We start from the raw sequence: 72,089 nt of genomic DNA on the forward strand, positions 1-72,089 counted from the left end.
AAACAGAAGGAGGTAGAGAGGAGGCGCATCAGCAGGGCCAACGCGGGAGGCCGGCTCACCAGGCATCAGACACCTCCAGGTCCAATGGACCCTATAAGATGTGAAGTCACAACGACTCCGGGGAGGAAGCAGAGTTAATAAGGTGCAATGGAGAGATGTATATTCATCCATAAGGAGAGAGAGAGAAGATGAGATAGGTGCTCAGTGTATCCTAAAACATCCCCCAGCAGCCTATAAGCCTATAGCAGCATATCAAGGGGCTCGACCAGGGCAAACCTGATTCAGCCCTAACTATAAGCACTATCAAACAGGAAAGTCTTAAGTCTATTCTTGAATGAGGTGGCTGTGTCTGCCTCCCGGACTGAAAGTGGAAGCTGGTTCCATAAAAGAGGAGCTTGATAACTGAAGGCTCTTGCTCCCATCCTACTTTTTAGGACTCTAGGAACCACAAGTAGCCCCGCATTTAGTGAGCGCAGCTCTCTAGTGGGGCAATATGGTACTACAAGCTCCTTAACATATGATGGTGCATCACCAATCAAGGCTTTGTAGGTGAGGAGAAGAATTTTAAATGTGATTCTTGATTTTACAGGGAGCCAGTGCAGAGCAGCTAATACAGGAGTAATGTGATGTCTTTTCTTAGTTTTTGTGAGTACACAAGCTGCAGCATTCTGGATCAACTGGAGGGATTTAAGAGACTTATTAGAGCAGCCTGATAATAAGGAGTTGCAGTTTTATCTAGTCTGGAAGTAACAAACGCGTGAACCAGCTTTTCTGCATCTTTTTGAGACAAGATGTGCCTGATTTTTTAAATGTTACGTAGATGAAAAAATGCAATCCTTGAGATTTGCTTAACGTGGGAGTTAAAGGACAAGTCTCGGTCAAAGATAACGCCTAGATTCTTTACAGTGGTGTTGGATGCCAGGGAAATGCCATCTACAGAAACCACATCACCAGATAATTGATCTCTGAGGTGTTCAGGGCCCACTAAAATAACTTCAGTTTTGTCTGAGTTTAACATCAGGAAGTTGCAGGTCATCCATGTTTTTATGTCTTTAAGACATTCTTGAATTTTAGCGAGCTGGTTGGTCTCCTCTGGTTTGATCGATAGATATAATTGAGTATCGTCTGCATAGCAATGAAAGTTTATGCAGTGTTTCCTGATAATATTGCCCAAAGGAAGCATATATAAGGTAAATAAAATTGGTCCAAGCACAGAACCTTGTGGAACTCCGTGATTAACGTTGATGGTCATTGAGGCTTCATCGTTTACAAATACAAATTGAGATCGATCTGATAAATAGGATTTTAACCAACTTAGTGCCGTACCTGAAATGCCAATTGACTGATCCAGTCTCTGTAATAGGATGTCATGATCAATGGTGTCGAACGCAGCACTAAGGTCTAATAATACCAGTACGGAGATGAGTCCTTTATCTGATGCAATTAGGAGGTAATTTGTCATTTCCACCAGTGCTGTCTCTGTGCTGTGGTGTTTTCTAAATCCTGACTGAAACTCCTCAAATAAACTATTCTGATGTAGGAAGTCGCACAACTGATTTGCGACTACTTTCTCAAGGATCTTAGAGAGGAAGGGAAGGTTAGAGATTGGTCTGTAGTTAGCCAACACCTCTGGATTAAGAGTGGGCTTTTTCAGGAGAGGTTTAATTACAGCTACTTTGAAGGAATGTGGTACATGCCCTGTTAGCAAAGACACATTAACAATATCCAGCAGAGAGGTGCCAATTAAAGGCAACACGTCTTTAAGCAGCCTCGTTGGGATGGGGTCTAAGAGACAGGTAGACGGTTTAGAAGTAGAAACCGTTGAAGACAATTGGTCTAGGTTAATGGGAGAAAAGCTATCCAAATATACACCAGGGCATACAGCCGTTTCCAAGGCCACTCCTCTTGATGACAGATCGGCAGTAGTTAAGGGCAAGAGATCATCAATCTTGCCTCTAATAGTTAAAATCTTTTCATTGAAGAAGTTCATGAAGTCATTACTACTGAGGTCTATAGGAATACACGTCTCCACAGAGCTGTGACTCTCTGTCAGCCTGGCTACAGTGCTAAAGAGAACCCTGGGGTTGTTCTTATTTTTCTCTATTACTGATGAGTAATAGGCTGCTCTGACATTACGGAGAGCCTTTTTATATGTTTTAAGACTATCTCGCCAAACTAAGCGTGATTCTTCCAGATTGGTGGAACGCCATATACTTTCGAGCTTTCGTGAAGTTTGCTTTAGGTCGCGGGTCTGAGGGTTATACCAGGGAGCAAACCTCCTTTGCCTCACTGTCTTTTTCTTCAGTGGGGCTATCGAGTCTAGTGTCATTCTCAGTGAGCCTGTAGCACTATCGACAATATGTTTAATCTTGGACGGACTAAAGTTAGCACAGGAGTCCTCCGTCACATTGAGACGTGGTATTGAATCAAATGCAGAAGGAATCGCTTCTTTAAATTTAGCTACAGCACTGTCAGTTAGACATCTGGTGTAGAAACTTTTGACTAACGGTGTATACTCCGGGAGTATAAACTCAAACGTTATGAGGTAATGATCTGACAGAAGAGGGTTCTGTGGGAAGACCTCCAAATGCTCAATGTCAATGCCATATGTAAGCACAAGGTCGAGGGTGTGGCCAAAGCAGTGAGTGGGTTTCTGTACTCTCTGACAGAAGCCAATCGAGTCCAACAATGAGATAAATGCAGTACTAAGGCAATCATTGTCAATATCCACATGAATATTAAAATCTCCTACAATAATAACCTTATCAGTTTTAAGGACTAAACTTGATAAACACTCTGAAAATTCAGATATAAATTCAGAATATGGACCTGGTGGCCGGTACAGTATAACAAATAGGATTGGCTGTAATGTTTTACAGGTTGGATGTGAAAGACTAAGAACAAGGCTTTCAAATGAGTTGTAGTTTAGTTTAGGTTTAGGATTCATTAATAGGCTTGAGTCAAAGATGGCTGCTACTCCACCTCCTCGGCCGGTGCCTCGAGGAATGTGAGTATTAATATGACTTGGAGGAGTTGATTTATTTAGGCTGACATATTCTTCATGGCTTAGCCAGGTTTCAGTAAGACACAATAAATCAATGTGATTGTCTGATATTAAATCATTTACTAATACAGCTTTAGATGACAGAGATCTAATATTTAGGAGTCCACATTTAATTCTCTTGTTTTGTTGCACTTTTGAAATAGTGATGTTAACCTGTATGAGGTTATTTTGCATGACTCCTCTTCTGGTTACTTTTGATTTAATTAATTTAAGTGGCCGTGGGACAGACACAGTCTCTATAGAGTTAAGGTTAAGGGTGGGTAACTGCTCGAATGGAAGTGCAGAGAAGGGTGGAAGACTACAACTCTGCTTCTGCTTCCTGATCTGAACTCTGGGTCATGGATTAAGTCCGCTAATCAACTTTGCCATGTTTGCAGAAATGAGACGCGCTCCATCCCAAGTGGGATGAATGCCGTCTCGACTCATCAGATCAGGCTTTCCCCAGAAAGTCTGCCAGTTATCTATGTAGCCCACATTGTTTGCTGGGCACCACCTGGACAACCAGTGGTTGAATGACGACATGCGGCTATACATGTCATCATTGATCAGATTGGGGAGAGGGGCAGAGAAAACTACGGTGTCCGACATTGTCTTGGCATAAGTACACACCGATTCCACATTAATTTTAGTGACCTCCGACCGCCGCAGTCGGGAGTCATTACCACCGGCGTGTATTATAATCTTACGGTAACCACGCTCATCTTTAGCCAGCAGTTTTAAACAAGATTCAATGTCGCCCGCTCTGGCCCCCGGGATGCATATGACTTTGGTCCCTGGCTTCCCTATCTTCACGTTTCTGACTATGGAGCTACCTATAACCAGAGTGGTTATAGGTAACTCAGCGGGTGCGTCGCTGAGTGGGGAAAACTGGTTCGAAACGTGAAGAGGTTGGCAGTGCTCAGTGGGCTTCTGTTTAGACTTAAAACCCCTTTGAACAGTCACCCAGCCATCCGGCTGCTCGGGGGCTGCCGGGGGACAACTAACAGAGGCTAATGCTAAAGGCTCCGCACCGGCTATGGGGGGTGGCGAGCTAACTAGCGTAACTGTCTGAGCTTCGATGATGCGGAGCCGTGCATCTAACCCACTTAGAACTGCCTCCAACCTAGCAAATGAACTACACTTGTTGCATGTACCGTTATCATTAAGGGAGGCAGAGGAATAGCTATACATGAGACACTCTGAGCAAGAGGGAGCGGGAGGGGGAGAAGAAAACATCGCAAGCTGCTAAGCTGGCAACCGGAAGTGATGCAATACGCTTACCGGAAGAGAGAGAGCGATGCGTGAGTGAGAGTGTGTGTGAGAGTGAGTGAGAGTGAGAGAGAGTGAGTGAGAGAGAGATTGTGAGAGTGAGAGATTTGATTTTTACAAAACCTTTATTTTACATAAAAACAATACGAACAAACACAAACAGACACATTGTAATCACATTAACTAACTAGAACAACAAATACATCTTCAACACCATCTGTGTCCCTGAGAGGTGGTCCTGAGACCCCATTCAGTTTAAGCCTCCATGGAGTCGGGAGCTTCCTCCTCTTCCACCCTCCTGCAGCATTTCCGTCTCGTCCTTCTCCTCCTTCAGCATCTCCGTCTCGTCCTCCGAGCAGGGAAGCCACCGCCGACACGCCTCCTAGTCCAGGACCGGCCACCTTCGTCAGTCTCCGCAGGGTCGCTCCTCTGGACCTCGGTCATCTGGAACTCGGTCCTTGCGTGTCAAAAACGCCTCATACACCTCTAGCACTTTACTAACAGCATGAGCTATCTTCCTCAACCTATAGCCCTCCCGATCAGTAAAACTTTTCACGGCCTTATTGGCCATGTGGAGCCAAATGGACCTAACAAGCCTCAGCAAGTCAGAGAAGTGATCCTCTATCAAGATCCTCTGGTTCTTAGTCCTACCTAGAAACCCCTTTATTCTGTCCACACTGTACAACCCTGGGCGCTCCTCACCGTCATCAGAGGAATCACCTTCATCATCAGAAAAGGAGTCCTCCTCCATACTGGACTCAGACTCCCCGTCCCCTTTGCCCGAAACTCCCTTCTTGGCCCGTGAGCTTTCCCCTTCCTTCCTGCTCTTCCTCTTCAGACGGTGAGCCTGACTCTTCTCCTCATCCTCCTCCATGTCAACCTCACCATCCGTCCACTCGACATCCGCCTCCTGCCCACATCTTTCCTTCCCTGCCCCCTCATCTTCCACCTGCTGAGACACTCCAGCCCTCTCCTCCTCCACTTAGGGGACCACCTCTGTCCCCCTAACCCCCACCTGCTGGACCACCTCTGCCCTCTCTTCCTCCACTTCCTGGGCCACCTCTGCCCCTTCTCCTTCACCCTGCTGAGCCCCAACCAGCCCCTCCTGAACCCCCTCTTCACCCTGCTGGGCCCCGCCCTGCCCCTCCCGAGCTCCCTCTTCACCCTGCTGGGCCCCACCCTGTCCATCCTGAACCCCTGCTTCACCCTGCTGGGTCCCACCCTGCCCCTCCTGAACCCCTGCTTCACCCTGCTGGGCCCAACCCTGCCCCTTCTGAGCCCCCTCTTCGCCCTGTTGGGCACCACCCATCTCCCCCTGTCCTCCTTGCGCCTCCTGCGGGTCCCCTCCGACCCCCTCAGGACACTTCTGGTTCTGTCCCTCGGCAGCCGCTTCACTAGAAGCGTCCCGCTCAGCTGACCTCTTGCTTGGGCAGTCCCTGGCCTGATGCCCCTCTCATCCACACCTGAAACACTTCCCGTTTCCAGAGGTCACATACAACACGTAATCAATGTCCTCGATTCTGGTCCTGATGACGAGGTTGAGCTCCTCACTCCTCACTCCTGTTATTCAGGACCATGAGGAGCTGCCTCCTGTGAGACACGACGTGCCTCTGCAGGGGAGACCTGCACCCCGAGGAGACCTTCCTCACCTGCGAAACCAACCTCCCGTATCTCGCCAGCTCTCCGAGCAAAACCTCGTCCCTGATAAAAGGAGGCACGTTGTCCACCGTGACTCTGACCGCCGGTGTTACCAGCCTTTAGCCGCCACTGTGCTCACCTTCTCCACGCTGTCGAGAAAAATCACGACCGCGCTGTTCATGCGGGCTGCGGACTTCACATTGCCGTGTCCCGCCACCCGCCCCACCGCCAAACTGCAGTCCTCCACCCAGCACGCGAAGATCGGCGCGACTCTCAAGCCGTGTCTCCGTGTTAACCAGCTGAGGTCCATGACGCCGTTAGCACGATGCTAACACGCGCTGGCAGGCACACAGAACGCACTAAACCCCCTTGTGCACACAGTAACACCACACAACACTACCACATACACTACAACATACACTACAACATACACTGCTCTCACCATATACGCACAAAACACCGCTCTCAGCTCACAAACTCCGTGCTCACGCTCAGAGAGAGAGAGTGAGAGTGTGAGAGAGAGTGTGTGAGTGAGAGTGAGAGAGTGTGAGTGAGTGAGAGAGAGAGTGAGTGTGTGTGTGAGAGTGAGAGAGTGTGAGAGAGAGTGAGAGTGTGAGAGAGAGAGAGTGTGAGAGAGAGTGAGAGTGTGTGAGAGAGAGTGGGTGAGAGAGAGTGAGTGAGAGTGAGTCAGTGAGTGAGAGAGAGTGAGAGAGAGAGAGAGTGAGAGAGGAGCCTCGGGGCAGTGGAGCTGCCAGGCTGAAATAAGGCTCTTTACTATGAGGGACAGTTATTTTTGAGACCATTTTTTTTTAGCCTTGGGCAAGAGGACCCTTTGGAGTTTGCAAAAGATTATTTGGGTTTATTCAAATACAGTACGAATCGAAAGTAATCTAATTGACCCATTATCAGCTCACTGATGAGGTCTGACATCATACAGTCATTAGCTGTACTGTCTCAGCCCCACATGTGTGGAATGAGAATGTTGGGAGAAAACCTGTTTCCCCCTTGCTCCCAGTCTTTATGCTGTGTATGGCAAACTGGTTGCTGGTGGTAGCTTCATACACACAGTTATGAGAGCCGTTTCAATCTTCTCAGTCTACCCTCCGCAAAGAAATATTTAGTAATTCCACGTCTGTTAAATTATTCTTTTAAGATGTAGCAGACACCAAAGTGCAATAGAGTAAATTGTGTAAACCAACAGTGAGGCAACAGCTAGGTCGAGGAAGTCAAAATCACGATGTTCATCCAGTCGAATGACATTCAACAAACAGCTTGAGTGTATATCTGCCAATACCTATAATTAAAATACATGACTAGTATTTTTTAGGTAAACTTTCAGGGTAAATCCACAGTATTTTATCCAGCAACAGGCAGGAGAAGGTCACAGCCAGCAGCGTAACATAATTGTGATTGTCCCCTGTAAAAATGATGTTCTTGCCGCATACACACATGCAGGCAAACACAACCACTCCAGGCAATTGCAAAGCAGACAATTACTGCGCCGCCATGGCGAGCGAGGTTCACCATACAACCCCCATCCTGCAAACTGGCCTTTGGTCAGCACTGCAGACAGGAGCCGAAATGACACATTTATCAACACTAATTTACAGACTGTAAAAGATTACAGGTGGTTATTTTCCAACATTTGAGAAGCAACAATTACATTTCTACAGATTTAGATCCCTGACCAGACTCCATAATAACAAACAGACATGCCTGCTCACCCATTAGAAATTCACCCTACAGGCCCACGATTATAAACAACATTGCTCAAGCTGCTTGGAGGGAAATCGCCAGGGAGCTAAAAGTTTACGAATAGCTGTTGTACCTCATACCAAGTGAATATCACAAAATAAAATGGTTTTTTTCTGTTACAAACGTAGGAAGAATAGTGGTTCCATCATTCTAATCTGGAGCCCATAGCATGTAGGTCGCCCATGTGGTTAGTTTACAGTACATGACATAACAGTTTCAGTGCGGACAGAGAGGGTCCGATGTTAAAAGGACGCTCACTTGGAACGGGGTGATCTTCAGGCCCCGGCAGCTGGATTCTCTAAATGTTCTGAGATCATTCGAGAATCCCTGGATCACACATCGCAGGAAAATCCATTTTGCCAGGCTTCAAAGTAATGGGTTTGTGTTCGGTAAGCCAGAGCACGGACCTATCAGGGCCCTGTGAGGAGCTCTACTGGCAGCTACTGGCATGGTTGAGGTGTACGAGACAACACAGAGAGGCGGTTGTTCGTCCAGAACAACAATGCCGATACCGAAGAGGTTTACGTAGCTGAAATAGCATCAGTTGTATCAGAACTGGAGAGTATTTCCTTCACTGAAAGAAAAGAGCAAAGAACGGCACCACAGGTCAATGTTTAACATGTTTTCTCTCTTCCTCAACAAGCATCTGTAAGGATTTGATTGACAGATGCTTCATCCAATCACCTGCTTAAGTGGCTTCTTTTTTCTCTCAAACAGACGGTTTCCTGACCCGCCAGATGGTCTGTTACATAGAACCATCTGGCGGATCAGGTTAGCTTCTGGGCCCCCTGTGCACCGTGACCAGTTGCACCGTCAATATTTACTCCGTTGACACAAGCTGTGATCAGGGTTATGATAGCAGACACATATCTGTAATTTTACTCTCCACTGTGATTTTCGCAGTGTAATAAATTAAAAGGTGAATTTGAGATGTTACATGAATATATAAGCTGATGTGTGACAGTAGCTAACAATGTGCCACGTTGTGGGTTATCTTCCCTCATCTTTATAGGGCCGGTATGAGCGGGTAGAACATTTACAGCAACCAATAACTCTCTCTGGGAACGTGAGCATATTCTTTTTTTTTCAAATGTGAACTTAACCTTTTATATCAACTCAAATAAGCACAGAAGTCCTACAACATCAAGTTGTAGCACATAGGAAAATCCAATTTTTTTATTATTAACTGATATTGGAAAAGTATAATTTATGTTCCAATTTCCCCATAGTGCATGCCGCAAATATGAATGACTGCAGATGTTGTCTGAGCTGGTGTGCTAAAAAGATAAATCTGACATCTTGTGCTTCAATGGGGATTTCACATATAATATCTCTAACAATAACTGTAGATGTTTGCGATTCGATTGCCTGCATGGGTCTGTATGGACTCCTGGATTCCACTCCAGCATTAGCAGTCGTGTTTACCAGCCTGCTTCATGTTGGTCCATAACATTTGGAGATCAAAGACATATTTATCTATTCCACTCTTGAGATTTCTTCTGCACACTTCAGCTCTTTTTACTCTCCTACACACACAGTAGTACAAACACGGGTATTCTGTTGGAGCACGCTGGATATTTCAAAAGACAACTTCATTGTAAAAACCTATATCTAGCGTTTCATATTTCCATGAAAGCATGCAGGAGGCATCATTCATGGTGCTTAGATAGAGAGGTTGTTGAAGCTGAGATAAACCTGTCATCCTCTCCGGGGCACCCTTCATCCCACAGGTCTGCAGATGGGAGATAAGTCCATATTTCATGTGTGTTCTCGGAGAGATCATGGCCATAACAAAAATGACTCATTTGACTAAATTATCCATTCTGAAAATAAATGACCTGATGCCCATCACTATGCCCATAAAGGTGCCAACCATGTGGCTACTGTAGATATAAATTACCTGCTGTCATTTTCTCCCCCTAGAGTCATAGTTTACGATATTGTGCCGTCAGCTGGGTTGGTATCACATGTCGTTTTGAAATGCAGCTCCTGAGATAAATCATCAATGTTGCCAAAGTTATGAAACATGTGAATAGTTTTCTCATCAAAATGTTGTTGAGGAGCAGAGAAAGAGGGAAAATGTGGGCCTGCAGCTCAAAACATGTTGTTTGGGGTTTCAGGATCTCCGGGTCATGACTCAAAATAGAAATGTTGATCTTTCAGGACTTTTCCTTTGAAAAAATTCACAAAATCTCTAAAAAAGTACAAAATGTTTTTCGCAGTTGCAGTAATAGAGTACTGCAACTGAGAAAAATATAATGTCTTTATGTCAATATGACCTGAATATGAAGTTTGAGTTTAAGTTCTCGGATCAATACTCATACATCATTAACAAACACAAACAATTGCTAAAGAGCCTCATATTCACATGTATGGCTTATATGTACCTGATCAATATGGTGGCATGTAGGTAGAATGATCGGTTTAAAATGACCATGGTTATGTTCAACATGACAATAAGTTTTCTAACTTTAGAGTTGCTATTTGTGTGATTGGGAGCATTTATATACTCAGTATTTCTAGATCCAATTTTCATCGCACACTGTTTCTCAGTTTAACCGGCTTTTCAGTGATATTAGGAGGTTATTTCCAGTTGCTTTATATACAGTGTGACAGGCAATTAAACATGATAAGAACAACATTACGATTACCGTTTCAAAAAACAGAATATGATACCCCTAATTGACTAAATAGAGAAGGAAAGGGAAATGTATTTGCTATAAATAATACAGGTATTATAAACAACTATTCATTTATTTAGATGTTTAGATATGTTAACAAATCAACCGGTGAACAGGTTGAAGTCCCGTTTGTCAACACAAAGTAGCAATTTCTGTACTTCAAAACACAGTATAGAAATTCCACAGTACTTCAAATCTAGTTTTTTGTATTTAATTTAAACCCAAGAGGATTACATGCCGGGGAAAGCCAAAATCTCTCATGTTTTCTTTTGCCCCTTTATAGGTGCAACTACTCGACATCTCCCTCTCTGTTTAATAAAGCTATATTTGCAAGTTTTATATTTTTTTTTAAAAAGAAACACTCATTGTCTTTTAGTTCTATAGTATAGTATTTCTTCTATGTGTTCCAGTGTGTTTACACGTGGCCATAGGCAAACATGCTCGGGGAATAGCGCGTGGTATATTGAAGATGAGTTGTGCTATATGTGTTGTCTACAAAACAAAGTCAATACCAGTTTCCAGCTTTCTTCCCGAAGCTCTCATCCCTTTGTTGTATACTTGTGATATACATACATATGAAGCAGCGACAGCTATGCTTTCTCCTCAGCATGCTGAATCACTCTCTTGGTCCTCCACTTCTGAAAAGTTCTCACAACTAGGTCAGAAGCTGTGAGCATAATGCAATTCACCTGTGGCTGCTGCACCTGGAGCAGAGCAGATTGTTTTCATAATCCTTTCGCTCTCCTCCAGGAATGCTCCCAGTCACTTCAGCTGTGTCTGTGGTGTTGACAGCATTGGCTCACTGCAGTAGTGCATCACAGTGTTACCACAGAGATTATGCATATTGATTTACACTATTTCTAATGGCTGACTGCACACTGACATCTTTGTAGAGGGAGCTTGATGTCTATTGTTTGGTTGGTCATGTGGCCTTTCCATGGGTGAAGAAAAACAATTTAACACAGCTTACTGTGTGGAGAAGATTTTTCCATTACGTTGAGATGAGTTATCTTTATTATATCAGTGGTTACCAACCATCCATCCATCCATCCATTTTCAATACCGCTTGTTACCAACCATATTGCATCATTTAAATGACACCACTTTGTGAGCCCTTACCTTAGTGTTGTGCATTTTGCACAAAGCTTTGTGAAAGGTTAGAAGTAAAGACTGGGGTTGTTATCTCGGTGTGTCACGTCGCTGTGATCACACCTCAGCCATCCATAACGGCCCTGAAAGAGCCAGAGCTGAAGAAGAGGCTATACCAGTGTCCTCCATTTGTCATTGTATAACAGGGAGGCACAACAAAATGCAGTTTGCAGTCCCATATTGCTACACAACTAAACTAAAACTAAAACTTCTGAACTCTAGCAGCTCTGCTTTCACACACGATACGTCTTGTAATACGGTGGAATCGGAATGTAACTCGGAGTAGTTATTAATTTTACATGAAAAGTTAATTCAACATTCATTGTTTACGCATTAACACAGAGGTCTGTATTCCTTCTGAAGGAAACGTGTGGGAGTAAAGTCAACAACAGAATGCAGTGTGAGTTCAGCAGACAGAGAGGAGGCAATGTGAAAGAAATAGAATCATAGAATTACAGAATAAAAGTGTGTTTCTTCTGATAATAGTTCAAACTGATTAGGCAACGAATAGCAATGTCAAAGGGGAAAGCAGTGAGGCAAGGATTGCAATTTTATATACAAGCTTAATGCAAGCTTTTATTCAGATCTTACCTTGGCTTTTTGTTGCTTAACATATAAAGAATGTGCATGGGCATAGAACATAATGAATAGAGAATGAGACCCTGTGTCTCAATGAGATTGCCTCAAAATAAAGGTTTAAAAGAAAGAATTACTGTATATAGAATAAACACTAACCAGAATGGTAAAAAGTCCAGACCTTTCGTATTGATAACGGATGCAACAAAACAACATTTTTAATGTTTTGGTTCCCTTTCTTTCAGTCATTTAATTTTAATTTTATACAAGTTACACATTACCTCAAACTAGACAACGTGTTTTAGGTCACACTAGTCTTGAATAACACCATGTCGCCTCAGAGAAAAACAACAATCTGCATTTTATTGTACGCGTGAAATGACCACAGAAAACCGATGTCAGGTCATCTCCTTTTCTATTTCTATGTTGGTCATCTCATTGACCAGCCTTCAATGAGAAGCAAAAGTACAGGAACTTGACCTTCACACCATATAAATGGATTTTGACTGACATTTACCAGATACTTCTCAGATGACATGTCTACCAATCAAACAAAGAAGAGCATGAGGAAGTTCATTTTCAGTGTTGCTCAAAGTGAGGGTAAAGTTGACCAAAAACAGAATAGTTCATACAATTTCTGAAACCCATTCTCATAATTAATTGACACGATTCACTTTTGGGGGGAAAAAAAGCCCCTTTTCTTCCATTCAAGTATGTTTTGTGGTTCGCTAACTTTTATGCCACGTTGCTGAATAATATAATTACAGCTAGATGCTCTGAGTGTGAGCCAAAACCAGACTTAGCATTAACGAGAGCAAGCCTGCCACTCACTTTCCCCACAACCTTCCTTGAGGGTTTTTACTGAATGGTTCACTCTGACAGAACTGTGGTTTGTGTATTAATGAGGCAGACATGACAGAAATCACTGAGTTACGCGATATAGCACAGTACACACAGGAATTTACAGGAGCATGAAAGGTACAACTACAGCTGTCTGTTCCTTGCTATTGATCTATTATGAATGTCAGCTTCTACTTCCGCTGCGATTCATGGTGAGTCTATTGTGCATGCTACCGTACATAAATACAGTTGTTAGAATAATATTAAATAGTAACCAGGAGGAAGAGCTTTGTCAACCCAGATGATATTGAATACAATACATGGTGGTTTCTTAATGATATATTTAATTCTGATAATACTTATCAAAACATAAACCTGTGGACCTGTGCGGGACCCCCTAATATAAATCTCATCTCATCTCATTAATGTGCCTTTTTATAGTTTTTTTATTATAACTTTTGACTTCTGGGGAGCATCAGCAACACAGGACATTTTTTTTCCAATATAATTTATGACTCCACAAAAGAGACTTTGAACATATGAGTCTCACACTCTTCGGCTGCTCCATTAATTATGAGCCAATCGGATGACTCCTTTATTTGGCACATTCTTCCAAATCCAGGACCATTCATTATTCAGACATGTAGCATTTCGTCAAAAAAGTAACACCAAATTATAGAGGAGGAGGGGAGAAGAAAAATATGAATTATTTAAAACTCAAGTTGTAATGAAACACTTCCTTACAATGGCCATCACTTACAAAAGAAAATAAATCTAACTCCAATTGAGTTCGAGGTTGTTTGTGAAAAACTTGATTGATTCCAAAACATTAAATGAGTTCAAATGTATCTTTGTTGCACAAAAACACGTAGCAGAACAACCTCAAGGTGCTTGATTGTGAAGTGCAATGCTAAGGTACACCAAGACCTTCATCAGAAAAACATTTGTAAGCACAGATTAAACATTGCAACAAAGCAGCAGTTCTTAAAAAATGTACAATATTTAATTACCATGTTACCGATCCCTGTTTATAAATGGTGTCAACTATAGGTTCACGAAATCTCTTTGTAAATACCCTTTTGAGTTTGATGGAATACATGCAGCGTGTTGAAGGATACCGCAATGTTAAGTGGTGTTAGACGCCAACTGACTGTTAATGCATTAGATCCACGTTGATTTGACGACCACAGTGGCACTGCTCATCCAGAGGCGGGGAGCTGTCCTTGACAGGAAAACAATATAGATGTTTTGAGGGATGACACACTTGCCTTTTATTGAGCACTCTAATCATTCTCATAACCCCCCCCCCCCCATAGCATTTGTATCAAATGTTAGTCTTCTGCAATGCTGAATGTTAAGAAATAATGAGTTTCTCCAAGTGAGTTTGCCCGTCTGAGAGCTCTGTCGAACAAAAATAAGCCGAATTGATGGTTCCAGTTACGATAAAAATGATTTATATAAAAAGTACAGCAAACACAATTACAAATTGAATCACCCTAATATTTACACAAAATATATCCCATGGAACAGAGATCCAGTACCCGCCCCCGGGCAGACCGGCGTAGATCGGCTACCTGCCCGGCAGTCGGCACAAAGAGATCTCCTGATCTTTCGCCTTTTCCAGCCTTGTAAGCTTAAAGTCAAACACCCCTTCGTCCTCTGCTAGTCCATTGATTGGACCAGACCTCGTTCTGTTGATCCTTATCAATTTCTCCATGTTAGGTGTTGGTCAATCCCCCCGTCCACATTCCTGAGCAGTTCTCAGGCCTTAGTGCTTCCACTCATCTGCTCCATTGCTTACATTAACTTATTCAGTGGGGGCTTGATGTTTTCTGGATTCCTTCCACTATCACTTAATAGATCCCATAATTCTAATTGATACATTTGATTATTACATACAGTGTCATTCATTTGATATCACATAATCCATACAGAGTTATTTATTTGTCTTGACCCTCCAACTTGTAAACTCATCATAATACATAACCTCAATCGCTAGGAGTGCCATTAAACCTAGTTTTCTCACATGAACAAGAGTTGTATTTTGTGCATTATATACCCCAATAGAGCGCATAGTCTCTCAACACGTGGGTTCTCATGAAGTTTCAATGTGAGGTTTGTCTGTGTGATTGCGGCTACGTGGGTGTTTTACTGCTCAATGCCTTGAAGCTATAATACCAAGCATGGAACCCAGACTCTCAGAATATATTGTGTCACTTCAATGTCAACTCCTAATAAAGTAAGTGGTATTTGCCAGATGCAGAAAGACTTTGGGGCAATTATTTGGAAACACAGTGCAAATTGCCATTTAGTTTCAAGCAGGGGCGTTTGTAGGATTTAAAGAAAGGTGGGGGGAGTGGCAGTCTTGGGATGTTTGCGCGCGTAGCAAATTTTATTTGAGGCCCCTGATATCCATTGTTTCCAACAGTTCATAGATTGGTTCAATCAGAAATAGTGTGATTTTGCTCTGTAAATTTGCTTGCATTCAGTATATGATTACACAAGAGACAGAATTTCAAGGTCATAGTGATATTTTATGCTCATTTGGGCACTATCACTGAGATATAGATGAACTAGTTCAGTGTCAAATATACCATTCAATGGAAACAAATATTATAATAATGTATATATTAATGCAAAGAATAGAGAGATGTCGATAGTTATTTATTGTATTTCGAATTAGATCGTTCACACTCACGCTTAATGGAGACAGTTTCTAACTTCCCTTTCATTTGCCTCAAGTAAACCTAAATGTAAGCAGGTAACACTCGTTAACAACTACCGACAGCCACACTCTGTAACTACCTGGACTTACAGGTTCACTCTGTGCATCATTTACTTTGAGCTAAACTCCTGGCTGTCAATGAAGAGAGACGTTACTTGGCAGAGTGAGAGAGTCAGCGCAGCAACCTCCCCAAGGTCCTAGTGCCCGGGAATTATATAGTTAATTATGATGATAGGCTATTGGATTGTAATTTGAAGGGGAAGCAAACATACAAACCAGAACACACGCACATATGTAGCATGTTAGAGTTATGAATAACGTGTCCACGTGAGAAACAATAGTTTAATTTAATGGCATCACAAAAAAATAAAATAATAATAATAATCATTTTAAAGCCAATAATGCCCCCTAAAATAGGCCTAACGATGCCCCTGGTTTCGAGTGTGAGGTGAAACCAGGATATTTCCAGGCTCTCCCAGCAGGGCAACCTTCTCCACTTCGGTTGCAGCACTCCTGGGTCTGATTGAATGTGTTGTTACCCAACATCACAGAGTTTTCTATCAGCAGGGGGCAAATGTCTCTGAGTAACAACACCATTGATCTGTGGTGTCTTGCTATTCAGCAGGACTCATTTTGTGACAAGTGACAAGGCCACGGGGGTTAAATTGAGATTCAATTTTCAGCCCTTCAAAATAACTGAATTACTGCTCTGTGACGCTGAACATAGACTCTGCGGTGCCTTAAGCTAAATGCTAATGTCAACATGCCAACATAATGACAATGCCAACACTGATGTTTAGCAGGTGTAATGCAAAGCATCATAGTTATGTTTTAGCATCTCCACAAAATAGTGAAGAGCGACATCCATTGCTGTCCTATGGCAAAACAAGCCTCATTGACAAAGTTGTTGATAGCAGCCTGATTCCACACCGATATAAAAAGGAAAAAAAAACAGTCTTAAGCATACACACATTTATTGGAAACTCTCAAATCAGACTGCAACACAACCTAGTCAATAAAGCACAACACACACTTAGTACAGAGTTACATTCACACACACACCCACACACACACATTCTCAACTGCCTCACTAGCACCTTGTAATCTGTGGCCCCGTTGAAGCAAAAATTCGTTGGACTGAACTTGGGATAAAGCTCATTCAAATATTTGTGGATGCATATAATGTCATATTGTTCATTTGCAAGTGATAATAAAGTAGTAATACCTATGTTTCTGATCACAGGGTAGACATTTTTTACAGAAACATCCTCAAACCTTGATTTGTTGACCATTAGTGCGTTGAATCCAAGTGAAGAGAGGCTCAGTGCTCAGCTAACAAACGTAGGCTCCAACGGTCACGCTTAGACATGGTACATTAGGCTTTTTTGTTTTCTGCATGGACACATTTCACACAGCTGCAGTCCTTTATTGTACATAAAGTATATAAACAGCAAAACACAGCTCAAAGAGTTCTCAAGGCCAAGCATGCTTATTCATAGAAAACACTCTTTCCTCACATATGGAACTGGCATGCCATGAACAAAGATTCTTCAGACATCTATTCATTATAATTCATGATAATTTCATTAAACATTTTTTTGTGTTACTTTTATCCCTCGAGTCCTTGGGAAGGTGAAATTACTGAAAAGAAAAAAGATCCACAGAATAACACACACTGGTTGCCCTTGTGCATCTGATTGGAAAAAATAAATAAATATCAACTGTTTTATTATCTTTTTTCCAGTCTCTGTAGAAAATTACTGAACTTTCATCTCAAAATGACACATTCACCATGTGAAAGAAATCGACACCTTCTGCTACAAAAATATCAATAGCACCAAATTAAAAACAAATTGCGGAATGATGTGTGGGAACTTAAATCCTTTGTTGATAAAGTGAAAATACTTTTACAGACATGACCTCTGAACAACATTGTTTTTTTCCAATAAACACTGCACCATCTAATAGAATAATACGAAAATTACAAATTACAAACATCAGGCTGCCAATTCAGGCGAATGCAGGTGTACGGAACATAAGGAATTTGTGTCACGATAATTTTATCCCCAAATCTGCCTTGAAGATGTCAAACTCTCACAGTCACAGATCTCCAGGGAGCTGAACGACTTGTGGAACCGGCGAGGAGGTTGCAGGCTTCTCTCCAGTCAACTCTCAGAGTCTCGTCAAGTCCCGTCACAGAGTCGGAGTCAAGCTCCTTTTTTCCTCTCCGGTGAAAAGGTTCAGTCAGGGTAAAGTTTTTATTTTGTATTGCATCTGTGCGGAATTGGCCTCGTCATAAAAGATGAGTTTGAAGAAGCTGCCGATGTGTTGCATTAGTGATCGAGGTTTGAGCGCAGGCGATCCAGGTCTATTTAAACAATAAGCGGCTGTTTTAGCTGTTACTTTCTACATAAAAACGATAGTGGACACAAACTTACAAACATTCTGCAAGATAAGACATGCAAGAGAATAAAATTACAAATCAACCTTCAACATTTGGCTAGCTACTCATTTCGTATCAGTCCGTTTCAATGGGCCATCTCCTGATTCTAACACTTCACTTTTCAGTGCAAATATATAATCGTTGCCTTCCAGTGCATGAAGTCTGGTTGGGTTAGAGGTTGAGCTGAGATTGCACCGTCCCATTAATGTCACAGCAATGGGGAAAAGGACATAGTTACCAGGGCAACGAAATGACCAATCCTCCCAAACAAAACTTGTAAGAGGCTACAAATGTGTCATTTCGCATTACAGGGTGCATACAACCCAAGCAGGAAATAAAGACTTTGGTTTTTGTTTAGACGTGCTGTCCTCTATTAAGGCTGGAAATATTAATATGGATGTGGATGAATAAAACATCCCCATCGCTGCCCTGGGTTCAGGCCTGTCGTCTATTGAATGTTAGATTGTCTATTTGCGGGGCTACAGTAGAGCCGAAAGCCATTTGCAATGCTCGTGGGGCACCTTATAGTCCTAATGCGCTCATGAGCAGCAGAGGCGGACCGTCCTTAATGGGGATTAATGCAGAATCAGATAGGAGCTTGTGCCCGTCCAGACACACTTCCACCTGTCTGGTATAGATTTGACTCATTCAGCTACAATTTGAGTTCATGTCCCCGTGCAACCTCTGAGGGATAGTGGAGAATAAAGTTGGATTTTGACAAGGAGGGGAAGAGAATTGAGAAAGTAACGATATGCAGGACTGCATTGGAAAACTATACAAACCCCGAGAGAACGGGAAGAAATAGAATGAATGTAGAAGAGAACGGTTTGGGAACATTGGATTCTATCTTTGACATGGACCAGTGCTTTTCTCCAAGAGATGTTCATTATATATATATATATATTGCAGTGGTACAACCAGAAATAACTGTAAGTAGTGTCGTTGTGTTTTAAATGAAAACGCATCTAAAAGTCTCACTGAAACACAAAGAATGTCATTGGCTTTCTGGTGCTATAGTTACTGACAAATATCCCATAATTTGTTTCTTAGTGTGACATAAAACATACAGTATTCTAATGATTGTACTGGTTTGATTTCATGGTCTGATTGCTGTGACATTTCATCGGACTTGCGGTCCCCGTCCTTTAACAGCCAAACATAGATGAATGTATTCCAGCATGAAACAAACTGACAACATTTCTCATGAAGCAGAAAAAAGAAATCCATCAAAAACTGGCCATATTTTCATCTTCCTTCCCAGCCATTAGTAAGACGTGTTTCCTCAGGTTTTCAACATGTTTTTCGCTCTGCGGTGATGTCCCATATTCGTGGGTTCCTCTGACACATCGCATCTAAATATAGATTTTCAAGGCTGCTGCGCGAGAGCCAGATATTTTAAAAATAAATATAACTAATGTAGGTGTCACCGAGACGGGTTGCAACAGCATGGAAATGGGTGGGACGTATTATTGTCCACTGGAATGTGTACGAGAGCAAGTCGGTCACCGGGCGTGGGGAGGCGGGCTCGGTGGCTTGGTGAGGGTGTTGGGGGGAGTCTCGGTGGCGGCCACTAGTCATACTGGCCCTTCAGTCAAACCCTCCAGGGGAAGGCTGGTGGCATTGTCCGTGGGCTGCAGGTCGTCCTGGGGATGCAAGGGTGTGTGGGCGGTGGCAGCCAGACTGGCGTAAGGCAGATGGCAGTCCATGTGCAGGAAGGGCGGGTAGTGCTGGCGGTAGCAGACGTACGCAAACAGCAACCCGATCACTCCTCCAACAAAGGCGTCTGCAAAGTCACAAAAAACACATGTATTTTAAGATATGCATGCAGAGTTAAATAGAGCCCATGTGGAGGAAGAAAAACAACACCTGCACTTTAATTTTTATTTTTATTTCCTTTATTATTTAAATTCCTAAATGTAATATGCCCTGCTATTTAATTTAATTTAATTGTATATTTGTTTGCTGCTGCTTCAAGAAATTTCCCCCTGGGGATGAATAAAGTAAAATCTAATCTAATCTAATGAATGAGCACAATCGATCCGGCGTTACTGTAGGCTACTGTATGTGTATTCATCATGCCTGACTAGTTTAGAGCGTGATGGACGTAAACTGAAAGGCAGAGCGGTGAATCTGTTCTACCGAGGCTCACCTGCCTCTGGACAGGCTGTCTCTGTCATTTTATCATCTACGCGGAGCACTTGCGTATACTTTAAGCTACAATACATCATATAATATCACACTGCCACGGGGGGAAATGAAGCCTGTATAGCTGGGAATAGATCAAAATGACATAACCACCTATTGGCTGGAACAGCTGAAGTAGAGGATTTCCTAATATCAAAATTACATTTCTCCAGAGGTATCAACATACTCCCTATTATTTTCTCTGACTGTGTGAAACGAAATATAATACAAAATCGATTTCCACCATTCATATACTCTACAATGCATGAGCTTGCTCTGTAAATGTTTCATCGACTCCCGTCGACTGAATTTAATAGACTGTGACTTATATGCATCATACTAGTTTGGTGGCCTCATCAAGACAGCAATTGGAAGCCCCCCCCCCCCCTGCCGACAGTGGGCCCAGGGGCAAAGGGGTGGTGAGGATATTATAATCCAGGGCTCATGGCTCAGCATCCCGGCTAATGAAGGCTCTCAGCTTGTGTTTACAAAGTGCAGATTGCCTGCCCCCCCCCCCCCCCCCCCGCACCATGGCTGCTTATAGTCTGCCGGAGAGAGGGAGGAGAAACGGTTTTCAGGGAATACGAAGAGGACTCAGAGAGCGGTCGGCTTGCTTCCTGTGTGTGTGTTGCATTTTTTATGTAAATAAATCCTGCTTGTTAAAAGAGTTGCTTCTCAGTAGCTGACCCGCTCCCCTGGAACATATGGCTCCCTAAAACTAATTAACACCCCATGACAGAGCTGCCATCATATTACCACATATCCTCTGCCACACCACCACCCCACTTCTTCCAGACCGTATGCAAAACTAAAGTTGGTAATTATAATTTTCTTCCCAGGTTGCTGAATTAAATGCCACCTTGCCACCATTTTTCAGTCATTATGCTACAACAGGCAGAAAACAGCCTCATGCGACAACATGTTTAGTGTGTAAGCAAGCTGCCCAGTCGGATGTGCTGTATAGTCTTGAACCTTTCCTTGATTTGCCAGCCATGATGATTAAGTAAAAAATGTGATTCCAGCAGTACAGGTGTTTGAAATGTGCACCCACGAATTATTATGATTATAAAAGCGGCTGGAACCAGGTGGGATTGAAACCGACTTCTGCACAGCAATCCGTTCTCAGGCTGAAACTAGCAGATTTAACACTATGTGAGTTTTCTAAAAAATAAAAAAATAGTGTTCCTGTGTCTCGTGTCTGAGCTGTGTTGCGGACCTTGCCAGTGGTGTTTGTAGTCGCAAGTCCGGGACAATGCGATCATTATGGCACTGTAGAGAGGCAGCACCATGGCACAGAGACGCCAGCTACGTCCTCGACCTTGATCCGTAAAACACTGCAGCTTCCCCGCCAGGTAGAAGGAGGTGAAGCCAAGGCCGGAGAATGCAACTGTAGCAGGCAGAGAAGTGGGAAGACAAAGAGAAAGAATCGAAGGGGGGAGGGAGTTAAGCATTAAATACAGCATCCACATTATAAACTCTCATCTTGTGTATCAGCAAAGACATGAACCGTGACCATGTCTCAAGGGACTTTTTCTTAAAAGTCGATTACGCTGCATGATGGAAAAGTGTGCAACAGTTACAGTGCGAAATAAAAAGATCTGCAATGAAACGTACAGCTATAGTGTGATGACGAAGCCTTTTAGGCTGAAAAGGTAATGAAGAAGGCAGATGGGAGACTTGCAGTTTGTTTACTGCCCCCCATGAGCAGGTAAGCTCACTGAGGGATGAAATGTAGGTCTGTTAGAAAAATACCTCCACACTAAATCACCGTGTGCGACACAACATCCACATCTACACGTCGACACCACGCACGACCCAAACGCTGATGGAGGCTTTCGTCGTGCATGGAGTTTGTATGTGTCCTAAGTGTGCATCCCTGAGCCAATAAATAGAACACAATGACTTTCATAATGACCCATTTCTATGCAAAAAACTGCCGTACTGAGATAAGACAGTCCCAAACCACATTTCACATCATATTAGTATGGGGCTGATACATTAATACATAGCTGATGCAAAGCGATCATTTCGTCCGTCAACTCCTCTGCACAGTCTGAGGTCACAGTGAAAGCTAAAGCCCTGTGTGGAAAACCAATGTGACTGAGTTGATGGTTGGTTGGTGTAAGAGAAATAGCGAGGCTCTAATGATATGAATTATAAGTTGCGTGGAGCCGTAAAAAGGTGGCACTGAGGCAGGGTCATTACTTTACTGTTGCAGCGGGCCAAACAGCACATTTGTTCCTCAACCCACGGAGTGGCCAACAATACAGGCCGCCATGCAGGACACATCGGTAGCCTGTAGAGAGAGAGCGAGGGTGGGCAGAGAGAGCGGAGGCCGAGGTCCAGACGTCTCAGTGGCTGTCCTGCTGTTAGGGAGTAGGAGTGGCGCCATTAAGAACTCAGCATTTGTCCTTTAGGCAATTTAGCCCGATATGTTGGATGGCTGGGACAGGTTTATAATAGGTTTTGAATAAAGAATGGTTATATAGTCTCACACATCTCGGAAATTATGGCTATAATGTTCTTTGCTTGATTGCATTCTTACTTAAAAATGGACTCTTGTATTGAACACTTAAACAGCAATGAATCTAATGGGGGTGGGATTCCACCAAGCTATGTATGGTGTACTGTATACAAGATAACACTCAAAGTGTAAAGCAAACTAAGCCCTGGATTGGTCACCATTTGGTCTTGTTTGAGACTTCACTCGACAAAACCAAATGGGGGCACTGTGGTTACTGTGGTTCAGTGTGATCTCTACAGTGTGAGCATACAAATGGCGAGGACGAAAATTAAGAAACTAAATGAAATGAAAAATAAAACCTGGAAAACAAACAACGAAAGAACAGTACTACGATCCCACAGCAAACCCAATACCGATCCAATCATAGTGTGACCTAAAAAGTACGGCACCTGTATTTTTAACATCTCCTGGAACAGGCCCAACTGCTGTGAATCAAATAGATCCAGTATTGCTGACTGAGTGGGCCCCTTCGGTGGCCAATACAATCTCACTTATTAGTAGTGGTTTAAGTGGCAAGATTACATTTGGCCAATAGGTTTCTTTTAATGGTTTAAGCTTTATAGTGGACCAGTAGTTATAATAATAATTCACCTGGGGCTAGATTAACCAAGTTAATACATTAATTAAATCAATTTATATGGAAAGCAGCTACATTATGAAAAATATGATGCTTTCTGACTCAGTTCATCAGTCCAGTCCTTCTGTTCGGAGGTCATGAACAAGCCATCTGAGATCTTGAGCATCCCTCAGCGCCCATACGTCTCGAGTCTGAGCAACCTCTCCACATTTCCAATCACACAGCAGCTCACACCATTCATTTTAATAGCTCTCCAACCATAGCTAAGATGATTACATTACTCATTTGGATAGACAAAACACAATTACCCATGAACACGTGACTCACTGTGCTAAACATTTAAACTGTGGGAAACTCAGAGCAGTTATACACGTTTCCACAACATCTGGCTTTCAGTCTTTCAGTTTCCCTCTAGAGCTGATCTACCGATTAACTGCAATGTTATAATGCTGAGATAAAAACATGTTTATCGCAATTGCAATGCATCTGTATTATTTAAACATTAATACTGTGCTTATTGTTGTTTTCTTAATTTGTTTTTTGTTATTCTCAAATGTTGGTTTCACACTCTAAAAAATGAGCTCATGGTCCATTTTTGTAACCAGCAGGGAGCGAAAATGAAGTCTGATTGTATAGAAGTCTATGAGAAAATGTCCCTGCTTCTCACTTGATTTATTACCTCAGTAAACATATTAAACAGGAGTTTATGGTCTCAATCGCTAGTTTCAAGTCTTCTTCAATACATCATGATGTTCATTTAGTAAATTATGGTCCCATTCAGAGTTAAATAGACTATAACGCGCAGTATGCTTGAGGGCAGGCTTACTGTGATTGACAGGTCGCTGCCACTAGCAGAGCCGTATACGGCGTCACTATGTCACTCTTCCACATTCCAAATATGGTAACTTCTGTTCATTGGTTAAGACGACAGTATTCCAAGAAGGCGACGGTAAAGCCGCCGAACTTGAGACTTTGTACCGGCAGTCCACAAGAAGACTACGTCCACGTCTTATATTTGTCTATGATGGTAAGTGGTAGCACCATATTTTGTTGGCTTCTCTAACGGTCTATTGATTAGTCTTAGAAATGTAGCAAGGATATAAAGAGATTTAATTAAACCAAGCAAGATTGCATTTTATTATTAACGGTTTTCACTGTAGCAGTGAATGTGCATGCTTCATTTCCACATTGTATACAAACAATATGTTTGGAAACAGTGAGTCAACATCTTGAGGATTACACTAATAACATTGCTTTGGGGATATGCATAAAACATGAAGGAGGACACTAAGTGCGTGTCCCACACTTGCATCTAAAACACAATTCTATGTGTATTATTAGCATAATTAACATTTGCAGCGACAGCTGATACGATGAATACTAGGTGTGCCCAGTACACTGCTGAAGGATGCTTCCCAGGAGGCAGCAGGAGACGCCCAAAGGACAGAGTGGGGGCCAACAAAGGGGGAAAAACATCTCGGTAATGAATCCGCTCCGTGCGTTTAAAAAGCCTTGACAAAAGTAATTCCCCTGAGACAAAACAAAGATGCCTAATGAGAGTGATGATGAGTGCAATTCCTTTTTTCATCTTCAAACGAGCACAAGATTTGTTCTGAAGATGCAAGTAAAGAAATCTGAATGGGTGATTTTTCTAAACATGGTGGAATTGAGGCTATAGTGTCTATGCGAAGAATATCCAAGAGACTTCATGATTGTTATATTGTGTATATAAAAAACAATATGAAAACGATAACAATCCTCCCTGTGACAGTGGCGGCATGTGTAGCATTGTGTATATATCATACTGAGCATCGTAATAACTAACTTCCGTGGATTCTTTTTTTGAATATTGGGCAAACAATGATTGTTGGGAACATACACAGCTTGCAGAGTATCTATAAAACATCCTGGCATTCCTATTTGGGTGATGCATGTGGCGTCTAACGGTGGTGGTAGAGCAGCATGATGAATTGAAATGGCCATCACTGCACACATACACAGCGACAGTGTTCAATTTGGGTTTTGAGTGAAATATCTCGACAGCTGGTGTTCCACTCAGAATAAATTACAATAGCTTTGGGGATCCTCTGAATATTCCTTCATCTCAATCATCAGGTCAAAACTTGAATTTGTCTAATAGGCTGTTTTTGGTTTTCTTTTTTTTTTGTTGCAACCAGAGGTTAAATTACATATGTTTAGGCAACCAGATGTTCAAATTAACTTTAATGAACTGAAAACACACTGTGAAAGGGTGAAAGTTGTCAGACGAAAACACTGACAACTCCCAGACCAGAACGCCATGGTAACGATCTGTCAATCACAAGGTTACGAGCACTAAAGCCTACCATGCTTTATATTCTATTTTAATCTAAATGAACATCATGCTGTATTGAAGAAGACTTGAAACTAGCAATCAAGACCATAAACTCGTGCTTACAATGTGTATTGTAAGCACAAGTTTGAACAGTGGTTCTCAAATGGGTATGTGTACCCCTGGGGGTACTTGAAGGCATTCCAGGGGGTACGTGAGATAAAAAATGTAAAAAGTATTTACAATGAGCATCCACGCCTCTGCCTCCCGTCACAAGCGATGCATATTAACCAACCACTTGAGCTCTGAATTTGTCGCACCTATTAGCATGTATAAGCCCAACAGGAACTCATTATTAGCGCTGCATAATTGCTGCAGCACTCCGTCACAAGCTGCTCCGCGACCTCTTCGGACACTGAAGGCAGCCTGAAGTTCCTCAGTGACTTACAGTGAATGTGTCTAACTCTCTTTCGTTACTGACCTAATTTGATGGGACATCCCAAGCTGCGGTTCATTTAAGGTAGATCGTTGTGTGCAAGAAGCAATGTGGATTAGGTCCATCTCGCGGGATTCATTAATTTTTAAAAGGGCATATTAATTGATCATATCTAATGGTTTAATATGCACAGGGACAGATGGTAAAATAAATATGATTAAGAAGGAGATAACCTACAGCTAATGCTTTAGGGCCGACTCGATTCACAGCCGTTTATATTGGTGCAGTGGGTTCAGGGGAGTTTGTTTTTCTTAAAATAAATATGATTAAGAAGGAGATAACCTACAGCTAATGCTTTAGGGCCGGCTCGATTCACAGCCGTTTATATTGGTGCAGTGGGTTCAGGGAAGTTTGTTTTTCTCTTTCTGTCTCCTCCAATTTGTGTTACTCTGTTACTTTGTTATGAGGTGTAGAAAAATAAATTAAATCACGGAGAACCTGAGTGGCTTTAAAAACGTTGAAAATGCAATAATAGTTTTTTGTGTTATAGAACATAGATGCCAGACGCTGAAGCCTTGTGCATATTTACATTTCTGTCCTGGCTGATTCTGATGGATAATCCAGCATCGTGTTACAGGAGGTATGCCTCTCTCAATGCAAATGAGTGACTTTTCTTGGACCTATAGACAGTGTCTATGGCTTCGTACCATCTACAAGAGATCTTACTTTCAAGCGTAGTCCTGGTGAAAGTGGACACAGACAGGAAATTGGATTTCTTCTGCTCTCCGGACGTGCTGGCATGCGGGTGCTCCCTGTGTCCCCGTCGCACAATTCTCTCAATCACTTTCTCACTCACATGCAACAACATAAGGCCATTAGGGCTGCTGCGCAGGATGGATGTGATCCACACACAGTGCTGCAGTGACGTACAGAGCAGGGTCCCTCTCTGCTTTTAATGGGACACCGCCAGGACTTCAAAGCTTTTCTCTTTAAAGCAGGTGTCTGAGAATCTTAACATTATGTCGAGGCATCGATTTGCAATCAGACCGGACCATGAAATTACAGCAGCGGTGGGATCTCATCCATCTCCCTGCATCCTTATAAAAACACCGAGACCGATTCCTCCAGCATTTTGATTTTCCAGCCTGCTCCAGAGTAGTTCAAGGCAGTCACACCCACAGCAGGATTTCAATTAAACACCTCCACAAAGCATTTCACAAGTGTGAAACACACACACACACACACACACACACACACACACACACACTTCAAAAGGGTGCTTCTTCTTCCTGAACTCATATGTAACATTTTCAATAAATAAAAAAAGGAAGGATTTTCAATTATTTTTAAATTGTAAATGGTAAGTTGGATTCAACCATTTCTGTGTTTCCACATATTCCTGCAGTACTTGAATTCTGCATAATTACCTTGTGAATGTGCATAGAGTGGAAATGCAAAAAGGGTTTTGAATAAAAGCAAACATAAAGGTGGATATAAAGGGTGCAACAGTCCGGGCATTGCTCACTGGACGATATAAAGATATATTTTTTTATTTTGCACAAGAGATACCAGGAGGTTTAGTGTAATTCCAGTGTAAGCATTTAACTCTTGGTTGACTTTTCTGAGTCCCAGGTACAAGAGAGAAAATCAATTTCACGTGCGTGTTTTTATCAAAGACGTATCTTCTTAAATGCCATCTTTATATGCGCCATACAATGCTGAGCAGCTATGCAACATCTGTGTGGGCACAGCAAGCACTCCATGAACACCACGTACCATTCATCTGCTGGACAACCGAAAAACATGTGAATTATTTATCACGCTGCTGGAGTGAAAACAGCTTGCAATACGGTTGGTAAAGAATATGTCCAGAGTCCCTCATTGGTCTGCACAGCAGTGCACAGCGAGAAGTCTCATGGCATGGAGAACAGCGGGTGTGCGCTCACCTCTCACGACATCACCAAGTCAGTAGGATGGAATGCGCTTGACTCAACCAATCAACCCGTGAGCATCTTGACAAGGTGCCCTGGGATGCGTAAATTGAATGATAACTTGTTGCTACATGTTGTACTTAGTTTTTTTAGAGAGGCGCCAACGAGATCATTGGTTGTGAAACGTGAACTAAGCGCACCACCAGTCAGCCCTCACTAGACATGATCTACGTGGTGGCATGATGCTCGCAGCACTGAGATCAAACTGTGTGAATAGCTACGGTTGGCATGCAGTTTTAATGAGTCAGTGTGTGATTTTGGATATCTTTTGGCACCATGCGCTGCAAGCGCTGTCGGGGATCTGCCTCGACTGAAAGCTGGTACTCACAGGAGGAATGGCTGCTGGGGAAGCTCTTGCGTCCCTCGGAGACCAGGTCCGGCTCCCCGGTGCATAGCATCTTCACATTTACTTGTCCGTCTGGGAAGCAACGCTGGAAGTAGTCGGGCCTGGGTCTGAAAAAATGAAAAAAAGATGGTTTTCCGCGTCGTCGGTACAGAGAATTCCATCCAATTGAAAAACAATGAATTGCCCATCAATCTAGTGAGTTAAAACTGAGAAGAAAAAATGATCTTCAGAGATGCAACATTACTAACAAAAAATGCTTCAGGATGTTAAGCGTACCTGCCAACAATCAACTTGATAGTATTGGTGAAGACTCCATTCAGGGCGAGGGCCAGGGACACAGCTGGAGTAGGAAGATTGACACACACACAGTCACATCAGCATCCTACTGTCGGTAATACAGGTCGACACAGCATTTTCACTCAAAGGGGCACTCATAGAAACAGAGACGCCGCAGTCATACATTGGATTTAACGACCGTGTTCTGGCAGGTTGCCCACTCTTCTGATGTAATGCACAAATTAAGGGGCCACTTAGGTTCATGGGAATTCCTCTTGCCGCTGGACAGATGGTTGTCAGGATTTATGTGTTCAGTCTTTCAGAATTTCTAAGCAGCAACCGTAGCGAGCAGGTTCATAAACACACACAAAACACACACACACACACACACACACACACACACACACACACACACACAGAGAAACAGACAAATACATTTATAAAATATTGGTAGGATTCTTTTATCTACAGCTGAACCACATCTGTTGAGCAGCCAAATGAAATGAAGCCCTATAGGCCACCAGACCCCGTCACATTGGGGCCCAGCGTAACCACTTTAAGCCGCTGTGACAGAGAGACAGATATTTCATTGGGAGAAAAAGTATCCAACTTGGAGCCAATCTAACTGTAAAGCAATTAGTGCTTCCGTTCAACTTTGGCAATGGGAAACAGGAGGACTGCTGTCGGTTGACAGGTAGGCAATCGGCATTGCACTGTAACCGTACATTCATTTAATTAGCTGTGAGGCAAACCACTGGGCAAACCACTGCCATTAGCCGGAGTCGCTGCCCTCTCAGCTTAATCCCAGCAGTCTGCAGGTCAATTGAATGCACCCCGCGTCGCCAGAGCTCAAGCCGTATTATCTTCCCGAGCCGCTGAGACGAGCGCAGTGTCAATGCTATTCAACAGCTCGTTAATTTGGGCAAACTTCTGTGCAGATCAGATGAAAGCCCAAAATGAGACATGTTCCGTCTGACCAGTTGAAAAATGGGACATTCAATTGCAATGTGTTCTCTTCGTCTGATATCTCATGGTATGAGGTCTATTCTGGGGAAGTATGCTGATCGTCATTAAAGTATTCACTCACTTTTTCTGTTCCGCAGACCCAAAGCTAACAGTAGTTCTGACACCGTTTTGGCAGTCTAATTTTTTCTTGTAGTATTGACGTCTATTTGTAAAGCTCCAAGCTAAAGGAGACGTCCTCTGAGCTTGTATCAAGTTGCTGTATACCAATGCGGTATATTATGCCGTATATTCCTGCCTTGTGACTCCATTTCAGCCGCACATCTGTTATTTTTGAAGGTATGAAAGGAACTGATGTGACACTCGCCATAAGTGCACCTGCTGATACTGCACTCCTCCTCAAAATAATGAAGTCCCTCAGCCAAAGTCTTTTGCCAAATTGGTATGTGCAGGACTGTCACTTACCCCAGAGTTTGCTCTGGTGATTGCACTACATCCAGGTAGAGTTTCAGGAAATTAGAGACCTATTCAGTAAAGACTGCGTTCCTGCTATCACTTTACAAAAGTCCCTCGCATTTCACACATTAGACCAAATATATGCAGACAACTCCTGGCATTGATGACACTCTCATTGTCTCACTAACTGGAAGATTAGTCCCTCTACACACATCAAACAATAACGCCTCTGCCTGCTATGAGATCTCACAGTCAGATGATGAACAACATCATTCATGCTTCGCAAATGTGGAAGGAAAATGTATTATATCATATGCTGCCACAACATATAGAGGAAAGTGTGTTATCCCTGAGCATAGTTTTATATTAGGCTTAGAGTACACCTGAGAAGATTACATACAGCGCACACACAACTTGGCCCGGGTTTCAAGAACACCCGACGTAGATAGACAGTGACCTTGTGCTGTTCCAGTATTAACCGGTAGAAAGAGGGCTGTAGACCAAGGGCCGGGAGGCTCAGACAGAACAACGATAAGAGAAGGACCGGGTGGGGGACAACAAGATAAGCCACATTCTTTAAAGTAACCGGCTTGAACTGGTGGACGTACGTAAGAAGAGTGACGAGAAATATGTAATGAGGGAGTCGACGGAGGCTGCTCATGCACTGAGTGTGATGTTATAAATAATATGTCAATTGTTTGTTCGCGGGTTGGGAAAGACAGATGTGCAAGGAGGTTGGATACCGGACCCAACTCGAGTTATTTGTAATATGTTTGTTACAAATAAATCTACGTGAAGTATATTTTCACATACAAGGAATTTGTCATGGTGGGTGGTGCAACAATAGACAATAATATTAACAACAATCAATCAAATATTAAGAATATAAAATATAAAATAAAGTGCACAGAATGGCATGTAGCAGTACTTTAAACAGTGTAAGTAAGTGTAAGTTTAAAGTGACAACTGTATTTAAATTGAAGAGTTAAGTGTATTTAAAGTGAAGAATTAAGTGATGTGCACTGGAGTCACCGGGTAGGAAATTGTCCTGGGGATGACAGAGTCAGTCAGTGTGGGACCCATGCTCTGTTAATGAGGGTCAGTGGGGGGACCCGGGCTTTGTTAATGAGGGTCAGTGGGGGACCCGGGCTTTGTTAATGAGCCTGGCTGCCGACGGGAAGAAGCTGTTTGTTTGGCGTACAGTCTTGGTCATGATGGATGTCAGCCTCCTGCCAGATGGAAGGGACTCAAACAGTTTGTGTCCAGGGTGAGAGCGGTCAGCTACAATCTTGAAGTAAGCAGGTCCTGAAGGGACGGCAGATTGCAGCCAATCACCCTCTCAGCAGAGCGAATGGTGCGCTGCAGCCTGTCATTGTCCTTGCTAGTGGCTGCAGCGCACCAGACGGTGATGGAGGAGCAGAGGATGGACTTGATGATGGAGGTGTAGAAGTGCACCATCATTGTCTTTGGCAGGTTGAATTTCTTCAGCTGCCTCAGGAAGAACATCCTCTGCTGAGCGTTCTTGGTGATGGAGCTGATGTTCTGGGTTATGAAGGAGCCCAGGAAGCGGAACGACTCCACAGCGTCCACAGGGTGATGGGGCGGGTGGGGCTGCATTCTTCCTGAAGTCCACAACCATCTGTCTTCAGAGCGTTGAGCTCTAAGTTGTTCAGACCGCACCAATTGAACTCTGATCCAAACTCTGCGTGTTCTGTGGTCTTTCGATACTGACGTCCCGTGTGTGAGTATCCTGTGGCATCTCACCGAGTAGTCAGATAGGAGATAGATACAAGTTTAAACAGCATCAGGTTAAAAGATTAGTCAGCATCGATCCAGAAGAAAGAAATCAAGCCACAACACAACCAAAATGAGAAATAATCACTGCATAATCATTGCCGTGCCATTCACAGAGTGTAGTCTTTTGGAAAATACTTCCAAAATGGCTGCATTATATCTGTCTAATGGATAATTACACACTTAAGCTGCAGGGGTTTTGGAATGATGAAGGGGTATGAGACAACTCCAACAAAGGGAACATTGTGTTCTGTTTACTCCAAAGGAGCGGATGTGAGCGCGCAATATTAAATGCGCAATATTAAATGTGCAATATTAAATGCACAATATTAGAAAGGACCCATTGGTGGGAATAAAGAGGGCGCTACTTTTCTATGATTTAAAAAAATAATAAGTGGGTCTGTATCGCTACTTCTCGACACAGACCAAAAACTTCTTCTGTGATCTGTCTTCCTCATTAGGTCGAGAGGTAGGTATCCTTGATTCGAAGCCATGTTCCAAACTGTGACGGTGTCAGAAGACCGGGCTCCCTTTTATTCTTTGTTCTTCCGCGGGATGTTGATTTGTACGACTATAAAGCCGGCAGTAATGGGCCTGTAAAACTCTACGGAGCACTTTAATCTCTACTCTGAGGCACCGAGCCACCCCAGATTCATCTCTGTGTGTCTCTATAATTGGATTTGTGCTAAACTTCCTTAATGCTCTCTGATGTCCTCTACCGCCGCCTCGACCCAGGAGGGAAAATGGCAAATGCTGGGAGAAAAAGCGTGACATTTAGAATGTGTTGAAATACTTGTGGCTGAAGTGATTACGATTACCTTGTGTGGTGCCTGTATCAATAGGTCACGGAATTTAAAGATCTGCACCATTAAGCAGTATAAAGTAGTTTGATGGGACCGTTTAGCCCATACTTTCAGGCAGAACAGGGGGAAAGCGTATCATTTGTATTAAAAAAACACCAATAATATGTGCGGCAACTATAAATATACATGCTTTCACTTTCAGACTTCTCTTAAGATTGTGACTGACAACAACACACTTGTGACATCTGAAGTCATTGGCTTTACGTACCTAAACATGCCTCTTTGAGCTCGGTCTTGTCCGTCCGCTGAATTATCTTCACCACAAATATCACCGCCAGTGGGGTAAGGAAGGAAATTGCCTGAGAGGACATAAAGATGAGAAATTTACAGTTATTTTGACATTAGAGATGCTCTGCAGCGTCCCGCAGGATCTGCTTTGCAGATTGAGCGTTAAATTACATTTGCCTCATGGAATGACATGAACCTGTCCAAGTTTATTTTAACAAGGCAAACCGGGAGGGGGGCAAACAAGCTCCTCTGTTGCTCAGTGGGGTCTCTGTTTGTCTTCACAGGAAGAGAATTTGCCCCTCACTTTGATTTGGGCCTCCACGGCACGTCAGTGTTTATTCATGCCTCACAAAGGATTCATTAAGTTTGGGCAAATTTCCATATATTTTCTTTGCCTTAAGCAACAGAGGTATTAAACACCGAGGCAGAGCTCCAGTTACATTATCATAACACACATTTCCATCGAGTGCTCGAGTTCATCAGTTCAGAGGAGTTTACATCAGTGGAACTTTGCCTATATTAAACTTATTTAGTACCTCACTTTCCTTTTTGGAGGAGCTGGATTCATATATGTTATCACACTTGGAATAAAGTGCATCAACAGAAATGAAAGCAGCCACAATGTATGTCCATGAATAAAACATTACTTATTTGTTTTCCACACCCCCTAAATAGAAAGTAACATGCATTTGAAAAAAGGACCTTCGACAACCGAAAAGCACGAAAGACCAATGGAAAAGTCCTCTCAGCCAGCTGACTGTAACAAATCAAGCTTTTGTGGCCGGAGATTCCAAACTTTTATACAGCAGGGAGTAGGTAGAGTTAAAATATAAATGTCCTCATATTGCATTGAAACAACAAAATGCTCTAAGCTGGGCCTCAGTCAGTACCAACTGGCCATGGAAGCCATACTGTGTCATGGACAATATCACATTATATATGGTGTGACTCAGTGGGGTCGCACCTGCATGGACTATTTTTAAAGACCTTACACATTAAACAGTGCCTTGCTCCAATGAGGCATTCGCTGCACACCACACAGTGAACAGAATGAGTAGCTATTTTAGGTCACGGTGGTCAGACAGTGTGACAAGACACAGATTCAAATACCGTATAGTTGTTACCTAGCAAAACTGGATCAAAGCAACAACGCTGTGGCAACTCAGCAGCTAGTATCCATCATATTTGCCAACATAAATGCAGTGTGAGTGCTCTTTCAGTCACAGCAGCTCCCATCACTTTATCACTGTGAGGGAATCCAGGGAATCGCATACATGCAGGCTGGCTCAGCTATTTTAGGACAGTATTTTAGTCCTGCCAGTATTTTACTTTTAAGATGGTCTTCATAACCTACAATTATACATTGGCACTCCTGGGAGTGTATAACAGTTAATACAAAATGGGAAGAGTCATATGTAGATGAGGAAAGCAGCACTTATATAGGCTTTGAGTTGCCAAACACATTAAAGCATCCATAAACACTATGTGGAAATGTAAAGATACTTATACATATGCATTCAAGTCTTTTCCATAACAAAGAGATGCATTTTGGCACGTTGTCTTAATTAAATGTTCATTATCTTTTTCACATTTCTCGATGCTCTTAAAGGGGATAAGTCATCAAAAGTACATTTAGGTATCTGGAGTGCTTGTACCAGCCCACATACAGATAGTATGAGAAAAAGATTATATATATATATTTACTTTTTTACATTCAAGCTTGTAAACATGTTCTAGTAGAAACCTGAAATACAAGTATGAACATTAAAATGAACAGGATATGTCCGCTTCAACACTCCTTTGGCTAAATGTGAATCTGGTTAACCGTGAAATCCTGGTTCAAAATGATGTAAGTGTAACTGGAAACATTTGTTTTAAAGGTCATTCTTCCCTTGGTCTGTGAATAACTGTAACCTAGTTAACTCTGCCTGAAGGGAGGACTCTCATACAACATGCTGCTCTCAGGGAGAGTCCCACTGTCAATAATGTTAAGTTAAGTATCAAATAATTCTTGTTTTAATATTCTGAACATCTTTTCTATAAATGCACATTATTATTATGTTCACCTTATGCAGGCTTTGGCTGCACTGATCAGAGGATATGGACTATAAGATCACTGTGTTTAACAAATAATTTGAAGTGGAGGGGCTTTCTCTCCCAATTATTATTTAGGGGACTGCCACCAGCAAAGATGTATTGACACTGAAGCGAATATAAACTGTCAACATCTATGAAAAACCATGTTGAAAAAGGACACAATAGAGTTTAGATGAGCAGGAGATAAGTTGATGGTTTATCCGTAGCTGGACGCTCCGCACCACAGACGAATGGCGTTTTTGTGTCTTCTGCTTGATTAGTGGAGGATTTCTATAATGAATGCACTTCAGAGTTTGTCATAACAAATGATTTGTTGATGAGAACATTTCAAGCTCAGTGTTTAATATATAAGCAAATCCATATCTTGATGTTTAAACGCAAGTCTTCACCTGTTAAGTTGATTTCCTATTTTGATCAAACAGTGAGTGCCGACCACGAGGTCTTTGACAAGTTAGCGTGCAGAAATAGGCGTCCGGCTGGACAGAATGGGCCTGTCAGAGAAGTGATGTAACTGAAACTGACTATTCAGCTAAAAGTGACAACCCCATTTAAACGGGGCTGCGGCCTTGAGATGCATGGGAAAGAAGGCGTGATCACTGTCAATGAAATCAGAGAACAGGGTACATTAATGCAGTCATCACATCAGGACGGAGCATCAATATGGAAAACACATTCAGAAGGTATTCATCAGAGCAGCTTTAAAAAAAGCACTTCTGGTTCATACGAGGCACATTCTGCAAGAGCGCCATGCCACAGGTGTTCTTGCTTAGATGGTCATTCTTCGCGTCTGCATTTCTTCAGAATCTTTGCAACTCTTCTTTATACATTTTTGTTTCGACTTCCTGGAGTATGTTCTGGTTGTGTGTCAATCTCAAGGTGACAACAAGACAGCAGAAAGTCACAGCTGAATAAATGCCGAAAATGTTTGAATATTTTGCATCAAAACTATTCATACCAGGAGCGATGCTAATTTGGGACCATTGCAACCATTGTTTAGTGTAAATTGCATAGCCTGTGACTGGACAAATTTCTTTATTGAGTTTCCTTTTAGCGAAATGCTTTTGGAGTTCCATTTGGTAAACTGTTACGCAGTGTAGCGAGACATTTACACGGTGTATATGTCTCGGGGCTTTTATTGTGAAAGGTTAGGAGCAGAACGAGTGGATCTGGTCTGTGCTGCCTGTCTTTGTTCGGACCACAGAGTGGTGTTGTACAATACAAGCACATTTCCTCAATTGTTGATTTCTTTTCCTTTTGTACTCTGATTTTATTAAGATTGCCTCCCAAACATTTCATGTCATTAGATGGGTCTATGTTGGAGATGGAAATAAAGCAGCATTCTCTGGTCTAACAACACCTTGTTTCTTTTGGCATAGTGGGTTTTGTCATATTTCACCATAATCACACTTTGAAAATAGGACCATCTAGCGTTCGCCATCTGAGACTGAAAACAATGTATGACTGTAATGCCCAGTATGCTGTATTCCAAGTGTCTCGAAGCCAAAATGTGTTTTTCATGAGATTCTTTAGGTTATTATGCTCTGTATTTACAGCATTAGCCAGAGTAAAAAGAGCATTAATCACTGTGGTTCGTAGAGCCTTTCTTGTACCTATCAACACGATTCAGGCCTCGACTCGAGAGAAGAGGCTTCGCAGTATTGATTGATGGATCTAGATAAATTAAAGATTTCTGAGGTTACGATTACTAAGAATTAAGCAGAGGGTGCACTTCGGGTGGATCCCAATAATGAGCATCTATAGTGGCAATCAAATGTGTAAGAAGAGGGATGCATGAATAGAAAGCAGGTACTTACGAACATGACCCTCTTGGGAATGTGGTCTGACTCAACCAGAGGATTCTTGTAGAGCCAAAGCTCCTCTGGTTGAATCACTCTCTCAAAGGGCTCCAGAAACTCTGTAAATCTGCAGCAAGGAACAAATGAACACGGATCAGTCACTCATTTCTTTAAGTGTTAAGTGGATGCTTTGACACAGAGCAGTGTGCATTCAAGATGCACTTTCTGATTCGACTTAAACGTCTGCGTTTGCAGGGGACAAGAGACGAGGAGGCTGGTTTCGTTCACATATCTGAGGCCACGTAGGTTGGGCGACTTCCAAGATCACCTACACTCTGCTGTTTCTGAGCGGGAACACATTAGCATGCGCCTGCTTCCTCCGGCCCTCGCTGGCCTCCCCGTGATCTGTCGGACGCAACCTTGTTGTCCGCCGTCTCAACAAAGTCTTCCTGTCACTGCTTTCTAAAACAATTCAATGGGCCGCTCTGTTGCACATTTGGGTTGTGAGATATTTTACTATACACACAAGGGCCATAGAATATTCAAAGCACCAAACAAACAGCAGCAAATATATTTATATTTAATATAACAAGAAAACGATACTGTCTTTGGGAACATTTTGAATTAAAATAGGGTAACGATGAAGGCATTGGTAGTGATAAAGAAGAATTGAAGAACAGGTCTGTGTAAGTTTGAAAATAAATCACAAGTAGACCTGAAGTTTTTCTTTCATCTTGGGTCCAACAGTTTGTTCCCCAGATGAGCTGCTTCACTCTAGGTGATAATAGAGATCTAGTGATTCTCTCCCAAACAACTACATGCCCTTAAGCAAGGTATTCATCACGCGTCCACTCCAGCAGAGCTGAAAAGGGAGGATAACCTGGATCCTGTGCGACTCCTCTGGGGCAGCGCACGGCAGGCCATTATGGCCAAGGCTTATTATGTATCTTCGGCAAACCTCTCCTGGATTAAAATGGATTCATGTGGAAACAAAGTGTCTTATTGCCCCTCTCTCTTCAAGGGCCAGGAAAACCAATTATCAGTTTTTTAATCCCCCTGAAAGACATGTGCCGTATTACACACTGTGGAAAGTATTTGTTGGTCCGCTGATAACCGTGTCATGATGTTTTTGTAAGAGAGCATGCCTAGTCAGTGTACTTGCTCATTTTACACCTTGCTGAGTCCAAGTGCAAAATTCACTTCAGCCACATTACATTAACGGTATGCATCGCACAGAAAATGCCCGTGCTAATGGCACACAATATGCTTCATGAACTACCAGCTGTCTCCTCTCCTCAGTTCTCTTGCCCAGACACCAGTGACAGGGAATGTTAATGCAGTCCGAGGGGATAGAAAAGCAGAGAGACAGACACACACCTCCTCACCTTTATGAGCACACACACACACACACACACTCAGGTCATTAAATACAGCAGTGGTCTATCTGTCGTTGCAAGGCTTATCGAGCCCCTGACGTCTTAATGAGTTTCAGGCACAGGCTCGCCCAAGGTAACCACACAGATAAAATTCATCTTCGCAATATTTGCTTTCACATTGGCATGCACATAGCATGCACTAAACCTGCTGCAGAAGGAAAGGAAACGTTATTATTCAAAAGCCACTTGATACTTTTTACAGGCTGTTTTTTTCCCTTCAGCAATAGCCATTCCGTGTATATGTGCACGGTGTAATCTCCTCTCTATAGTAGTTGTAATTGCTGGATTCAGATCGTGCATGAGAGATGAATAATGTTAAATGTTCAACATCCACTAGGATACAGGGAAGGATTTGTGACTACTCATCATGGTAAAATTGTATTTTAAAAACCACAGTGTCTGCACAAATACGGCTCAGTATCAGGGTATAAAATTAATGAAAACAAATCAGAGGCGATGATGGTATCCGGAATCTGGCCCACACAGCTGAATGAGGATGTTTCCTTTCACTGGTCTAAACAAGGATTTCGATATTTGGGAATTAATATTACACCTAGCTCCACACAACTGTTTGATGCCAATTACAATAAGTTAATCAAACAAATGACATGACACATTGGCAAATCCTTCCTCTCTCATTATTTGGTAGAGTGGAGACGGTGAAAATGAATGTGTTACCCAGACTCCTCTTTTTGTTTCAGTCCCTACCTGTGGCAGTACCAGTTTCTACCTTCAACATGTTAAACAAACTACTCTTAAAATAATTCATCTGGGAGAATAAGAGACCCAGGATAAGACTCAAAACACTTGGCCTACCAAGCTTTAAACTATATTATTGGGCAGCACAACTAACAGCTATAGTGGCGTGGATTGGAAACGACCAGGAGACAGGATGGACCCAGATAGAACAAAGCACTGCTAAGGGGATATCTATATCAACATTGCCCTTTATCGATATAAAATCCTTTAATAAAATCAAAATTGAAAACGAATGGATAAAACACACACTGAAGATTTGGACAATAATAAAAAAAACACTTGTAGGACCAAGCTCACTCTCAAGGGCTATGCCACTTGTAGGCAACATAGAATTCCCTCCCTCTATATGGGATAGTGGATTTAGACGGTGGGCTGATAAAGATCTTAAAACCATCAATCAATTATTTGACAGAACAGAACTCAAATCCTTTTCTCAGTGATCCTTTTCTGGGATACTTCCATCAAATGATTTGTATAGGTACCTTCAAATGAGACACTATATTACAAACCATAAAGACAGACAGTTAGTCAAAAATATGTTATCAGTATAGCAGAAAATTGCTTTCCAACTAAAAACCACATCTCCCACATATATAGAAGGCTTACAGCTGACAAAACGCAAAATACATTGAACATCAAGGAAAAGTGGGAACAGGAATTAAATGTTATAATTGAAGATAAAACATGGGAAGATCAGTGCAACACATGTCATAAAGGAATCAATAGCCAATTGTGGAAAGAATTTGATTGGAAATTAAAAATCAGATATCTCATCAGAAATCTCATCATATGTGAAGGATCCTTTGGCTTCATTATGTTGGAGAAAATGTGGGAAAATAGGAGATCACACGCATATATTTTGGGACTGTCCAGTAGTCCAAGGGTTTGGAAAAATATAAAAAAAGAAATCGTTAAAATCATCGAAGTGGAGGTACCCTCAGATCCATTAATATTTCTGCTGGGATCTATACCAAAAGATTTAGGGGACACCGATCAGAGGTATATTTTGCATATACTTTTAATGACTGCCAGGAAAATGATAACTCTGAACTGGAAGGATGCAAAACCACCAAACATAACTCAGTGGAGACAGAGATTAAATCAGGTTCATACAATGGAAAAAATGACTGCAAAATTACAAATGACAATAGATATCCTCATAAGAAGATGGACCTGTGTTACATTATACCTAGTGTCGACATTAAACCTAGATACTACAACTGAGAGGGGTTGAGGTAACAAGACCGAGCAGTAACACTAGAATACCACTGCTAAGCAAATGTGTAAATCTGGGTCTGATATGAATGTCAGTTTGTTTTACTTTTTATTTCTTTTATTTCTTTCTCTTTTATTTAATTCCTTTTTTAAATTTTTTATTGTGTGCGTGCGTATATATGTATGTATGAGTATATGTGTGTATATATGTATGTGTATGTATATATGTATGTATATATGTATGTGTGTATATAAGGATATAGGACATCCTTCTCTCTTCGTTATGTATGTATATATATATATTAGTTTTTTGTTTGTGTTTAATGTCTTTTATTTTACTTTAGTTATTTACTTAGTTTCATTTTATATTTATTGCATATATAATTTAAATCATACTCAATTTAACTATACAGTCCTTCCCTCCCTCCTCATTGAACCGTGGAGTATATATGCAAAAGTATATACGTGTATGTGAGGGTAGGTGGATATGGATGGTCGTGTATGGGTGTGGGCATTTGTGGATGTCGATGTTCAAGTAGGTGGAGATTGGCATTTGTACTTGCTGTGGGATGGACTATGGATACTGATACTACTGCTTTGAGCGTACGCTGTTTTTTTTGTTGTGTTTATGTATTTAAATGTCAAGGATTGCTCTGTTTTGTTGAAAATGCAAAATAAAAAGTAAAAAAAAACAAAAAAAAACACATGGGACAACATTTTGGACTCAGGTGAGATATTTGATAAGACGATGCAGTTACAGATGGCAATGAACTCCTGAAATTTAACTATTTTCAGATTTTTTCACCACGTCCGTGTTTGCCGGGGATGATCGCTTTCATAAGGTAAAAATTTAAATGCCTGACGCGCGTAATAATATTCCTCCTACTTTTGGAGAATTTGTATCCAATCTCCTGCAACAAATCAATTCCGCCCTCAAAGGATTTGCCTTGGCTCGAGTTTCTTTTTGCCTCATCTCCTCTTTTCCAGCCGTGGACTTTATTAAAAAAAAGACTCCAACGTGGTTTCCGGTGCACTTTGAGGGCTCCAGGCTCCGAACGTAGTCAGAATTAATCAAGTCTTTCATCCTCGATTCTGTGGATAGAAGGACCTGGCCTTTGTGGAAACAAATTGTACTTCCATTGTAATTTACAGGCCGAGATAAAAGCGGTGGGGAGTGCAGCATTTACAGGCTGGTGACTGAAGCATTTGTGAGTGGGGAAGGAAGGACAATGCGAATTACAGTCGCATTAGCCCAGCTAATGTCAGTGCTTGGAGAGGTAATGGCATACGCAGCGTGTAACCCCAATTTATCGGCCTGGGATGTAACTGTAATCACATTGATTCAAAAGAGAGAGACGGAGGGGGTGGAAGGTGATGGTGGGCTGCATTTCAGCAGAAGTAAACTAACAACCGGCACATTAAGATGTTAAAAATTACTGCAAAACAGCTGAGTGATATTTGTTTTTTTTGCGTGGCTTTTGTTCATGGCTTCTTTGCACCTATTTCCTTCTGCTTATTTCCACGCTTCAAAACCTTTCAACACCTTCCGCTGATGACCATGAGAGCTACATAGAAGAGACAGAGACAAGGAAAGAAAGAGTTCGGCACCCACCATCGTTTCTCCAAAGCGCAGAACAAGAAGTGTATGAAAAGAGGCAAACTCTAATCAGTACTCTGTGTGAGACCCAAGGCCCCCTCACACGAACTCTGGCCAGAATAGATGAGCCCTTTAAGTGCTCGTAAAAACGAAGGCGCACAAAAAGCTCTGAACTCAGCAGCACCTGCTGGCTGCCTGGGGAGCACCTCATTCTGTTTTATCTGCTTCTGTTTGCTCTGTGTAGAGCCATTATTGAGCGAAGGCATAAGAATGGCTTCTTTAGGGGCAAAAACATTCTGGATTAACCAACATCCTCGCGGCTCCGTAGGCGAGTATGTGAAGATATTAGGATAACCCCTGATGGCCGACAATACATCAACAGTCTCGGCTTTAAAGATTTACATCTAACCCTTTTTCTAATTCGGGAACGTTTGAGCTTTTTGCCTCTTCCCTGTTCCTCTTCATCAAAGCTCCGCCATTGGGCCAATTTGTCATCACCAATTCCAATCCATCTCAGCTCAAGATGCATGTTCTAAATCTGTTGAGCGCAGCAGCCCCAGCCAAGGAAATTAAACTGAATCGCTGAAACACAACAAGGTTCAGCGCACACAACAGCGTCGAGACCAGTGCGAGCGGGTGGTTCGAGAGCTCTTGATTTGCAATGCACTGTGGGCAGAATCTGTGGCGATGGCCTTAGGAATACTTTACCTCTGCTGTGCCAACGTAACACAAGAAGAAGAAGGAAAAAAAAGGGACACAAAGTCAAGAAATTCCTCCTTAATGAGTTAGATATGCTGTGGAGCAATGATGCATGCAGAAGAGTGGAATAGTTTAAGCTGGATTAACTTCAGGCAAGCTCCCGATTTCACAAATCACAAAGTTTGAGAGAAATCTTGTGGCTCATGGGCTGTGTGTGTGTGTGTGTGTGTGTGTGTGTTGGTTGGTTGGTGTTCAGCCTATTGCAGATATATATCCAAACAGAACATCAATATTGATCGCATTATATCTGCTGGTGGCTGAGCCAAACACACAGAGAGGGGCCCCTTATTAAACTGCAGTCACGCAGCCGCAGGAGTGCAGGAGGGCCACGGAGCAGCTCTAACACCACATAGCAGACAAGACAGCGTGTGACCTTCACCTCTCAAGAGAAATGAGAAATACAAGGGGCGCTTTGCCATGTCCAACGACGGGGAGGTGCAGAGAGCCCAACGCAGAGCGAGAGGTCTGTGTCAAGAGTCGGCTTGGGCGAGTCTTGACCCTCTTAAGTGGTGAGGTGAAGCCGTTTTCCTCGCCCTTTTGCACTTCCCACCGGCGCCGTCCATAGTTACGACTGCCAAAGCGCCTGATGCAACCCAGAGAAACATTCAGAAGGGATGCAGGCCGGACGCATTGTGCAAGCTCACATTTGATTGCATTGGCTCTCTCTCTCGCTCTCTTTCTAGCTCTCTTTCTCACTCTTGTGGTGCACATTTGGCAATCCAGCAGCTCAGGGACTGAGGGGAGAAGAATTGGAGCTGACCATCTGCCAGATTGTGGGGCAGAATTTAAAATTACTTTTTTCCCCTCCCCCTTCAGATCAGAGGTGAGCAGTCATCACTGCCATGTCACTCCCCTACATATTACTCCAGTCATTAAATCATAGAGCAGGGAGCTAGTGAAAAAGTTACTTTACAAACTATTAAGATGAGAGGATGTCTGGAGCCCTGAGGGAAGTTCCCATCCTTCTCTGTTCGGTGCATCTTCTGGTTCATTTACCATTGGTAAATTCCCCTTCCTCCTCTTACACAGCATAAAATGAAGTGATGAAGAGAGAGAATGGTGGAGCAGACTGTTGGCTGGCTGAGTGGCGGGTGGCAGCCCGTCTGTGTGGACAACAACAGCGATGTTTATCGTCAAAGGTGCTATGTTATGAGGGTGATGACATAGCGCATATATATTAATGTTTGCATGGAGAACCAGAAGCAGAAAAGCCTGAGAAGTAGTAACATGAGTGGACATTATTTTCATGTTACAAGTGGAACAGCATTCTCATGGAATTTGAAGAAAAGGTACAAATTAAATGGAGCCATTTTGGGAAATGAGCGTGTTCTCTTTCTAGAGGAAAGCTCACCAGTGATCCATTAGCTTAGCATCAAGATTGAAAACTCTGTCCAAAAGTAACACAATCTGCACCAGCACCTTTAAAAACACCTTATATCTAGTGGAGAGCGGTATTGATCTTCTCAATGACAAGAAAGCAAATAAGCAGATTCCCCGAGTCCACGTTCTGGAATCCACCACTCTGTGTCGTACTAACCTGGTAAAGTGAATCCATTAGGCATATATAAATGGCTACATTTTCACAGAGCACATCAGCTCACGTCAGCTTTTACGCAATTCTGCGCCTGAGAAATGTGCTGTCACAATGTTATTTAAAAAAATTCATAATGATTGGTGGATGGGAGTCACAGCAGGTGAGCCGAGGTTTCTCACAAATCCGCAACTTACACAGTCAACACTGCTGGAAGGAAAAAAGTAGCACAACACAGGTTTTTGCTTAAGTTTCCCTTTCTTAAAAATTCTGTTCCTGCAAAATCTCATTTAACTCCTCTGGCACGGCTGGTTTAAAATACAGACATTACTGAGTATCTGACATAGAATGAAGCGCTGCTGCAGCTCGATCAGAGGTGAGTCACAGTGGAAAAAGAAGGGAGCCGACTGACTGAGGATGTGTTCTTGATTAAATTAGGTGGCTTTATTTCATTCATATTGGACCCGCAGACCAGAGGACAGCGATGCAGCCTTGACAACTAATACGTGATGTTGATTGTCGGGGGACTGGAGATAACTGCGATATTTAGGCGCAGAGGTTTCAATCAGGCTACAATCTACCTGGAGGATTCTAATTGGATTACAGAGACCGAAAATGATCTTTTCAGAAAAAAAAAAACCTTTTTCTGATGGAATTGGAGTACCCTGCAGGGGAATTTGTGGAAACAGAAGTTATCAAGCTTGGAGGTCCAGTTGAGTGACTGGTTATGGCGATGGGTTTCAAATTTTAAGTTGGGAGACGGCACTGAGACCAGAGGACTGAGGTCTGTAGGCTGAGGCAGCGCTGTGCCTCTGAGCAGTTAGAAAAAAAGAAAAGGAAAACAGATGAGTAAATTAAATATTCAATAAACAAAAATCACACACCTTTATGTTTAATATCCTCATCTGAATTCCCCATACAACAAGCTGCATATCTAATGTAATCATATTCGATCGACATAATTACCGGGGAGTTGTTCACAAAGACGTTATGTATCTTTTCCTCGAGGCGTCTCAGACTGTACTCTGCTCTGCAAGTCAGAATTGCGTGAGTGCAATAAATGTCACGTCGGCCTTCTCTCTGTCTCGGTTTGTGTTGGTGGGTTACAGTCACGGCCTCGGCCGAACGTGTGAGGAATGCACAGCACCGGTCCTGTCATAGGCGGCAGGGGCGGGAAAGATTCTGAGTGACACTCAGCTAGCGCCGGCCTCCCTGGAGAGATATCCCTTCTACATTTGGCAAAAGGGGAGGGAGAAAGAGAGAGAAAAGGAAACGACATCGCTTATCACGCGACACTCAGATGGAAAACTGCGGTGTCATTTAAATTTTAATCACCCATTCACACTGGACGATTGAGAAATGTTTGCTAAAGAAGCCCGTTTCTATGTGAATGCAACGAGGGGCCAGCTTGGTCAGCCTGCAGGTGTCTGTCTGCGATAAAGGTCCCAGAGACACGTTGAGAAAGGTCAGAGGCACACATTTGAGACAGGCATTGGGGAACGCAGTGGTCTGAAGCTGGCAGGACATGGCCGAAGGGACAGAGGGATTGGGGGAAGCATGTTGGTAATGGTGGTCTGTGTGTGTGTGTGTGTGTGTGTGTGTGTTTGTATGTGTGTGGAGGGAGGGGGGGGGGGTCGTGGCGAGATAAGTTTCCAGCCCACAGCAGGAGGGAATCGAGGCTGATGGCCTCTCCAAATGCTTCGCAGGTCCAGGGCTCATATTCATTGAGCTTTGGCTTTTTACCGGCCCATTGGAGTCGGTTCGTCAGATCGAGTTGGGCTTTCTCTCGCTCCTTTGTCCACCCTCGGATGCTGCACATAAACCAGTGTGGTGCACAGGAGTTGTTCTGTAATGGAGCGTTGTAGTTCACTATTCTGCCTTTAGCTGACTTTGCATCTCATAAACATGAAGCCATTCTTTGCATGTGCTTTCCAACTCGGACTGATGGCGAGTATGATCAATCTCATCATCTAACAAACAGGACTTTGTCCCACGATGCTGAGCTACTTCTTTCACTCTGAATTACAGTAGAGGGCAGAAGGAGTGTGTAACAGGTTTGAGTCTTGAGCAGGCACAAAAAAGGGCAACACACACACACGATCTTTAGGGCAGAAACTCGTTTTATTCATTTCAGTCCCGTTTCCGCTTCCGAACGCTCCAGGCATCCGCTACCCGCTCTCCTTCCTCGTTCTCCAGCTACTCCTGGTCTTATATGGAAGACACAAAAAACACCCAATTGACCCCAGCTGAGGCTCATTACACATCACGCCACCGTTACCCAAACCACACCAGCTGAGCCTAACCACACCATCAACAGTATTTTTAAAATGCGTCATGTTTTGGCAACATTTCCTTCTATTGAGGCAACCATATATGAAAACAATATCATCTCATTCTGTTCAAGTGATTTCAAATGAGCTAGTACTAAGTAAGCAGCAATACTTGATGTTTTAGATCGACACGCTGCTGTCAAACTCTACAAACATGATGCATAAACAACTGTTTATAAGCAGCGCTGATTTGTTGTGTGGTGGATTGTTCCTTTAATAATCAAACAATGTGCACCCGCTGTATTTAAGTTTATTCCAGCTGCTTTAGATAAACCACACTCAGACCTGCTCCGGTGCACATAATGAATTATGCTGCTAAATAATTGACACCTGTGGTTAGCTCAGATGTTAAGGTGTCTATGGTCAGCTCAGAGGTTAAGGTTTCTGTGGTCAGCTCAGAGGTTAAGGTGTCTGTGGTCAGCTCAGAGGCTAAGGTGTCTGTGGTCAGCTCAGATGTTAAGGTGTCTGTGGTCAGCTCAGAGGTTAAGGTGTCTGTGGTCAGCTCAGAGGTTAATGTGTCTGTGGTCAGATAAGAGATTAAGGTGTCTGTGATCAGCTCAGATGTTAAAGTGTCTGTGGTCAGCTCAGAGGTTGAGGTGTCTGTGTGCAGCTCAGAGGTTAAGGTGTCTGTGGTCAGCTCAGAGGTTAAGGTGTCTGTGGTCAGCTCAGAGGTTAAGGTGTCTGTGGTCAGCTCAGAGGTTAAGGTGTCTGTGATCAGCTAAGATGTTAAGGTGTCTGTGGTCAGCTCAGAGGTTAAGGTGTCTGTGATCAGCTCAGATGTTAAGGTGTCTGTGGTCAGCTCAGAGGTTGAGGTGTCTGTGATCAGCTCAGATGTTAAGGTGTCTGTGGTCAGCTCAGAGGTTGAGGTGTCTGTGATCAGCTCAGATGTTATGGTGTCTGTGGTCAGCTCAGAGGTTGAGGTGTCTGTGATCAGCGCAGATGTTAAGGTGTCTGTGGTCAGCTCAGAGGTTGAGGTGTCTGTGATCAGCTCAGATGTTAAGGTGTCTGTGGTCAGCTCAGAGGTTGAGGTGTCTGTGATCAGCTCAGATGTTATGGTGTCTGTGGTCAGCTCAGAGGTTGAGGTGTCTGTGATCAGCGCAGATGTTAAGGTGTCTGTGGTCAGCTCAGAGGTTGAGGTGTCTGTGATCAGCGCAGATGTTAAGGTGTCTGTGGTCAGCTCAGAGGTTAAGGTGTCTGTGGTCAGCTCAGAGGTTAAGGTGTTTGTGTGTGCAGCTCAGAGCGAGCACCTCAAGGTGCACTGATCACTGTGAACAACTGCCATACCATGACAGTAAAAGAGTGTAAACTCTAAATAGGTAGAATACAGTTGTTGTAACAGTGAGATACTGTTATTACTAAATATGTTGCACTTATTTTTTATATAAAATACATTGTACCACTGTTGAATGTACAGCTAACACTATTATTTGACCGTGTTTCAAATCTCAGCAGAAGCCACTGTACTTGTGCGGTTGAGCTTGTGGGTGCTTTTCCTTGCGTGTGGCGTTCATGAAGTCAGGTATAACGGAGACAAGAGGAATGGAGGGAGGGCGGCGAGATTCACGCAGGGACCCCCTGATCACTCACTGGGGCCCGGGACACAAGGCCGACATTCATCAGTGCTTTCGTGCTCATTGTTCATGTCGAATTTGACAGCGACAAGAGAAAGAGATTCCAGCTAGTAGATGTGTCCTTGAGCAAGACACTTAACCCTGAATTGCCCCCCGTAGCTGTGTCTACGATGTGTAAGTCGCTTTGTAATGTAATGTAATAACATACACAAACAGATAACCGTGTATGCATTTTGTCAAACTGCACACACACACAAACACCAAAATTACACAGAAAATCCGATACACAAATACTGTCTTTTTCTTAGGAACATGAACAAACACAGAGTGATGATCTACTTTCATGGAGCTATAATCAGTTACAATACATCTGCCAATCTGGAACGTGTCTGTATTGAATGTTCTCTCACTGTGACGCTCTCCCTGAGTCAGGCTGCTTAAGTTTCATTGGCCACGGCTTGAATTTTATTTTTTTCTCTGTCCTGGTTATTTGTTTTGTTTTCTGCCAACCACTCTTCTCTCTGAGATGAGTTTGGCTGCCATTTGGATTTCCTTTCCAGAAAATTTACCATTTCATCTTTGATTTTTTTCCCGTTTTTTTCTCATTATATTGAGGACGATGATGTTGTTTTAGGAGCTTGCTCAATTTGCATGAGCGAATAAACAATGCCCGCTGATAGAAATACTCCCTCAGCGCATGCACGTACAGTGATGCGTGGATGAAACCCTGTTCTGCTACTGTTTTCTTTTATTCCTTTAGGGGAACAGCTTGGTGGAGCAATGTGGGGCTTGTAGCCGCAGAATATTGCGGAATATTTGCACTTTTTACGAGGACACAATCATCACCACAAACAAATGCCATGAATCCGCTTGGAAGTCAGAAAGAGAAAACGTCTCATCACCCAAGAACTTGGTTGAGGATCATCATGTTTTAACGTTTCTCTTCAGTATCAAATCAGTGATAGCCGTCTGTACATCCAAGGCTACATTGCAGAAAGGAAATGCTCATTAATAATTCAGCACTTTTTTTTATGGTCCCAATGTTATTAAAATGGAAGCTAAAAACCCTTTGGTCCATGTATAGTATAGCTTATACGGTGCAGCCTGAAGGTCCTGTACACCCCCCCCCCAAACAGGTTTTCAGATATTACAACTGGACCTTTGCTCTGGTTGAAGGAGGGCAAAGCTATGCAGGAGTTGCACTAATGACAACAGAGCTAATAAAGAAAGAGGGAGAGAGATGTCAGTTAAGCCCAGCAATAATCAGCAATCATTGAGAAGTCACCAGGAGAATTTGGAGATTGCCTAACTTACACAACTATAATCATAGTCGAGCAGTCATCCTGTGGAGCGTCCGCCGTTCAAGTTTCCCTTTCGACTAGCAGCTTAAAAATCGCTGTGTGTGTGTCGAAATATAATGAGCTATTAAGGTGGAGGGTCTTGGCTTTCATTTGGTCAATAACACCCACGTCTGTTCCCAGCAGTCAGCAAACTTGTAAAGCTGATAGAAATTGAATGAACACGAAAGACAATGGCTGGTGACCTTACAAGTTATAAAAGTTGCCAGGGATGTGTCTCTACCTCTTTACTCAACCGTTGAGTGGAACATAAAGTGTTTGCCGTGTATTGTTCACCTCGCTGTGGCAAAAAAAGAAGAAGTGAACTATGACTGCATTGTCCAAACTTCACCAAGGAAAAAGTCTGGTCTGACAGCAAAACCCAGGGGCCTGAGAGGGAGACACACAAATACACACACACACACACACACACACACACACACACACACACTTTACACTGCTCGTTATATATTTTTACATTTGGGCCAGGAGACATTTGTGGACAAAGACTCTTTCATCTCCTCAGCCCCTCGTCTGTCTTTTTACAGATAAGAGTATGAAATGACAGTAATGGGGCAGATCTAAAGGAAATACCTAAGAAAAGGGGCAGTGGAGGGAGGAAGTGACAGTCAGAGAGAGAGAGAGAGAGAGAGAGAGAGAGAGAGCGAGTGGACCAGAATAGAAACATCACGACAGGAGGAAGTGTAAAGCAGTGCCGGAACTGTCACTTTCACCCTCCGTCCACACCTCCGAGGTCTACGACATTACCCCATCAGCTCAGTCTCCACCTGCTTAGCGCCAGCTGAGATCCAACTATTTCATCATGATGGGGACATTTTTGCAGAACATTTCTCGACAAATGGATCGTCCGCAGCACATAATACCATATAGTCGGTCAATATACTTTTATTGCCAATTGGTTGTTAAAGTGTTATCTATTATTCTTGACAGAATATCTGCGCCCCAGTAAGAATTTCTAACCAAAAGGATCAGCATTGTAAAATGTAATTGTGTTATAATAACAGTTCAATTCTATCATATAATGTTCCAGCTAAAGAATACCAATTAAGAAATGCCCACGAGCATAAGCACAACCCTCACTGTGACCGCAGTGTTATTGACGGGATTCTTGATGAATGCCCCCTGTAAATATGCCTGATTCTTTATGTTCACTTCACTTCTTAGTGAGAGCTATGTGGGCCAGGGAATAGATAGATTTGGGTGAAGGCTGCCATGGAATGTGAGAGATGAACGGGCAACTGAGTGCAGTTGCAACTAGACAAGCAGTGGTGATAACTAAGTACTTTGCTTTTAAAATGGTGAGGTACAGTACATTATCACCTTTATTGTATTTGACAGCTATAGTTACTGGTTACTTTGCAGATTCAGATTTGGAATATAATGTACTATTTTTGCTGCCAAGGGGACCATGCGATCTGTGTGTGTGTGTGTGTGTGTGTGTGTGTGCGCGCGTGAGTGTGTGCGTGCGTGAATCTGTGAGTGAGTGACTGCAACTCATTGTCTGTCCGTGGTCAATCTTGCATTCTGCTGCAGCAAACAAAACTGGCCCTCCATATTTTGGAAGGACAGTTTTGGCGGCATGCTTGATGACCTCTCATAGTCTCTCACTTTCTCGAGACACCTTTGATTTCCTGTGTTATACTCGCGGTATGCCGCTGTTAGGCGGCCAGGCAGCTCGATTCATCAATTTTGTTTTGGCAAGATTTTACAATCTCAAAGCTATGCATCCAATACCAGTGGAGGCATTGACTGTCTTATTATGTTTCTGCCCACCATATTGTATCACCATATAATGGATAAGTTGACCTCCAGGGGCAACCGCAGTAAACACAGTTTTCTTTGAAGAAGAAACGGTGAAAAGAACACACGGAGAGCAACTGAGCGATCGGGTGCCCACGGAGGGATAAAGAGACGGGGTTGGATGGATGACAGCATCGACAGAGAGACATAATGAGCTGATCAAACGATTGCGGGGAATGAAATGCTTAGAGCGGTGACAGACTGGGCTGTTAGGGAATCCCTGGTCTTGCTGTGATAGTCGGCTGCCTCTGCTCTCATTGGAATAATGGTCGTTTCTGCCGAGGCACCTGCAGAGTTTGCTGAACCACACTATCAATCTGCTAAACACAAACAGCTCTGTCGATCCTTTCTTTACATAAATAGTCTTCTCTCTCTGCCGTGGCCTTTTTTTGTTTCTGCATCCACAGACTCTGGAAAGATTCTGGATTCATCATGGTCACTAAACAAATCCTTTAAAAAAACTAATACTCTCAGGACTCAGACAGCCGGCCTCCCTCCGACTTTTCGTGTGGATTATTTTCAGTTCAACATTCAAGTGGATTTACCTGGTGAGAGCTCTTTTCCCTTCCCCTGGATTAGAAGCGAGTTTTTTGTTTTATTGGGTTTGATGTTCAATCACCTGTGGACTAAGGGACACTTTGAGTTTTTTGTGTTTTTTTCCAAGTGACTTGTTGCGTTCCAAAATAAACTATGCCGTGTGTTCGGCTAAACTGAGCTTTGCCTGTGCTTGGGGTCAGAGACAAACCATAACAAACACCTCATTGTTTTGTACTGTAACCTCATGCTTTCTCCAGTACCTGTCGAATTATCTTTCTTTTGTTTGCTTTAACTGGATGTACTTGAACAGACTGACGATTTTAAAAAGGCTACTAAGTTATTAATCAGGTTGATTTTACAAGTCCAGCAATGGATGTTGGCTCTGTGCTGTTTCAGATAGGGATCAACGAGTGGACATTCCTGGAGGCCGCATGTTTTCCCGTCATTGTTATCCCTTCGTCTCTGGTTAATTTGTGTCAACAGCATCCAATCAGAAAAGTGTTTCTATGATGCCACAGTCAAGCCTGCAGTCTCAATTTTTACTTCATCTCCCAATATAATGAAGGTTACAGATTGGATGACCTGTGATTCAGTGCTCTGATGTTAGCTGCCAAAATTAAGAAACGCAGCAGCAGCACGAGAATGCGCTTTAATAGTCAAACAGACAAGCAGCAGATTACTCCAGTTGTTTCTGACCGCAGTAGAACAGCAGAATCAAAGCGACAAAAGGTGTGCGAGCAACACAAGCATACATCGGAGTCCTCTTTCCCACCGCCTGATGCTGGATGTGGCACTTTCTTCCTCAGTGGCTCATTTTCAGCTCTTTCTATTAACGTGATCTTGTTTGCTTGCAGTTTATGCCTATGGATATGGGAGCTATTTGGAACATAACCATGTAGACCTGTGAGATAAAACAAAGAGCTGAAAGCTTCACAGCTGTGTGAAGTGCATATTTGGGGAGATGGGGATTGTCAGTATTAGCAATCCTTTCATATTGCAGGGATTAATATTAAACACTGTTTAAAGGAGCTTTAAAGTGGCACTCACACCTGTGGCTGAACAGTATTTCTCAGGAAATATCTTTACTGACATCCATATATTAAATATCACTGGACTATGTTAAACATTTCTGTGGGTGAAGTTTGAGTAAATGTATAAGAATATGTTGGTGTCAGTACATTACATTTAGAATCCTTCAAATCCTACAATAGTTATTTAATGTATTTATAATATTCTGTAATTACTTCTCAACATATTGGAGTTTTTCATCGGTAGTGGGGGAGTCTGCCATTCCCACACTAAATTCAGATTTAACACAACACCCTGCTGCTGCTTCCCATCAAATGCGTCCAACTGGCAAGACACAGGGTGGCTTTTATTGTTACATTACATTACATGTCATTTAGCTGACGCTTTTATCCAAAGCGACTTACAATCATGTTACATTCATACACTGTAGACACAGCTACAGGAAACAACTCAGGGTTAAGTGTCTTGCTCAAGGACTGCGGGGATTAAACCGCCAACCCCCTGATTGAAAGACGGACCTGCTAGCCACTAACCCACAGTCGCCCCCTATTGTCAAGCAGTCACAGAAAATGCAATGTATTTGTCACTGTGGTTCGCAAGTTTTGTTCTCGATATTATTTTGTCAGCCGATGCTTTTCAAATTAAAAATAAAAATAACTAAATAAGGGGGTAGCTAATGAAACGAGATGGAGCAGCCACAGTGAACTGTTTAATGAAGGGCGTAACAGCAGAGGCCCTCGTGACACTGTAACCAATCCTCTTCAAAGACATTTCCTCCTCAAAAACTGAAGGCCCCCATCCTCAACATGCATGCTAAACAATCCGCTTATTCTTAAACAGTACGAGGCCTTGACATTATACTCTTCCCCCAACATCTGGACAGGCTTTCTGAGACTTGCCAAGGTTTTGGGCCATATCCCAGGGATGCTCCTAAGCCTTCCTCCGAGAGGAGAGGATGCTTTGCAGTGAGCTGAAAATTCGTTTTTGAGGGATGACCAGTGACGTCTTAGCGCGCACGACTCATTTGACGACGACCAGATCATCACCTCTAAAATTCCGGTCTCCTGTTGTTCCTTGAGCCAGCATTGTAATACGTACAGGCTTATTCAAGTGTCCAGCAATGTGCTGAAGCACAGATACTGTTGATTGATTTAGGACACGAGCTCAGCCACACAACCACTCAAGGGAGAAATGGCTTCTTGGGTATTTGTCGACGCTCTCGCTTGTTTTGCTCCGGCTTACAAGTAAAGTGAAAAGGCACCCATCTCATTATCCTCTCTTTCTGTGCTTAGAAAAAAAAAAACTTGTTCTCATGCAGTTAATCAGCTTTTGTTGGTTTTCCCCCCCATTTTGTTTAATGTCAAAGATCTATTTCCATTTAGATTAAATGTTTTGCTTCGCTATGGTGAGATGTGTGACTCCTGGAGTGCCCACCGAGCTACGATGACTGCATGGCATTCGCTGTTTGATGGCACAGGGGCCCGTTGCACACTTGGCCCGTTGCTTAAGGTCAGCGCACCTCCTGAGGCCTGGGACCGGCAGGCAGCTTGGCAAGCGCGGGCAAATAAAAAGTAAGGCAAGTCATCTTTGACAAAATGTGTCTGTGAATAATGAATCATGGTTTATCCAGAAAGAGCAGGGTGCAGACAGGGTTTACTGTGTGGCGGAGAGAAACAAGTTATTCAATCAGAACCGAAGAACTTGCACATATCTCTTGCTGAAGATGCCTTTCTGGTGCATTCATATCTGTTTATGAGCCCAAACTAAAGGATTAAGGAACTCCATTTCAACATCCCTTGATGTATGAAGGAATATAAACAGCAACTGAAAGATGGGTTCTTTTTTTCTTCCAAATGTAATACTGAGCTGTAGAGGTAGAAAGCAATCAGATTAAAAAACAGTATAGAAGCAAGATTGTAAATGAGCAATGACGTGAGGAAAGACACACGGATAAGGGGTATTACATCGAGACCAAGCAGACATGAAACTGCCCTTTGTAACCTCGATGAAGAAAAATAAATAAAAATCAGATTCTAGTTGACCCCAATTATCCTGCCTTCAACTCAGGCTTCGAGGTGTGACCAGAACAGGGAACCGCTGCCCCGCAGGGGGCCAGAGAACAGCCCTCGTGCTGATCCGTCAGGCGAAAAGCTAGCTCAATAATTACAGCGGGTCCCAAGGAAATCTATTAGACCAAATGCTCCCTCTGTCAAAACGCATGATAGTTCTGTTGGTGTCAAAGAAAGCTCTCAGTCGTAAGCACAAAGCCCAAAATACCATTAGCCACAAAATCAATTTTTTTAATTTGTGGCTCCGTGTTTCACCAGCATGTCTGTGTCACACAGATAAAGAATAACTTGGATGTGGAACCAAAATCGTTCTGTGTAATGAGGGCACTACTGTACTACTGTGAGGCAGGTCAAGTTTACTGAAGATGCCTCTTCACCAACACGGCTTACTCGCCTTCAGCGGGCTTTCTGTGTAAACCTCGATTCATCACAGCGATCAAGGACTTTGTGACAGGGGGGGCTTCGGAGGCAGCATAATACAGCAAGCAAGTTGATGATGATGATGGTATTGTGTGAAATGTATTTATTTATTTGTTCATGTGTGTGTGTGTGGCTTAGAGCACTCCATGACGCAATAGCAAATCAGCTACAGATGTGGGTCTCACCGAGGGGCTGCATCATGCTCTTTGGTCTGATCCCTCCAGGTGAGTTCTTGGCTAATCATTTTAAAGGGTGGCAGCAGCGCACACATACAGCCGGACTACTTAGCCCGATAACGACAGCGTGTGCATGCAGTGCTGATTTCTTTCTTTCTTTCTTCTTTGTGTTTTTCTCCTTCAGATATAATGAGAGAGAGAGCATGCGATGTGTGAGTCATGTCAGATAACATGGACCTGGAGGCGTTTTATTAGATCACATGAAGTAGAGAGTAAATAAATATGAAACAATTGAAGACACAATGCCCCCAGAGGCTATAGACAAACAATTAATAATGTGTATTTCTGTTAGTTTTGAAGCCTGCGTCTGAGAGGCACAACCTTATCGCAAGGTTAATAATTAATACAAAAATAAAAATAGAAAGTATACTGCACACAGATATGTCAAAATGTGAAGTGGTCAAATAAGCGATAATCTAGGCTATAACATGACTCATCAGAGAATACGTGTCACGCTGATTCGTGACGTGAAATAAAATGCTCAACTTGTTTTTGTTTTTTTGCAACCTGTTACCGCAGCGTCTGTTCAGCGGCGATCGCTCCTGTTAACTGCGGCTCAACACGCAGCAGAGACCGCGGACAGCGCCGCATCGCCGCCAGATGAACCTGAACGCAGCAGTTCAGTGTCTCAAGCATGTTACTAAACACACACACACACATCATGTCATCGGGGCCGGATGCCAGATTTCCGAGACTTTGCAATACTTACACGAAAACTCCGAAAAGCAGAACTCGGATGCCGATCTCCAAAGCCAGCTGCCGCACGTTTTTCCTTCGGTCCGGAGGCGACACGTTCATGGTGCTCGCGGTAATCCAGCCAAGTGAAGTAGACAGAAAAGACAAAGGCGGCCCCGGTCAGTCGTGAGTTTTTTTCTTTTCTTTTTTTCTTCTTTTCACTTTGTAATCCACCTTAAGAAAGCGAGTGCTTCCCGGTAGCGGTGCTCCCTCTAATCACGCGCGTCTACATCGCGACTCGTACGACACCTGAAGCGGTCTTCTCCCCCCCACCAACCTCCTTCTCTCCTTCTCCTCGCCTTTGCCTGTCTACGCTGCTCTCCGTCTGCTTCAGTAGCCTCGGGCGGTTTTTTAAAATTTATTATTGCAACCCTGTTGGTCGACAGCTGCTGCTATACCGAGTGGAAGTATCCTTCCTCCACTCCATCAATTACTTCAACCGGGTTGGAGTTCGGAGTAGCCTAGATTTGGGAAAACATGAGAGGTATGGGTGAGTGGTGAGGGTGGGGAGAGTGATGGGAGATCTCTCTCCCACTCGCTCTCTCTCGCTCTCCCATCCCTTGGCTTCACTTTGGAGAATCCACTATAATTCTCTGGAACACACCACTGAGGATTTCACAGGGTGGCGGGTAAAAATGCAAAAAAGTGTTCCTTTCCAGTTAATGCCACGTGATGAACTGAATGTCCTCTTGTCTGGTCTGAAGCCACAAGAGAGACGTTGCATCTCATAAACTGGATGTACATTGTCACGTCGACACAAACAAAGGTGAAGTGTAGGCGTTCATTGTCACAAAGACACAAACAAAGGTGACGGTGTAGGCGTTCAATGTCTCGACGACACGAACAAAGGTGACGGTGTAGGCGTTCATTGTCACAAAGACACAAACAAAGGTGACGGTGTATGCGTTCATTGTTACGGCGACACGAACAAAGGTGACGGTGTAGGCGTTAATTGTCACGACAACACGAACAAAGTTGACGGTGTATGCGTTCATTGTCACGGCGACACAAACAAAGTTGACGGTGTAGGCGTCCATTGTCACGGCGACACGAACAAAGGTGACGTGTAGGCGTTCATTGTCACGACGACACAAACAAAGTTGACGGTGTAGGCGTTCATTGTCACGGCGACACAAACAAAGTTGACGGTGTAGGCGTTCATTGTCACCGCGACACGAACAAAGGTGACGTGTAGGCGATCATTGTCACGACGACACAAACAAAGGTGACGGTGTAGGCGTTCATTGTCACGGCGACACAAACAAAGTTGACGGTGTAGGCGTTCATTGTCACCGCGACACGAACAAAGGTGACGTGTAGGCGATCATTGTCACGACGACACAAACAAAGGTGACGGTGTAGGCGTTCATTGTCTCGACGACACGAACAAAGGTGACAGTGTAGGCGTTCATTGTCACGATGAGACAAACAAAGGTGACGGTGTAGGCGTTCATTGTCACGACACAAACAAAGGTGACGGTGTAGGCGTTCATTGTCACGACGACACGAATAAAGGTGACGGTGTAGGCGTTCATTGTCACGGCAACACGAACAAAGGTGACGGTGTAGGCGTTCATAGTCACGATGACACAAACAAAGGTGACGGTGTAGGCGTTAATTCTCATGACGACACAAACAAAGGTGACGGTGTAGGCGTTCGTTGTCACGACGACACAAGTGTTTGTGCTGTTGCTGTTGCGTGTGGTTGGCAGGGTGCTATCGTTGTATAGTTCAAACTATTGTATATATTGCTATTGCCATATCCAGTGATACAGAGTATCGTCGCCTCACTTTGAGGAAGTAGTTCTTGTTTTGCCTTTGATTAATAAATCACCTTTTTGTTTATCCCTCTGTTGCCTGTGGGTTATTCTCCCTAGGGTAACGCTACACTTATTGTTGCTCCCCGCCTCCCCTAGACTTTAGTCGGGGAACGTAACACTGACACATGATATTACATCGCCGTGCCCAAAACACAGCCAGCTCTGGGGGAGCCTCGCTCACTGTTGCCGTGCGTCCCCTCCTCACACACACATATCCAATCATACTACTAGAATCCAGCCCCCTCGGGGTCCATGCAGGAGCACAGGCAGCAATGTACCTGCGGCCCACGAATTCTGGCCATTACTTCATCGTCGACTTGCATGAATATTTGATGCTGCCTAAAACGGGCCTTCCTGCATTACCTGCCAGTCCCAGATCCGCCTCTGCGTGTTGACGTGAGCGGGGGAGAGGCCATCGTGGAAAGAAAGAAAAGCCCCTGACCCCCAAATAAACCGTTTTTTGCAGCCTTTCTTCTAGGTCACAAGCTTGACAAGCTGACTATGTGCAATTTAAAAATGGTGCATTCGTGCTGATTAAGGCATCCTGTTTGCCATATGCGTGAAAAGGATAAATGAATGCACACTCAGATACACAGCGGAGATTTTTGATGTATTCCTGTACTTAGTTCTGGCTGATGTGCCCAAAGTCTTTGTCAGCTCTCTAATAAGATCAAGACAAAACGAGGAGATGTGAAATGGTGATAGGGTTAAGAGGTGAGATCTTACTTCAAAGCTCTCCGGCAGCCATCAGACATTTCAGCTCTTTTTTCAGAGTTCATCGCGACCCATCAACATGGTTTACCTTGCAGCATCAGTGGTACTCGTGATTAGGATGAGTCACTCTGGTCAGGGAGGCTTTTCCAGACCCTTTTTACTGAGGGACTACAACAACACTGAATTATTGCACACACACACGCACGCACACAAAATAAATAGCACTTTGCTCTCTCCTGTTAATGCTGATTTCCAGAGGTGGACATATGGCGAAGTCTAAAATAGGTTGTGTTTTAATAAATCAAAGGTTCAGTTCATGGTTACGAAGTGATCCTCATCACCTACATATGTATATGGGTGCATGCACTCTTCACTGTTGAGTCACTCATGCTACATCGGGAATGGGCCATGGCTCCCCGAGATCTTGGCTTTATTGGACACCTCTCGTTATTAGTTAGTTAGTTATCAGTGGGCAAAATATAGAAAAGTTTAGTGTTTTTAACCCAATAAAATATGGCATAAAGGGGAAAGCAACTTATTTCATGTTTTATTCTTGGGATATATGCAATTCTCTTTGCAGTTGGACCGACTGGGTCGGTCGATCCAACTGCTCCCCAAAGTGGAAAGAGACATTTTCCACCACTCAGAATGGCTGGCGTCCTCCGTCGGTGACTACATGGCATTCCCCCAGTAAAGGAATTAGCCCTTCTTCAATTTTCATGAACTTGGTGTTCTTGGCAACTGCAGACTACAGCAAGTACTGACCGTGAACATTGCTTCAGTGAGTGGCACAATTCAAAGTGTTTAAATCCAAGCAAATTCTGCAGTCATATACATATTTGCTTCATTATTTAACCAAACAGTAGTCTATGTGGCCTAGTTGGCACATCCTATGCCCCAAAATGTGTTCTGTAGATGTTTGTGCTTTTCATATACATTTTAATATGAATTCAAATGTAAATTACATTTCTCAAACAATGTTTCCTGTGACATTTATTCTCACTTGAAAACCTGCTTAAAATTACACAGTGTAACTTTTGCTGAACCCTAACCCCTAACCCGCTGCAGTTACAAAGGACAAAGCAAAAAATACGTCTTAGCGTTGACCTAAAAACGTTGGGACATATAGTCTGTTATTACTGAGTCATTAAGTTTGACTCAGTGATGTCCATTTTACAGCAATGCTCACCTAAAATGTGCTAACCCATACATTAGCCAATGTTTGCTAACATTAGCCATTATAAGCTATGGAGCGCACCAGAACAAGTAAGGATCTATCCATCCATCCATTATCAGCCGCTTTTCCGGGATCGGGTCGCGGTGGCAGCAGGTTGAGCAGGCCGACCCAGGCTTCCCTCTCACCCGCAACACTTTCCAGCTCATTCTGGGGGATCCCGAGGCGTTCCAAGGCCAGCCGGGAGATATAATCCCTCCAGCGTGTCCTCGGTCTTCCCCAGGGCCTCCTACCAGTTGGACGTGCCCGGAAAACCTCTAATGGGAGGTGTCCAGGAGGCATCCTGACTAGATGCCCGAACCACCTCAGCTGACTGCTTTCGACACGAAGGAGCAGCGACTCGACTCCAAGCTCCCCCCTGATGTCCGAGCTACTTACCCTATCTCTAAGGCTGAGCCCGGCCACCCTACGGAGGAAGCTCATTTCGGCCACTTGTATCCGAGATCTCGTTCTTTCGGTCACAACCCAGAGTTCGTGACCATAGGTGATGGTTGGAACGTAGACCGACCAGTAAATGGAGAGCTTTGCCTTCCGGCTCAGCTCTGGTCTCAGCTCTCAGTGTCTGACTTACTACCGAGGATACGAACACAGCTCCTACTGCAGGCGTACAGAGACCGGATGGCCCGTGCCAACGGGTCTGGCACCCCATACTCCCGCAGCACCCCCCACAAAAACCCCCGAGGGACCCGGTTGAAAGCCTTCTCCAGGTCTACAAAGCACATGTAAACTGGTTGGGAAAACTCCCAGGACCCCTCCAGTAATCTTGCGAGGGTAAAGAGCTGGTCCACTGTTCCACGACCGGGACGGAATCCGCACTGTTCGTCTTGAATCCGAGGTTCGACAAGCGGTCGGAGCCTCCTCTCCAGCACCCTGGCATAAGCTTTTCCCGGGAGGCTGAGTAGTGTGATACCACGATAGTTCGAGCACACTCTTCGGTCCCCCTTCTTGAAGATAGGAGTCACCATCCCGGTCTGCCAGTCCATGGGCATTGTTCCCGACCCCCATGCGACACTGAAAAGGCGTGTCAACCAAGACAGCCCAACAATGTCCAGCGCTTTCAGCATCTCAGGGCGGATCTCACCCACCCCTGGCGCCTTGCCACCAAGGAGCTTTTTGACTACCTTAGCGACCTCTGCCAGGGATATGGGTGAAACCACCCCAAAGTCTTCCGGCGCTGCCCCCTCTCCGGGGGACATGTTGGCCGGGTTTAGGAGTTCCTCAAAGTGGTCTTTTCACCGCTCGACGATGTCCCCAGTCCGGGTCAGCAGTTCCCCCCCCCTGTTGAGAACAGCCTGGGGTAGACCCTGCTTTCCCTTCCTGAGCCGTCGGATGGTTTGCCAGAACTTGCTTGAGGCCAACCGAAAGTCCTTCTCCATGGCCTCCCCAAACTCCTCCCATGCCCAAGTTTTAGCCCCCGCGACCATCGCAGCTGCAGCCCTTCTGGCCCGCCGGTACCCGTCAGCTGCTTCAGGAGACCCCTGGGCCAGCCAGGCCCGAAAGGCCAGTTTGACGGCTTCCCTCACCCCCGGTGTCCACCACCGAGTTCTGGGGTTGCCGCCACGACAGGCACCGATGACCTTCCGGCCACAGTCCCGAACAGCCGCGTCCACAATAGAGGCTTTGAACAAGGTCCACTCGGATTCCATGTCCCCAGCCTCCCTCGGGATTTGTGAGAAGTTCTTCCGGAGGTGGGAGTTGAAGACCTCCCGGACAGCATCCTCTGCCAGACGTTCCCAGTTCACCCTCACTACACGTTTGGGCTTGCCAGGTCTTTCTAGCTGACTCCCCCGCCATCTGACCCAACTCACCACCAGGTGGTGATTAGTTGACAAGTAAGGATATGTTAGTAAAATATCTGAGAGTACTGAATTCAGCAGTGGGGCATTAAATTGTTTATGAATTAAACTTTTCGTTTTTGTAAAGGGAAAATTGTGTTTCTTATCCTCTCAAAGTCTCACCTTGAGCTAGCAGTAAGGAGGGTGTTTGAGTCGTTTGAAACAGGTTCCTTATGTTTGTGACTCAAAGTGACACACATACACATAGTAGTGCATTCTTACTAGTAGGCTACTAGCGTCCTAAATACGGGTTTGAAGGGCAACGGTTTGGCTTCAGAAAATCCACGTTACGCTCCACAAGCTATATTACAAAGTGAGAGGAAACTAAATTGTTTCTTTCTAACCTTTCTTTTATCCCCAAGAGGCCTCTGAAACTAGTCATAAGAAACAGGAAGTCAGGAGAAATCGCTCCTGAGTTGAACTGCTCACGACTCACGTCATTCAGTCTGTGATGTGAAGTCGAAAGTAGAATATGAAGGGATCCACATTTTAAATGATACTAAGCTCAAAAGACACTGAGCTGCACCGGCTGGTATCATCCATGGTAGTGTTAAATACCATTTATTTGGAGATCTAGCTGTGTTGTAATAACAACACTGGGCTGTTTATTCAAGAGATATTGGATCAATAGCATACAAAACACATCTATAATTAATACACAGAAATAGTGTGGCTTAAAACAGGTTTGGAACTTATTACATCTGAATAAAATATATTTTTCCTCCTTTTTTGTCTGACCAGAACTTTGATAGCCTGTAACAAGATGATGTGGTTTCGTTTAGGGTTCAGCTTCAGGGGACCCGACCGTTTTGAAATAAAAATGTCAGCTGTCAAATTCTTCTTCAACAGAGCTCTCATAAATTGTGCAGCCGGCCCGTGGCCAGATTTCTCTCTGGGTCAGACAATCAAGTTTATTGATTGGCATCAGTAAGACAAACAAAACAAAAAAAGTTTAAGTCGACATGTAAGTCGTCCTGGCTCTGATTGGTTCCTGCTGAGTGCACAATAGACCATATTTGTTGTTGGTTGTCCGCTGTTGGTGAAAAATGATATTATGGAGGTGTTTTCCAGATACTGCCGATCAGTTTTAAAAAGTCTGTTCGGACCGTAGCGGGCAGTGTATGTTGTTATCCTCGCTTTACAAAAATGTTGTATTGATTCAAACTAAACGGTGCTTTCACAACAACCTACCAGAAATACTCTAGTTTCAGTCTAGGAGAGTGAGAGTGAGACACATCTATGAAGAGTCACATGAGGACACAAGGAAAGTCACATTGAAAATAAATGTTGTTCTCATTGGGTTGTGTTTTTTTCAGAGAAAGGCCTGGATCCTTGTTGAGTCTGCGTGGCAGTGTAGTCTGAATAAAAGGCCAACGGTTGTTCCCACATTTGTCACAGCGTGTGTGTGGACAGTAATAAATCTCCTGAATAATTCATAATATTTCAGGGGATAGAATATCTAAGACCCACTTATTATTGCCTCTCAGGTTGAAAACCTCCATTAGCTTTCCAGCTGTTTATTAAATGTGTGGTTTACATTAGCACCACTTTTACCAGCTGAAACATTAAAGTGATGAACAAGTTGATGCTTCAATGATTATAACACCATCATCTCATATCATTGCAATAATTGCTTTTACTTCTGGTACTTTAAAGTACATTTTGATACTACTCCTGTAATTTTCAGTACAACTTTGAGGGCATGGTTTTTACTTACAGAATATTTATACACTGTGGTGATACTTTTACGAAACCGCCGCTGCCTATCACCGTCCCCAATTTTTTGTAAACTCACAATCTTTCTCTGGGCCTTTAAGCATAATACAGCTTGACTAATCCGATCATCATCACACTTATCAGGAGCTAATGCCATCAGTGAAATTAGTAATTAATGTCAGCAATTAGTTCTGCCTTTGAAAATAAGACGCAGTGATGAAATATTAAACTGCAACAAGAATAGGAATTACCATGCAGCTCCTTTTGTCTGTTGGGGGGGCATGGTGTGATTTGTAGCTCCTTGACAGTGTCATCCGTTTGCTTTATTGAAATGCAAGTTCTTGGATAGCTGCTGCAGAGAGGCCTTTACTTCTGGGTGGATGAATTACTTGTATGAGAGGAACCAGAGGAAGTGAATCAGAGTTGAAATGACTCTACTTTTCAGAGTGCCCATTTCTAGGTGTGCATGTGTATGCATTCAATGCCTGTAATGTATATATTTTCACGCGGTGCATGCACTTACTTAGGGGCTGCATTTGAACACAGCATATGCTCGCTGCTTGTCATTCGTTCAGACACTGCAGCTTCAATGATGAGTCAACAATTGCTTGGAATGAGATTCATTGATCAATCTCTTCAACACCTAAAGCGAAAAGACAATGGATCCAAAATACTTTATTCAAATGAATAAAGGCAAGAGAAAATATATCGATCCACCCCTGAGATGTACTGTCTTGTTTGGTAAGAAAATTTATTGATTTACCCGCGGCTGCACTTTTGTCTTGAGTACACAACCTCCTATTTACTGGAGTTGTTTTCCACAACTCAGTTTCACCCAGCTGCGGCTCTCTCATCTATAGGACATGACCGTGTCCAGTATGTCATGAACAACCACATTCACTTCACATCCACACCACATCATTTGCCATACAATGCACCTTGCATTAGCTAACCAGTGCCAGCTCGCTGGTAACGTCCAATCAGTCGGGACGAGTCGAGGTGTACAGCGTGGCCTTTAATACTGGACTTGTTTCGCTCTCACTCATCGACACATGAGGGCCTCTGACAGAACGATTGCACTTCTTAGAAGACTCCAGACAGTCACTGTCCACCCACACCAGCATTTTTACTAAACCTGCGTTGTGATTGGCATCTCCCCGACCAACCCCTCCTCCGTCTCCTAGCAACTGAAATAGTTTTCAGTTTTTCAGTTGGTTCAGGTGCTAAAAGTCATTTAAAGTGTGTGGAGGATTTAAACGTAAGTTCTGGGAGACAGGGTTGTTTGCTCTCTTTGTTTCTTCTGCAAGGGCAAGAGAACTAACACCATTATCACTGTAGCCTAATTAGTATGTGACTCCACCTAATCAGATCTGATTAGACAGAATAATGAAAACATAATCATTTTATTTACAGACAGCATGCGAAAGGTTGCATAGTACACTCACTATTAGATACGTCCATAACTTTTGGGGTTTTAATTAAACCTTCTTGTTACTTTGTCTGAATGCATAATTTTGCCTAATCCTACAGCATAATACAGTCCAAGTTCCCGTTAATAATAAGATATTCTTATATTTCCTGCTTGGAGAGGAAAAGAAGAAAAAAAAAAGATTTGTGGAAAGAGAAGAGCATAAATTAAGAACACCGTAGTGAAGTGCTTTAAGAAATGAATGTTTAAAGCTTAGCCATTATCTCACATTCGGTTATTCACTGAGAAATGTGTAACAGCGAGAGCCGTTGGTGGGAAAAGAAAAGCTATGATTCTTCAATGATACTGTACATCTCTTTGTGAAAGGTCACTGATGATTGTTATCACCTTTCAGTCGCACAGCAGAGCCTGTTGAGAATACACTTTCTGTATTATGTCGTATATGCAGTATATGCAGTATATGCGCTCCGTCTATAGCCTACAACTGTGAACTTCACGCTGACACATTTCCACCTGGTGTTATAGGAAGAGGGGGGGGGGAGCCTAAGGGGGCCTGTTCCTTCTTAATATCAAGCCATTTATTCCTTCACACGCATTCATACACTGATGTCAGAGGCCGCCATATATAGTAAGGTGCCACCTGTCCACAGCAGTGACCATTCATATGCACACTTTGACATGTAGACTGCAGGGGCCAACTGTAATAGGTCTGATTCATATTTGTGGAGGTTGGATGGCATGTGGCCCAGAAGGGTTACAGAAGGTTTTTTCTAATATGAACTCCATAAAGAGGGGGGGGGGGGACTCCAATAAAAATGGGAGCCGCTGAGCTTGGGTAATTAAGTAAAAGAGAAAGAGAAGCAGGATGAGTATCAAACACAGACAGATATCCCGGCTGAGCGTCTTCTCCTCTGAGTAAATTACGCTCTCTCCTTTCATGCGAACTGCTCCCAGTAATTTGAATATGACTTTAAGAGAGACAAGCCAGGGTCTGCTGTGCTCCTGTTATTCATGAGAACCCGAGCTGCCGTCTGTTACCAGAACAAAGTCTGTCAAAAAAAACAACCGAGATGTATTGCTGTCCTGTCTGTGGTGTCAGGCGCTTTTGTTCTAATGACGCAGTCATTGCATACAGCGTTGTGTTGCATAGCCTCTATGCTTTTAAAGAGATTTAACCTTAAAATGTTTTGAAGTGTTTTGATTATTTCATGATATCGTAAGCTCTTTGATGTCATAAATTAGTTGTCCATGCACTGATATGGATTCCTTCCTTCAACAACAAAGGTTTTGAGGATGCATCCATGTCATACCATCCTGCAGGTTTTCATACGTTCTTGCCAGAGCTCATTAGGATCAGGGAGCGTTTGACATTGGGGGTCAAAGCAAAGAATGTTTATGGATATTTGCATTTGGTTAAATCCTTCTATATATCTGAATGTTGTATTTAGCATAACTAGATAAGCAAATTGCCAGGTAATAATATACATAAAAACACACATAACTAAAAACAAGGCAGCTATTTGCATTTGGTAAAATCCCAGCATCTTGCCAGCCTTAGTCATGCTGCACGACAATTCAATTCAATTCAGTTTATTTTGTATAGCCCAATATCACAAATTACAAATTTGCCTCAGAGGGCTTTACAATCTGTACACATACGACATCCCTGTCCCAGGACCTCACATCGGATCAGGAAAAACTCCCCAACACACTTCCATTGCGTCGTCGTGTATCAGGGTGGTTTGCAAAGTTCATTCTCCTCATGGTTCGCTGCTGAAGCCTTTGAGACAACAACATTCAGTTCCTCCATCAGCTAGTTACACCCCCATTCCCCCCTTTTCATAGGAAAAGCTGAGGTGTCACCGATCACATTAATGATGGCTGTGTTCTCTGTAGAAGTCCCGGTAAGCCACGACGCTACAAAGGATTCAGCTGTCATCAATGTCATCATTTAGCTCTGTAGAGGAGACGGCAGACGCACGTCTTCAGCGAAGAAGAATGATGGGACACTGGGAACAATAGTGGTGCTGCGGGTCCCTCCAAAGGTGTGAGGTAACTGCCACTAATGGGGTTGCACATTAACCTATAGGCCAGCATTTTCTAGGTAGTCACGACAGCCAAGGGGAGCCGCCTTGGCAGTGCCAGTGTAATAGGCTGAACCTTCTTCACCCTCCTGCCCATTTTGGCACCAGCTTCTTCCAGATGACAGCTGGGAAGTCATTAGCACACAGCCACAGTGCTCAAAACACAGAAGGACCCCTCTCACTCGGTGTCGTGAAGATACAACTGCTTGATGTCAGAACGACTTTCAGGGGACAAATATTTGCCTCGAAAAACAATATGGAAAATTAGCTGTGTTCTGCATGTCCAGGCTAAGCCTTCAATTTTTATCGGGGAATACTAATCCACTTAAAGGCTGAGCCAACATGTTCTAGTTATTTCAAAGGCTTGGTTCACCTTGAATAGTATTTGTGAACATGTTGTCTCACAAAAAGAAACACAACTGCGGAGACGCCTTAATTAGTTAAGATTAACTCATTTATTAAATTAAATGGGTGTCTGTTTCTATGTGTCAGACCTGTGACAGTCTGGCGACCTGCCCAAGGTGAACCCTTTCACCTAATGCCAGCTGGGTTCGGCTCCCCCCCCTGACCCTGAGGCATAACAGCAGGATGGATAACAGGCCCTTTTCACAGCAGCCATTCTGATTGTTATTGTGAGGTGAACACATGTGTAATTAATCACATTGAATTATGGCCCTGTTCCATCTAGGTGGACCAGGACCATGGTACTGCGCATTCTGGCCCACTGGAATGGCTGTGACACAGCTCATGGAGAGAGAGAGGACCGCACGGCGACGTCGAAAAGTTCCTGCTGTCACAAAAACCTTGGCAAAAAAAAAAAGAAGAAGAATACTTTTGGGGAAGATTGTAAAATGTTGAAGGGCGGCGTGGAAACACGGACGCGTGAAGCAGAAGCAGTGAGTCAACACCATTGGCGTTAGCAACATAAAGTAATAGCTAACTAGCAAGGTAAGGTACATTTGAATATTCCGTTTTGTTGGCTAACACGTAACGTTACCACATTTCCGGTTGCCAGTATTCTTCACGTATAACTTACGTTACTGTTCTTGAGCCAAATAAACGTGTCCACAACGTGTAATGTTAAATTGAAGTTTAACTGAGCATTAGGCGAAAGGAAGCACACGTGAATATAACCTAGCTAGCTGATTATAAATGTAACGCTAGTGGAGTCAAACTAAAGGTGACTTCTACATATGTTCCAAGTGACCGTGAGAAGTAGTGACATCTCAGTTAGCTAACTAACTTACTTTATGAGGTTGCTGTGCTTGTACAGTAGTTGCCACTAAATCCTTTCCACCAACCCACTGTCTGTTTATAAAAGAAAACCTAACAGGGTGTTGATAACAATGTGCTTGTCTTACTTTCTGTCTTTCAAAACTACAGCCTTGGAACAAGTGCTGGGGGGAATTGTACTAGAAATGTGTGGAGGAGGAGAAATAAAAAGCATTTATTAGGGTAAAAGTCATAAAACCTGTACCACTTTGCCATTCCTTGCATTCATATTTATTTATTCTTGACATTATAATTAACAACCCTGTTTGAGCGTGTGCGGGGGATCTCTAAACTGCAGTTGAGTATAATATCCAGTAGAGAGCAGCAGAATATCACTTTGAATCCTTATTATATCCTGCGCATCATAAATAAATAAAGAACCTGGCTTTATTTAGGACTAATATCAATCAACTCGAGTGACTTAAAGTAACCAAATATTCCGCTCAGGAATATTGATTCCATAACCTGCTGCATAGCTATAACGAAATACAATATTCTGTATTTGTTTCACAATTAATTATTGTTACTTGGCTATAGGAGTTCAAGACCTTAGTAATAGCCAGTAACCCCCCCCCCCCCCCCCCCCCCCCCCACACACACCTACACACACAAAAACAGCCTGTTTGCTTCTCTGTTCTATAGTGATGAAATTGTAGCACGCAAAGAAGTGAGGTGTCTAGTCCTCAGCAAGGGATCAGCCTTTGTTAAGCTAACTTTCTACTTCGTCCAGCCTGTCAAAAATATGCACTGGGAGTTCAAAGTTGTGTAAATTATAGCATACCTACATTCATTATATCATTTCATTATATTAGTCATGTGTAAAAGGTTGTCTCTTGGATAGTGTGTCTGTTGTCATCCTCATTTCACGCTCTAGGGGACGCTATTGCCCTGGCTATTGCTCTTCAGGTCCATTAACTCTGTGGTTAAATAATGGATTTAGAATTTAATTTGTGTAATATATTAGCTTATGAGCTCATTTAGGAAGTTCATAAATAGATTTCTTTAATCTCAGTGAATTCAGCCCTCTTCTGTGAAGGTTGCAAATGATTTGTCAACACATCTAAGTGATTATTTTACATTTCACTAACATAAACACTGCTGGCCATCTGTGAACAAGGCTATCATTTTAATGCACATCAAATGCAAAATATATAAATAATGTTCATAGGGCTGGCTCCTCTTAGTCAACTAATGGGTCATTTATGTCGGTCAACTCTTTTTTTTATGCTGTTTTTTTTCATGCTTATTTCCAAGATGCTTCTGAGCACATCTCTGGCAAACAAGGTGTATAGTAGTGCTTTCGTTTTTGAGTTTGTGGAGAAACTCAGTTTTGCAATGAACGAATTGATTAGTCGACTTCAAAATATCTCTGGTCGAGGACATCCCTGCATATTGGGTCACACGCACAGACAGATTTTGGTGTGTGTGTGCCAGTTGTTTTCATTGAGAAAATAGAATCTAAGCAGCCTTCAAAGCCCAAGAGGCTGTATCTGTGAGTGCTGGAATTTAACCCTGGATTAGGAGTGGGTATCATTTGGGACATTATACATAGGAGCATCACACAGTGGATATGGTTTGTGTTTGGCTCTGGTAGTTGTGAAGACTGGAAAGTGAGCTTTGCAATGGTTGGTGGTGATGGAGCAAAGCTAACGGGAGAAATACACACACAGAGAGGGGTGGGGGAGAGAGAGAGGGAAAGAGAGAGAGAGGGGGGTAGAAGATACTTGGTAACGCATCACAGCAGGACAGGCAATCGAATCTAAAGGCGCTCTGCAGCGACGGACACGGACGAGGAAGGTAGGACAATATGATAATGACATGATCACCTGCCGTGAGCCGATAGAGCCGGAGAGCTCACTGCGGCAGATGTGTTTTGTATTATCTCGTGCTGTAACATTGTCTGCCTGCGATAGTTTGTTCGTAGTTGTCGACTTTAACACTCACTTAGGAGCTCTCTTATACGCGGACATATGTGCAGGGTCTCTTGGATGCGCGCCCCCAGAGAAGAGTTGCAGAAGTAGTTGATTACGCAAGTAATGTTTTCACGCGCTTTACGAGAGGATCGGTCAGGTATTAAGACAACACACATTTTCGCATTTGCGACCACTTCATTTAAGTTCTGCTGTGTCTGCAGCGGTCGAGTCTAACTGTTGCTGCTGTGTCGTCGCGGGTTGGTTATGTTATCGGAGTAAATGAAGTGGCCAGTGAATGTGAGGCGGTGTGCATGCTTGCGTAAAGGTGTCCGGTGTGCGGCGTTATCAGGTAGCCCTGGCGACTCAAGAGGTGCCTGCTGGGAAGCGCCTCGGTGCCCACTTACTTATTCATGTGTCACCTGAACGCGGCAGCGATGCAACGCCAGGTTAAAGGGGAGCACCACTCAATTTGAGAATGTAACTATTAATCCTTATCCTTATATATATATATATATATATATATATATATATATATATATATATATATATATGCTGTAACTGTACATCAGTATAGTCTTCTAATTGTTCAATATGTTATATTATGATGCTTTATCTTCATGCAGAAATTGCTTCATAGACAGCTGTTATAACTTTGCAATGCAGTTTTGACATTTTTATTTTAGTTCTCCCCCCGGCCCTGATTGCTCATATTGTTCAGCAAATTACTATGTTTTGCTTTAGAGCTCCAATTACAATCACAACATTTAAAAAGTACTATTTATCAATAAGTCTGAATTAAATTATGTGGCTTGTGATATTTTCCCAGCAAGGCTTGCTTACTGCATTTGGACCACAGCTGATTGACTTGCACATAACTTTAAGGTTGATCAAAGCTTTAAATGAAAAGGAGCAGTTGAGGAAACAGATGAGTATTTATAAATTTGAATTGGCAGTATACAATATACAATACTCAACATGTGGCCTGCGTAATAATATAGTGTTTCAGATCTAGCATAAAATGAGCGACCACTTGTTCTGACTCTGGGGAAATGCTGTCACTCATTTCTCAATTTTGGCCTCAGTAATCCCAGGTTGTAGGTTCCCTGTCATCCTCACTGTAGTCCACCACTACATAGGTATTGTCACCTCGTCTCAAAGCAGAGAATGAACATATGCATGATGCTGCAAAAGACTAAAATAATTCTTACTATATCATCTCCTTCATATATTCCAATATATTATGTAAGTGCTCCTGCTGTGGCATTGGTGGGATAGCACGACTCTTTGACAGTTTTGCTTTTTGACTGTCTGTCACTGTATTCATTCAGAATACACACACACGCACGCACACACACACACACACACACACACATACACACACACACACACACACACACACACAAAAGGAGTGAAATAGAGAGTCCATATCTGACAGACTTCTTGACTGACAGGCTTGAATGAAACCCAATTTGAGTGATAGAAGAATGAATTGCAGATACAGTGAATCTACTGGACTGTCCTATGTGATAAGGTGTGAGGACAAGAAAGCACAGCACTATATTGTAATATTAAGGAATGGTAAACTTGTGGAAGGGAGAGAAAGCAACGTAGATTAAATAGAGTGGTGGTTATTAAAATAAACATCTCATATTTTTCCTATGGTGGCAATATCATTCATGTGACTTACCTCATGTGTGGACAGAGTGAGTTGAAAATGTATGAAAGCAAC

At 43.1% G+C, this 72,089-nt stretch overlaps 1 protein-coding gene across 1 annotated transcript; it reads right to left on the reverse strand.

Moving 5' to 3' along the window:
• Positions 1–19,693: 19,693 nt before the first annotated feature.
• Positions 19,694–56,406, reverse strand: plpp4 (phospholipid phosphatase 4). The gene is made up of 7 exons (XM_034551455.1): positions 56,318–56,406; positions 36,980–37,088; positions 33,049–33,139; positions 28,765–28,828; positions 28,471–28,595; positions 21,520–21,690; positions 19,694–19,902 (listed from the first exon to the last, which is right to left on the reverse strand). Exons 1-7 carry the CDS (start codon positions 56,404–56,406, stop codon positions 19,694–19,696), a joined length of 858 nt encoding a protein of 285 aa, XP_034407346.1.
• Between the last annotated feature and the right edge of the window lie 15,683 nt (positions 56,407–72,089).

This window comes from Cyclopterus lumpus, chromosome 15 (genome assembly GCF_009769545.1).
Source record: "Cyclopterus lumpus isolate fCycLum1 chromosome 15, fCycLum1.pri, whole genome shotgun sequence".
NCBI lineage: Eukaryota > Metazoa > Chordata > Actinopteri > Perciformes > Cyclopteridae > Cyclopterus > Cyclopterus lumpus.

Bases quoted from the DNA above. Each gene is read 5' to 3' on its own strand.
- plpp4 (XM_034551455.1), bottom strand. From the start codon at position 56,406: ATGAACGTGTCGCCTCCGGACCGAAGGAAAAACGTGCGGCAGCTGGCT. The intron at 33,140-36,979 runs GTAAGTACCTGC...ATGTCCTCTCAG, and splicing joins TTCCCAAGAGGGTCATGTTC to GCAATTTCCTTCCTTACCCC. The intron at 21,691-28,470 runs GTGAGTACCAGC...TGCCTGCTACAG, and splicing joins CCCCAGCAGCCATTCCTCCT to TTGCATTCTCCGGCCTTGGC.